The sequence below is a fragment of the Ceratotherium simum genome, chromosome X (assembly GCF_057802395.1).
Source record: "Ceratotherium simum simum isolate JZ-2026a chromosome X, ASM5780239v1, whole genome shotgun sequence".
Taxonomy (NCBI): domain Eukaryota; kingdom Metazoa; phylum Chordata; class Mammalia; order Perissodactyla; family Rhinocerotidae; genus Ceratotherium; species Ceratotherium simum.
In genome coordinates, this window is record NC_141940.1 from 48,947,733 (window position 1) to 49,019,821 (window position 72,089).

Genomic DNA, 72,089 nt, shown 5'->3' on the forward strand with positions numbered 1-72,089 from the left:
TTATTATTTCCCTTTTTCTAATGATTTTTGGCATTGTTTGTTCTTCTCTTTCCGGTTCCTTTAAGTGTGCTGTTAGATTGTTTATTTGAGATTTTTCTGTTTGTTGAGATAGGCCTATATTGTTATAAACTTCCCTCGTAGAACCCCTTTTGCTGTACCCCACAGATTCTCGCATGTCGTATTTACATTTTCATTTGTCTCCACTTATTTTTTTATTTCTTCTTTGATTTCTTCATTGACCCAATCGTTGCTCAGTAGCATTTTGTTTAATCTCCACATATTTGTGGCTTTTCTGATTTTTTTCCTATAGTTGATTTCTAGTTTCATACCACTGTGGTCGGAAAAGATGTTTGGTATTATTTCAGTCTTCTTAAATTTATGGAGACTTGTTTTGTGGCCTAATATGTGATCAATCCTGGAGAATGTTCCATGTGCATTTGAAAAGAATGTGTATTCTTCGGTTTTGGATGCAATGTTCTGTATATATCTACGGGGTCCATCTGTTCTAGTGTGTCATTTAAGGCCAATGTTTCCTTACTGATCTTCTATTTGGATGATCTATCTGTTGGTGTAAGTGGAGTGTTAAAGTCCCCTAGTATTATTGTGTTACTGTCTATTTCTGTTTTTATGTCTGTTAATAATTGCTTTATATATTTAGGTGCACCTACATTGGGTGCGTAGATATTTACAAGTGTTATATCCTCTTGTTGGATTGTTCCCTTGATCATTATGTAATGCCCTTCTTTGTCTCTTTTTACAGTTTTTGTTTTAAAGTCTATTTTGTCTGAGATGAATATTGCTACCCTAGCTTTCTTTTCATTGCCATTTGCGTGGAGTATCTTTTTCCATCCCTTCACTTTCAGTTTGTTAGTGTCTTTAGGTCTGAAGTGTGTCTCTTGTATGCAGCATATATATGGGTCTTGTTTTTTTTTTTGTCTAATCGGCCACCTTATGCCTTTTAATTGGAGGATTTTGTCCATTGACATTTAAAGTAGCTATTGATAACTACGTACTTACTGCCATTTTTAAACTTTTTTTTCTTGGTGTTTTAGTAGTTCTTCTCTGTTCCTTTCTTCTTTGCTTGCACTCTTCCCTCGTGGTTTGATGGCTTTCTTTAGTATTATGTTTGGGTTCCTTTCTCTTAGTTTTTTGTGTATTTATTATAGGTTGCTGGTTTGTGATTACCATGGGGTTCATATACAGTAACCTACGTATATAGCAATCTATATTAAGTTGATGGTCTCTTTAGTTTGACCTTTGTCTGAAAGGTCTACTCTTTAACTCCCCTCCTCTGATCCTTTATGTTTTTGATATCATATCTAACCTCTTTTTTGTGCATTTGTATCCATTACCCTCTTATCATGGAAATAGATAATTTTTCCTATTTGTGGTCTTCTCTTTTCCCCTTAAATAAGTCCCTTTAACATTTCTTGTAGTACTGGTTTCTTGGTGACAAACTCCTTTAATTTTTGCTTGTCTGGGAAATTTTTTATTTCTCCTTCCATTTTGAATGATAACCTTGCTGGGTAGAGTATTCTTGGCTGTAACTTTTTTCCTTTTAGCACTTTAAATATATCGTGCCGCTCTCTTCTAGCCTGTAAGGTTTCTGCTGAGAAGTCAGCAGATAGCCTTATGGGGTTTCCTTTGTATGTAACTTGTCTTTCTCTTGTGGCTTTTAGGATTCTCTCTTTGTCTTTAATTCTGGACATTTTGATTATGATGTGTCTTGGTGTGGGCCTCTTTGGGTTTCTCTTGTTTGGTGCTCTTTGTGCTCCTGTAGCTGGATGTCTGTTTCCTTCCTTAGGTCAGAGAAGTTTTCAGCTATTATTTCTTCAAATAGATTCTCTGCCCCTTTGGCTCACTCTTCTCCTTCTGAGACACCTATAACACGGATGTTAGTGTGCTTGATGTTGTCGCAGAGGTCCCTTAGACTGTCCTCACTCTTTTTCACTCTTTTTTCTTTTATCTGTTCAGCTTGGGTGATTTCGTCTAGTCTTTTGTCCAGCTCGCAGATCCATTCTTCTGTATCCTCTGCTCTACTTTTGAGACCCTCTAGTGAATTTTTCATTTCCAGTATTGTATTCTTCATTTCTGATTGGTTCTTTTTTATATCTTCCATTTCTTTGTTGACATTCTCACTGAGTTCATCCATTCTTCTCCCAAGATCAGTGAGCATCCTTAACATTCTTTGTTGGAACTCTCTGTCGAGTAGGTTGCTCATTTCTGTTTCACTTAGTTCCTTTTCTGGGGTTTTGTCTTTTTCCCTTACTTGGAATGAATTCCTTTGCCTCCTCATTTTGCCTCTTTCCCTGTGCTCGTGTCTATGTATTATGTAGGTCAGCCACGTCTCCTGCTCTTGGAGAGGTGACCTTATATAAGTAATGACTTATGAGGCCTTGCAGTGTGCTCCCCTCAGTTCTGAATGTTCCAGAAGTGACCCCTATGTGGGCTATGTGTGTCCTCCTGTTGTGGCGTGGTTGCTCTCCCTGTAGGTGCCCAGGGAGGCTGAGTTGTCCCCTTGGCCAGCTGTTGTAATGCTCAGCTGCTTGTAGTTGTTGTGGGCCCTTCAGTCTCTTTATCGGGTGTGGGGAGCCCCAGCACTGTTGGCTGCAAGTTCTAATAGCACATTTGTGTTGCAGTATTTCTGTTAAGTGAGTAGGCCCCCAGCATGGCATGTTATTAGGCTCAGGGCTTACAATTGCTATAAGCCTCCAGCCTTTAGGTCTCTTGTCAGCTCTCTAAGGATTGCAGCTGGGTGGGCTGGCCTCAGGCATGGGAGCACCTATTTGTTTCAGGCTTTGGAAGGTGGGGCAAACCCCCTATGTGGGTCTTTGAGAAGCACATGTCTTCTGCAGCTGACAAGCCCCACCGCCCACAGGTCTACACACCCAGTCCACATAGTCCTGCCTTGTACACACACCCTGACCTCCTGAAGTGGACCCAGTCTCTCCACAGTGGGAGCCCCACACACTCCACCACTGCCCCACACTATCCACCTGCTCCTTGTGCACGCCCTGCCCCACTGAAGTGGTCTCACTTGCCAGGCTGCAGAGAATCCAGTCACCAATCTATGCAGGCCCACAAGTTGCCTGAGGGCTTGTTGTTGGGTGGGGCCAGTCTCTAGAGTGGGCTGCCAGCCCTGGCTGAGCTGGATTAAATCAGTGCTCTAGCTGATGGGGCAGACCTGGGCTAGCAGGCCCCATTGAGAACTCCAATGGCATCTGTGTCAGCACGCCCACACCAGGCCACAACAATGGCCACCGCCAATGTCCCAGTTCCTGGAGAGGTCTCACCTCTCACCGAGATGGACTCAGAGCCTATCAGATGAGTCTCTTTTCACCAAAGCACGGTGCATCTTTCTTTCTGGTGTTTTCAGGTTGCTTCTGAAACGGGTGAGTTTGTCCATGTGCCCTTTAAGAGCTGGTTTTAATTTCTTTGTGAACCAGCTTTTCTGGGGGTACTCCCCAATGTTTTTGTAGCAGGCAAAGTCAGATATTATGCCACTCGTCTCGATTTTGCTGGGTCCACAAAATGCCTATAGTTGGCCTGCTTCTTTGCTCAGGTCCCCCACTCCTCCAGTGAGGTCTGCATACCTTTGGGCTGCTCCCAGGTGGCTGTGAATTACTGCGGCTTGTGAAGGTGGCGTTTTTTCTCTCCAGTAGGGAGTTTCTGCATCTTCTACCTCAATTAGGATTTTCGTTTGTTGCAAGAGTTCCTCTTATCCAGTTTTCAGTTCTCTCTTGGGTAATTTTTCCAAGAGTAGTTGTAAATTGGTTGTGTCCGTGGGAGGTGGTGAGTTCAGAGTCTGCCTATGCCACCATCTTGACTTCTCTCCCTAACAGTCATTCTTTTGAGGATCATCTCATTTTAGATTGTGAATTGTCCCATAGATCATGCCACTTAAGATGACTGAAGAGAAAATTAAGTAATATCCAGCAGATTTGGATAATTTTAGGCTGTTTATGGGGAAATAATGAATATTTTGTTCCCCGAGGACATTGAATAAGTAATTTAAAATTCAAGTCATTAAAAGATAAAGATGTAGATGATTTTCCAAATCATATCTTACCCCTTGCTTCTCCTTAACCCCAAGATAGTAGCCTTCAAAATGGGCCACAAATACTTTTTCATAAGGCTGATTAATGAGATTTGAAGCAAAAAAAAGAATCCAATAGTAATGTTGGAGGTTATTGAGTGCATGAAGTTGCCTTCAGGAAGGATGCGCCAAATTGTCTCAAACGTGTACAAGCTTTAAGTTTTAAGACCTTTAGGGAAAAATCACTTTCGCTAATCCATTTTAATGTTGAAAAGCCTAAAAAATCCAAGTACACAGTAGAAACCTGTTGTGATCTATTAGCTCTGATGGTGTTATACCAGAAAGGGCTTGCTTTCATGAATAATCAAGAAGTCTAGCAACAGTTTTCTTTGAAGCTGTTGAGCCGTGCCCCATTTGTAAAGTGAATATTTCAGAATATGCTACCGGCATTCTGAAGTTGCAAATCTAATGTCATGGTTGTTAGAATGCCTCTATAGGACATCCTGAATCAAAAGTAACCTTTAGTATGATTTCATACAATCTAAGTGTAGGGGAGGAAGAGTATCCTCTACCCACTCTGGGTCCTTTCTGGCTGGGCTACAAATTAAATTGACATGAGACTGAATAGCAGGAGAAAATCAAACAAAGCTTTATAATATGTATACATGGGAGAGACCCAGAAAAACCGGGTAACTTGACAAAATGGCAGAGATTCTCATCTTAAATACTATCCTCAGCTAAAGACAAAGGAGGATGTTGGGGGTGTGGGGTGTCAGCTATGGGAAATTGCCAGAAAAGCACTGTAAACAAGAGTAAGGCTAATATGAGATTTAAGTCCTTGCCTTCCACACTGATAAGAGTTTCTAAAGATAAGGTCATCCCTTCTTCTTCCTATTACAGAGAGGGAGATACCATTACAAATGGAGATTTCCCTCATAAATGTAAATGTCTCTTACAAAGGATAACTTCTACATTTACTTGGTTTTCAGAGCTTTGATAAGAATGAGCTTAGCAAGGACCCTCCCAGTCTATCCATACCCAGAGTTATCTATGGTGATGGGCTGTCCTGGGGACAGGCCTTCTATCTTAAGTCCTTTTAGGCAGTTAGTTGGCGGGGAGGTCAAAGTTTTCTTCAGAGAAAATAATCAAGATTAGGAGACACATTTTGAGGTGGCCAATTCTGATCCCCCACATAGGAAACAATTTTTTCCTGGCAAGTATATTGAGGATTCAAAAGCCAAGGTGTTAATGACTGTGTGATAAATACAGATCTAGACGTGACAGTGGGATAATTAAACTACTTTTAGAAAGTTGTACAACTGTACTCAGAAAAAGAAAAAAAAATCATCAATGCAGGTTCAGCCAAGGTGCTGTGTTTGATTTGTGTATCTCAATACAACCTTGCCCTATGCTACCTAAAAGAAGATTAATGCATCAAATATATCTTTGCCTTTTAACACAGTGAGAGCAATTTGCTCAAGCTTTTAGTACACACATGCACACAAAATATTCTCCAAACTAGGGAGAAAGTAATTAATTTTTAATTAATTTGCAAAGGATAATAATGGGAAAAATATTATTGCCAAATTATGGATTTGATGTGCTACAATTACAAATAGGGCCTAAGCTAAGTTATTTAGTAAACTAGAAATGCATTTAGGATCACAAAGCTTGGATGCAGTGTATTTTCCTATGTTATGAAAATAAACATTCTAGTAAGCTAGCTTCTGTATTTAATATAAATGGGGACAAAATAAAATTACTCCAAATCACATAAATGCTCCAGAGATTTTCAAGGAGATAGGAAGGTGGGTTTGTTTATTTTCAGGCATGCCATTCTATGGCATTGGGAGGAATCCAAATGACTTTGCCTCATCCTTTGATATGGATTATGTTAACTGTTGTGCCGATTGCATTTTGATCTTTGCAGTATAAAAATATATTTTACACAGTAAATAATAAAATTGTTCTAAATTGATTCATAGAACAGGAGCAATTCACAAAATTCTTGCATTGCTTAATGATTCACTCTACCACCCAATGAGCTGGGCTTTTCTCCACTGCACCTACAAAGGAGGTATTGTCCATTGTTTGATATCACCTGGGAGAGCAATTTGACTTTCAAGGTCACTGAGTTTAAATCCACTCAGTTTTATGAACTGAAGTGACATCATTCTGATCCTTGTGCTGTGTGTAGCAGAATTGTAATACAGCAAAATTATAAAGTGGGTGAAGTTAATCTTTAGTTGCCTGCTATCTCCTCATTCAGGACCCCTTTCTCCTTTTCTGGTAGCATCCTAAGACTCAAAAGACAGTATATCTAATGGTGGAGTAGGTATTTTAGGGCTTCAGAGACTGCCATATACTACTTCTACTTCACTGGGATAAGCTCACTGCTTCGATTTATTTATTTATTTATTTTTGTGAGGAAGATCAGCCCTGAGCTAATATCCATGCTAATCCTCCTTTTTTTGCTGAGGAAGACTGGCTCTGAGCTAACATCTATTGCCAATCCTCCTCCTTTTTTTTTTTATCCCCAAAGCCCCAGTAGATAGTTGTATGTCATAGTTGTGCATCCTTCTAGTTGCTGTATGTGGGACATGACCTCAGCATGGCCGGAGAAGCGGTGCATTGGTGTACGCCCAGGATCCGAACCTGGGCCACCAGTAGCGGAGCGTGCGCACTTAACCACTAAGCCATGGGGTCGGCCCCAAGCTCACTGCTTCTAGAGTGAAAATTCCCTGGGAAAAATCATTAAAGGTAGTCTTACTCTGAAGTAATATGTATTATTATTATTTGTATAATTCACTCTAACACACTGGATAATTTACAAAATATATAATTCACACTTATTTTTAGCATATAGTTTATAATGTAAATAAGACCATACAAGCACTCAAAGAGACATGCCCATGATGCTATTGGTGTGGGCGGGGTAAGCACATAGGCAAAATCATCAGCAATGGTGTGCACTTCAAATACACAAACTTCTGTATGGTTAAGCAATTACTTTTGTTATTTATCATTAGAAATAAAGCTTATATAGATCTGAGAAATAGCAAAATGGGTTACAAGATGATTGCAAACTTAAAAACCAGAGTAGGTCTTTAAAAATCCCTACAGTAAGGTAAGTAACACAGGCATCTGTACTGCAATGACTCCTTCTCTTGAAGCCATAGGAAAACTTTGTTTTATGTAGTGTTTCACTGTTCATCAGAGCCAGGGTAAATCCAACTGCATTTGGTAATGCTTCCATTACTACTCTGAGCAGTTGAAACACTTTGGCATATCTCCTATTCATTTTTGGTCCTTAAGGCATCTCCCATTCAGAGAGGTTTTTCCATATTAATATTCATACCTTCTACTGGCTTTCCCTGTTCTTTCAACTGATGTCTTATTAGTTGACATAATGAAAAGAGCAAATTAACTAATCAAGCTTTTTATAGTACTAAGAACTGGGTAAAGATTTTTTTTAATTATATGCATATAATGCATGTCATCAAAATCAGTGGCATTGTTAATGAGAATGAGCTCACAACACAGTCACTTGAAGAGAGGGACTATTTCTGCCCCCCCCCATGATCATCACATAGAATAGAGAAACAAAGATATACAGACTGTCATCATCTGTAAAGTGAACTTTCCAAATTTATAATGGAATTAATGCTTTCTACACTATAAATATCAAAATGTGGCTCTGCATCTCCTAACTCATGCTTTTTGACAACAATTTGTACTGAGAGGCAGTCAATTGGTGTCGCAGGCGAGCACTATGGGCTGAGGGGTTGCCATTTGTTTATTGTTTTCTGATGCACATCTGAGGGGCATATGGGCAGGGTCTTCATGGAAGCAAATTGTCCGTAATTTTCTTCCAGCTTGAGGATAGGGTAGTAAAAGTATTTCAGAGCTGTAGAACAACCTCAACAAAATCTCTTAATTATACAAATTGTATACAGGTTGATACGATCTATCACTCGTCTCACCTACTGTCCCCACATATCTCCGAGTCAAGTATGTATACTATTGCAGTTAGTGTATTAGAGATATGTTATGCTATCTTCTGCAGGACTTAGACGTTTCTCCCTCCATGAAGGACTGAGTGGCACACCTCCTTTTCTTTTCCAGAGCCAAAGAAACCCAGCTTAGAAGAGTAATCAAACTTACCATAGTTGTTCCTCAACGTTACAAAGACTCAGAATATGTGTTGTTCTTTTTTCTTTCTTTCTTTCTTTTTTTTTGTGAGGAAGATTGGCCCTGAGCTAACATCTGCCAATCCTCCTCTTTTTTTTTTGCTGAGGAAGACTGGCTGTGGGCTAACATCCATGCCCATCTTCCTCCACTTTATATGGGACGCCGCCACAGCATGGCTTGCCAAGCAGTGCATCGGTGTGTGCCCGGGATCCGAACTGGCAAACCCCGGGCCGCCGCAGCGGAGCCCACGCACTCAACCGCTTGCACCACCGGGCTGGGCTCCAGAATATATGTGTTTTTCTACCACAACACATTTGTCTTCACATTTGTTGTCTTTTGATTTTGTAGTCGTGTGTTGCTAGTATCACCAATTCAGAGTATTACCCCGGAAACTCTACTTTTAATAACATTTTGTTTTAAAAAGTCCTTTCTAATTCAATAACTAGTTTCATATCATTATAATGGAAGTCAATAAGAAAAGTTAGGACAGACAAAGTAAATATCGAAGCAATGTGTCCTTTGCATGTGGTTACAAAGATATGTATCATGGAAATCAAGTGTTTTAATTTTTAATTTTATTTATTTATTTATTTTTCCCCCAAAGCCCCAGTAGATAGTTGTATGTCATAGCTGCACATCCCTCTAGTTGCTGTATGTGGGACGCGGCCTCAGCATGGCCGGAGAAGCGGTGCGTTGGTGCGCGCCCGGGATCTGAACCCGGGCCACCAGCAGCAGAGCGCGCGCACTTAACCGCTAAGCCACGGGGCCGGCCCTCAAGTGTTTTAATAAGAAATATGTCTTGAATCTTCAGAGGTAATAGTGATTGACAGTCTATAGGTACTGAGCTTTGAGTTGTTTAGTCAGAAGCAGGATGGGGCCATGTCAAAATAATTTCCATTTCTTGTATCTTATGACCTGTGGCACACAATTTTAAGGCAGCCAACTAATTAAGGGTGCCTTCTATAATCAGAATGTGGAATGAAACCAACTGGCCTATATGGGAATTTGCCCCATAATGTGGATCTTTTAACACCATGCTGTAACCAGTGCAACAAATAATTTTTTTCTTTTTTTTGTGCAGAAGATTAGCCCTGATCTCACATCTGATGCCAATCCTCCTCTTTTTGCTGAGGAATATTGTCCCTGGGCTAACATCTGTGCCCATCTTCCTCTGCTTTATATGGGACACCGCCACAGCATGGCTTGACAAGAGGTGCATTGGTGCGTGCCCGGGATTCGAACCTATGAACCCTGGACCTCCGCAGGGGAGCGTGCGCACTTAACCACTATGCCACCGGGCCAGCCCCTGCAACAAATAAATTCTAAATCAAAGTAGAAATAAGAATATCTATTGTCCAAATTACCTGCAATTATTCACTATTGCTACAATCGCAATTCTGAAATTCTGTTTCTAGTGAGTGAAAAAATAAATGGATTATACATTATAGGAGAGGCAAAGCGTTTTTGCTTAAAGTAAAATGAAAGGTAAAACAACATGGTGACACTATTTTTATGGTGCTCTAGAAATTATTTGAAATGAAAATTATTAAATTGCCTGAAAATAGATCTGAGTTAATTGTCTATAAATGCAAAGTATTGGGACAGTTGCCTTTATATCTTCTGACTTGAATAGCGTTAAGTTAAATGTACCTTCAAGCTCTTACACTGCAGCGGAAATTCTGTGGCTTTGTAATCACTGCTGCCGTTGCCTCTGAAAGACCACCCACATTTGGTAATTGCAAGTGCCCCACAGTAAAAGGATGTGTGGATTTTCCCCTTTATTTAACTTTGTCTTAAAAGGATTTGAATGGTAATTTCAACTAGTAAGTTGTTACAACACATTTTATATCACCAGTCACATTCATGTGCCATTTAAATTTGTGATGAAAAAATCTGCGTATACTTGGATTTGGCTGAAAGGTGATATTATGCTTATCCAGACCACTTAGGTTTGATAATGTGAGTTTAATAGCTCAATCTCACAAGAACAATTTCCCGTGAGATTTCTAGATTGTACAGCTTTGCTCTTAGCTGTGTATCCTGTAGGAACTGCCTGGGTCGTACACTTCACCTTGGGTTTACCTGGCATAAACAAGGAAGTTCTAGAACTATTTTTAGTCACCATCTCTGATATGCACATATCCTTTTGCCTGTACCTCATGTTAATAGTTAACAAGTTATTAGTTAACTAGTTAATAGGTTATGCCTTTCTTTTTCTTTTTTTGTGAGGAAGATTAGCTCTGAGCTAACATCTGTTGCCAATCCTCCTTTTTTTGCTGAGGAAGATTGGCCCTGGGCTAACATCCGTGCCCATCTTCCTCCACTTTATATGTGGTACGCCTGCTACAGCATGGCTTGATAAGCGGTGCGTAGGTCCGCCCCTGGGATCCAAACCTGCAAATCCCGGGCACGGAAACAGAGTGTGCAAAGTTAACCACTACGCCACTGGGCTGGCCCCAAGGTTATGCCTTTTTGAAGCAAGCTCATTTTCTTTTTAGAGAGCCTGATTATGTCACTATATTTATCTTAGATGTTAGTTAGAATACTGGAGAGCAAACATCAAGTGAGTTAATAGCAATAGCAATCAAAAACTTATTAAAATACTACTGTGTATAAAGCACTATTACCACTTACTGGCAATACAGAGATATATGTGATATTCGTGGGAGGGGATTATAAATATCAAAATGTGGATTAATGAGGCATGTCAAAATATCACATAGAGGTTGGGGATTAAATTAGAATTTGCAGAAAGACAGACTTAGACAAGCAGCAAAGAATGGTGGGAGAGCATGAAACAGAGTATTCTAGTCTGGAGAATGACAGGAGCAAAGTGTGAGGCTATTGAGAGTGTCACCTGGCACCTCAAACAGGTGCTAATAAAGGCTCTTTTATGTTGATCTTGCTGTTAATTACAAGTGTATGTGCAATTCCATAAAAGCTATAGTAAACTGACTGCCAAGTGGTATTGTTGTTGCTATTTTTTCAGACAGAATTCTTTTTAGGTGAGAATTATTTCAGGCAGTTTCTGTTCACGTGACTGCCATCAGTATATGAAAAATGGCCACACGTGTATTTTGCATTGTTTGCCACCTCCTGGGAGCAGGAAGATAGAAGAGGAGAGGTAAGCTGTACCTGTGGTTGGTCCAGTTTTCTTGACTTGCTGTCTAGTAGCCGTTACTTGACTCCTCCTTCTTTGTCTTCTCAAACAGTTCCAATACCTACTCCTTGACCACTGGGAAGATGTAAAAACCCAACTTCCACACCTCCTACTAGCACAAAATATGTACAAAACAGCATATAAACAACAGACCTGCAGGTTCAAAAGGAAGGAGTGAGACATTGGGATGGGGTAGCTTACAGGCCTGTACATGAAACCTTCCTCGTCACCTCTTACTACCACCCCCCCCACATATGGTGTCCTCTTTGTTTTCGTTCATCAGTGTCTAAAATGCTGCTTTTCACTTGTTAATTTAAACAGAGAAAAAGAGTAGGCATCGGCTCCTGTGGATCTGTAAGAAAATATCACACAACAAAAACTAATTCTGAAGTCTCATTTTCATAATAGATTTTTTTGTTTTGTTTTGTTTTGTTTTGTTTTTGTGAGGAAGATCAGCCCTGAGCTAACATCTCTGCTAATCCTCCTCTTTTTGCTGAGGAAGACCGGCTCTGAGCTAACATCTATTGCCAATCCTCCTCCATTTTTTTTTCCCCAAAGCCCCAGTAGATGTATGTCATAGTTGCACATCCTTCTAGTTGCTGTATGTGGGATGCGGCCTCAGCATGGCCGGAGAAGCAGTGCGTGGGTGTGCGCCCGGGATCCGAACCCGGGCCGCCAGTAGCGGAGCATGAGCACTTAACCGCTAAGCCACGGGGCCGACCCTCATAATAGATTTTTACCTGTTCCCTAATGACGTGTAATTGCCATCTCCCTGACGTGTGACTTCAGAAAACCTCCTTTTTGTTCACTGAAGCAGTGCCCTGGCTACTAAGTGCATTAAGTGGTCAACAAAGGCCATCCAGTAGAGTAGGTGCTGCAGCAGGCTGGAGGGTAGGCAGGTGCTCTGCTGTAGGGTTCAGTAATTTGGACAACTCCATCATTTGAATCTGACCGGCCTCTCTTTCATTCCTGACAACTTGAGCCATTTCAGCTGTGCTATGCCATTGCATTAAAAGGTCACGTTTCCACTGCCCGAGTGAAAAGTGAAGAATTGAAGAATTCAATTATACAAATGATCCAGACTTTGATTTTTTTTCATTCTTGCCTAAAATTACCCAAGTGTATATTCCATTGTGTTTTGACCTCAGAATATAATTGCCAACAGGAAAATATAGATTAAATAGATCTTTATAGTATAAACAAATCTGTTGCCATCCTTTGTTACAACCAGGTTTAAAATGTGAAATGGATCTATGCCATGGAGAAAATGTAACAAATACAAGCTGTTAAAATGTAATGCTATTATATTTAGTATACTGTTTGTATTTGATAGGGCATAAGGTTTGGGGAGCTGCGTCGTCTTCGTTCATAGTCATCATATTTCTACCAAAAAGAAGAGACATTTAAACAGCCCCTATCTCTATCGCCTATGGCTGCCTGTGCAGGTAATGGAAAATTTTCACTGATTTCTTCTGCATTTGTCTCAGGATCTTCTTTTTCCTGTTTGATTTAAGCCATAAGGAACTGTTGTTGAATGCTGATGAGACATTGGGTAACGCCTCCAGCCAGTTTTTGTTTTTTGTTTTTTTTTTCATTTGGGCTAATTTGTTTCAGGAAGTTAGACACCTGTCTTGTCCTTAATCAGGAACCTCTAAGGTCAGTTAAAACCATTTCCCATAGCTGTTTAAGATGTGCTGTGGCTGCCTGACCAGGTGAATAGGTAAACATCTCAGTCATTGCTCATGAGAATAAATCACCTTGCTTGGACAGGACTCGAGAGAAAAGTGAATCAAATGCCACAGTGTCACAGCTGTAGCTGTCTCCCTGCTTGGTGGAATGCCTCCATCTTTTGTGATGCAAATAGTAATTTATTTCTGCCCAGCAGCAGGTCAGCCACAAGGATTTAGTTTCCTTCCAAGGCGGGGGAGCTGATTTAACCTGCCATTATGCTTTTCTACAAGATTCTTATTTACAACAGTTTCTTAATGAGTTATGTCAGAGTAGCTGCTGGTATGATCCTCTTGATATCAGGGCCTGTGAAGCAGAATGGTTAATGATGCACGCCTTGCTAGTTCCAGTAGAGAACATTACAGATTGACTACAGCACCATGGACTTTATGCCAACCTCTTAATAAATGGAACAGTGCCACCTTTTGGCCATAAAGTAGGAAAACAAATTAGGATGGCTCGGATTCTGCAAGTCAGAGAGGTGATTTCAAACTACTTGTGACTGACTTGGTGGTCATGCAATCTACAAATAATAGTAACCTAATTATTTTCTCTCTTTTGTTTCTTCCTTCTTTTCCCCTTTGTGGCAGCACCTGTGATTTGACTGTATGTATTTCAGATAATATTGCTTCAGGGGGAGCTGAATTATGCTACATTCTAATTATGTTTTGCATAGGAATGAATTACACATGCATTATGCAGATAATATGATGGATACCATGGTTACCATTGTACACATGGCAACTTCTTTTGTACAGTGACAATTAATCTGAGGAAATATTTGGGAAAAATTTTGAAAAAAGGAAATTTGAGCATTGCAGTATTGTTAGGATTGTGAGTTGGATGCTGATTTTGATTAAAAAAATTATTTTGGGTCTGTCTTGTTCTTTCCCTGTGTAGCCTTTCTCACGATGCAATAAAATACCAATTCATTGGATTATAATCATTCAAATATTGAAATTCATTTTTCTTAATTTTTTTAGGAGAAAGAGGCAAATTACAAGAAACCAAGGTGATAATGTGTTTAATCAAAAAAAGAAAATCCCTGGGTATGTCCTGATCAATATCTATAAAAATAGACCCAGTCTCCTATACCATCAACAAGTCAGTGCAATGGTGATTGATGACCAGAACATGAAGATCCGAATTCTAAAAGAAACATAAAAATATGTTCACTGAGTACCTACTAGGAGAACACATTTTTTTTTTAATTAAAATCAGTGTCCCACTCACAAACCTAAAAACATACTGCAGCACTAAATTGGATTTCCTTCTTTCAAAATTTTTTCCAAATATTTCCTCAGATTGTCACTATATAAAAGAAGTTTCTGTGTATACTGAAACATTTTCAAAAGAGTTGTCAGCTTTTATTAAATGAGAGGTTTAATCTGCATCTTAATGGTGAATTATTGGAGATAGTTCCTCTCAACCTGAGGAACAAATAGTGCATCTGTAGGCATATCAGCGAACTTGATGAAAAGATGTTGTTCAACTGTTGGGCCTCCAACAGTGAAAGGTGATGCTTATTCAACTACACATAGGGTTACCCTTTCCAAAGTGCGAGAGGATGAAGACTGTGTCTCAGTGGTCCAAAAGTGTGCGTTAATGGTTCTTATTCAAATGCCATGCCCACCTTAGGCCTTCTTTGGCATTGATACATTCACTGATGACCCTTCAGCTGACTCCTGGAGCTCGGGCTGCCATAACAAAATACCATAGACTGGGTGGCTTAAACAACAGAAATTTATTTCTCACACTTCTGGAAGCTAATTCCAAGATCAAGGTACCAGCAAGGTAGGTTTCATTCTGAGGTCTCTTCTCTTGGCTTATAGGGGACCACAATCTCACTGTGTGCTCACATGACCTCTTCTTTGTGCACACTGGGAGAGAAAGAGAGAGCTCTCTTGTGTCTCTTCTTATAAGGGCACTAGTCCTATCATGAGGCCCCCACCCTCATGACGTCATCTAACCCTAATTACTTCCCAAAGGCCCCACCTCCTAATACCGTCACACTGGAGGTTAGGACTTCAACATATGAATTTTGGAGGAGCACAAACATTCAGTCCATAACAAATACCTTCTTCAAATCCCTTAGGAAAGAAATGGGGCTTAACTTATGAAACTATAAATATCACATGTGGAAGACACTGTATTAGGCACTAGAGATGCTAGACATACATTTAACAAGGACTCTACCTTTGCAGGGTTTTTATGGGTCATTGAAGCAAAGGCAAATAGGTATATTTCAGTTTGCTTTGTGAATTAAACTTACTTTCTAAAATTAACATTTATAAATCATATAAGGTATCTGTAATATTAAAACCAATGAAACATTTCAAATAAAATTATCTTATACTTGCATAAAATGTGTTCAATTTAATATGTTTAGATATAGAAATGTTCTTATTGTTGGAGAGAATCGAATATATTTAATTTTCTCTTTTCCAGCTTGAAAATGCTACAAACTAGTCCCATTCATTATCTTAATGTAGTTGTACATATTTTTATATTTGATATACTTTGTGCATAGACATAATATGCTGTATGATATATCAAAGGTAATGAATTTTTAGTCCTGTGGAAATGTACCAAATGATGGAAATTAGAAAGATTAAATATATACTTCTCTTCAAGTCAACATATATTTAATTAAATATAATATTCTACTTAAGGAAACTGTCAGGATTGAGAGACCATAAGGTTTGAGTTATGTTTTCTTTCTTAAATGTCTGGAAAATCTTTGTGATTTTTTCTGTGTATATTTCTCTTTCTGAGGAAGCTACCTCAAAGCCTTCTTAAAAGTCTCTATACTGCTTCCTAATGTATCATAAACAAAGAGAATGTCCTTTCCTCAAATAGACTGGTCTCCTAGGAGATGTCACTGGTGAACCAAATGAAAATCAAGAGCTTGCTCTTTTACCAGCGTTAGCAAGCGCCATCCAGTAGTGAAAGACTTGTGGCAAAATATGATAGGCCAACATTTAGACTTATTTTGCCTGATTCACTCTTAAATATCAAGGGACAAAACAATGCACCAGCAGAAACCAAATTTCCCTCTGCTTTTATCTTATTTCCTCTTCTTGAGCCATGGCTTCTGCCACTTTTGGATAGAGATTTGCTGAGCCATAAAATACCTGCTTGCTCTTATGGTTCATTAGACAGGTTCAGTGCATGGTCAGAGATCTACAAGATCTTCCTGACCCCAAACTAACTCTCCCAACTGGCCTGGGCTAGTACCTGGCTAAAAACAACCCTCCCTGAAATAGACTCAGCTGACCAATGAAAGGTAAAATATAATATTCTTTAATATCCATTAATACATTGAGTTTTTCAGATTTGCTATGTATAGAATTTGAAAAGGACTTAGAGAACATAGCAAAGAAAAGAGAACTGGAGAGAACTTTCAATAGTGGAAGATAACTACTTGGTTCATGAAGGCTGAATCTAGGAAGGCATTCTTTCTATGGGAGTTCTTTTAGAAGTCAACGCGTGTATGTGGGCCCAAGCCCTGGGTAGGAGAGGGAAGAAGAGAGAGAGTTTTGCAAAATATCAGCTAAGCCTTCTTCACAATTTTTTTTTTTTATAATTTTATTTATTATTTTTTTCCCCCCAAAGCCCCAGTAGATAGTTGTATGTCATAGCCGCACATCCCTCTAGTTGCTGTATGTGGGACACGGCCTCAGCATGGCCAGAGAAGCGGTGCGTTGCTGCGCGCCCGGGATCCGAACCCAGGCCACCAGCAGCGGAGCGCGTGCACCCAACCGCTAAGCCACGGGGCCGGCCCCTTCTTCACAATTTTGCCTAAGATTGGATCTGCTCTATACCTGTCAGTAAATCGTTACTGAAGGACTGACTCTTGGAAAAATATAAGCAGGAAGAGAATAGCAGGGAACCAGGTATTATGGGAGCCCTATACTACATTTTCAAATGACCTGAAAGTTGTCAGATTTATTTCCAGAGGATACTAACGTGTGTGCTGAAGGAATTTTGCCAATCAGTTATTTCTTCCAGTATGCATATTTCTGTAGTGAAAATTACATTATGTTCTTTTGTGTTAAATTTTACTGTTTTGGGGGATAATTAATGCACATGGCAAGCATTGTACTAGTCAAAAAGTTATACTGTGACAAATGAGTCTCCCATACCTAATCCCCATGCTTTCAGTCCCCTGTTCCCCAGAGAAAATCTACATTACCAATTTCCTGGATATTCTTCCAGAGATATTCTATGAATATACAATCATATCTGTGTGTACATATCTTCATTTAACAATAATAGGAGCACACGACACCCTGTTCTGCATCTTCCTTTTTTAATTAAACATGTATCTGGAATATCATTCCATTTAAATGATATAAACAGCTTTCTATTATTAGCAGTTGCATGGTATTCCATTTTATGAATGTACCATAATTTATGTAACCCATCGCCTATTGAAGGACGTAAGAGTTGTTTTCAATCTTTCTGTACTACAAAGTTGCAGTGAATATTCTTGCACATTTATCTTTTTGTGCATATGCAAGTATATCTCTAAATTTCTATAAATAGAATTGTTGGTTCAAAGGGCATGTGCATTTTAAAGATTTTATTTATTTTATTTTTTCCCCCCAAAGCCCCAGTAGATAGTTGTATGTCATAGCTGCACATCCTTCTAGTTGCTGTATGTGGGACTCGGCCTCAGGATGGACGGAGAAGTGGTGCCTCGATGCACACCCGGGATCCGAACCCAGGCCACCAGCATCGCAGCGCGCGCACTTAACCACCAAGCCACAGGGCCGGCCCGGGCATGTGCATTTTAAATTTAAGTAAATATAAATTGCAATTCGTTTCCAATATTGTGAGTCTTAGATAATATGGTGGACAGCCAGCACTGAAGGATGACTGCAAAAACCTGTTGATTTAAGCTCAAATTTTTTCCACATTTATTAAGCAAATATTTATTGAGCATCTACTATATGCCAGACTCTAATCTAGGCACCAGAGAGACAGCAAAGTTCTTTCTCTCAGTTACATTCTAGTAGGGAGCTTACATGGATGATATGGAGGGCAGTTTATACAGCGCCCTCATTTATTCAGGCACACCCGTAGTAAAAGATAGAGGTGGCTTCCTGCATTGCTCCTATTTTGCATTTCCTTTTTTTCTCAGTGCTACTATTGTTGTAGGTATTAGTCTTGGAGCTAGAGAAGAATATCCAGAAAATCCCTAGGGACATCATCATAAATGTCCCACTTCCCCCAGCAAGCTAGACCCCCCCCCCAGAGCAGTGGCAATAAAAAGCAATTGTAAACTATACCATTCTGATGTAAGTAATCATTCTTAATTTGAGCACTTTTTGCTGGTAATTGACCTCCTGGGATATTTATCACCTTCTGAATTTGTCAGCTCTTGATATTTACCTCAGTATTGCAGATTCATGTTCCATGTGTAAGCTGATGTGTTGTCCACATTGAGTTTTCAGGGAGCACAGCTGCTTCCAGTCAGCAGTAATAAAGTAATCCCTACGCCCAATTATATGACCAAACAATTAGCACCAGCCCGTGTACTCAATAAATTGTTGGTTGGTTGCTGGCTCTATTCATAAGTTGAGAATGGTAATTATGGCAGTAGCATATTTCAGCTGGTGATACAACAGGCAAGCTGAGTAAGGCATTTGTTTAGAACAGCTGGTTCTTTGGATGGATGGAAACCCAGATGGAGTAGTTCCGAGTGACTGAGCATCAGTAAGGTTATGTAGTGTTCTGGCACACAGTTATCTCTGCTTTGGGAAGATTTCAGTTGGGCCTTCCCAGTTAAGAACTTGGAACAAGAAGCTAGAACATAAAGAAGATACTTTGAGTGAAAAAAGTGATTTAAAAAATGAATGAAAATTCCCTTTATACCAATCATGTCTTAATGTTATTTTAGCTACTCTAGTTTTTAGAAAGTATGAGCAAAACTAATTGTAAATTAGGTTTATAGTGAAATTTATAGAATTAAAATACATTTCATTTTACACTGGCTATAAATAATAGACTATATTGACTTTTTTTTTGAGGAAGATTGGCCCTGAGCTAACATCTGTTGCCAATCTTCCTCTTTTTTGTCTCCCCAAAGCCCCAGTACATAGTTGTATATCCTAGTTGTAGGTCCTTCTAGTTCTTCTTTGTGGGACGCTGCACCAGCATGGCTTGATGAGTGCCCGGGATCCAAACCAGTGCACCCTGCGCCGTCAAAGCAGAACGTGCGAAATTAACAGCTATGCCGACGGGCCAGCCCCTGACTTTTATTTTTAATGAAATAGGGTGAAAACCAAATTCGAATTTGTACAATGTATATTCTTAAATATGAAAAGAGAGAAAAAAAGAGAGTTGGCATAGACTGGTGCTCCCTCTATTCTAGTTTCTAGATATTCTTTTGGGAGAGCTTCTCTGGGACAAGATACACTGCTCAGAGGAGTGAGAAAACTACTCTTGTGTGTCAAGAGCTAGATGCCTGTTAATCACTGAAGATTTCATATACAATAGGGTTTTTGAGAGAATTTAATTTTTTTTCCAGAAAATATATATTCCTACAAGGAGAAACAAATAGCTGTCGTAACTTTGGATTCCATTGTGGGATATCATCCCCTGGTGTATTGAGGATTTTGTTACATTTATTGATTTATTTACATTTATTGATGACTCAACTGGTCATCGATTAAGCACTGTTAATATGATTTCAGTAGCCAGAAGAAGTATTTATGGTCCAGTTATTTCTTAACAAGTAAGTTGACCATGCACTCCATTGGTTGGTGCTGAACCATTACAATAATTGAAACAATGTGCTTGAAATTCATTATCATGAAATCTGTATTCTACTCATGTGGTCTCTTAAAAAATCAGGTATTTCCAAAAGGCTTATGCAAAGAAGTGATGTAAAACATGAGTCCCTCATTTACTAAGAAGTTTACTTATTTTGTGCCATGAGATAGTATAAATAAAAATAAGATGAGATAAATTTCATTAGGCTAAGAGGCCGTGTAAGTTAAAAAAAAAAGGTGTTTCTAAGGTGCAAATTTAGCTTTTTCATTATATGATACCGAGCCAAATCTAGAAATTACCACACTTACTTAAATATTTTCCTATCTCTTCTATATACCCACTTTTTTCATTTCTCCCACATAGTACCAATATTGAAGACAGTTTTAGTAACAATTACCCTCTTTTTACAATTACATAAATTCTGTATTTTTGAAGTCTCTGTAAAACTAGTAGGTAAAACCCTGTTTGGTGTTTGCTCCATTTTTGGAGGGAGGTGATCTGCCTCTCCCAGTTTCTACACACAGTGTATTCACAACATTTAGCATGGTACTGCCGCTATTCTACTGGCTTTCTTGACAATAGTTGTAATTTGTGGAATATTTTTCTCTTGCATTTCTCAAGTGTTTTTCAAGGGAGTTTAAGATGTGGACAAATGGAGTGGTGTGTGTGTGTGTGTGTGTGCGTGTGTGCGCACTTTTAGTGCTTCCTGAAAAGAACCAAGGAATAGGTAACATTTGGATAATTCTCTAAATTTCTGATTTTTCAGAGGACTTCTAATTCTTGTCACCATAAAACCTGACATTGGAATTTATGCTACAAGCCACCCTGATTGCCAAGATATTCCCTGTCAAAGCAGTATACTTGTATAATCCCACCCTTAAAATCTCTGGGGTAAAAGGGTAAAGTTTTTAAGGATACGCTATGGTAGCAGGAACTTTTATGAATGTTGCTTGAAATATTACCTATATAGTTTTTTCTTTCAGGTCATTATACCACTAGTAGTTTTTTTTTAAGTATTTTGATAATCCAAAAGAATTAGTACCCTTTTCCACAAATCCTTATTTATCAAACATGTTTTTTTCCCTTAAATCCAGTAAAAGTCTAGCGCCCCTTGATTCCTTTTTAGAGTTGGCACTATTTGCATTTGCATATAACATATATATCAAAGATGAGGTATAACAATCAGAATAACTTTAAGACAGCTGTGTAATAGAATACTGAAAATAATTTCTAGAAATACTGAGAATGATAGCAAAATCCACAACTTTTAACTCCAAATATTATATTTTCTTCACTAGTAAAACTGTACAAAATTTCAAGATTGACAATGAATTTTATTGGTATATGTATGCAAATATCTAATAATCTTGTATGTGTCTAATCCTTTTAAACCTCCCATTTGATCCCTGATGTCTTTCATATACTCAGGAGAAGAAGAACTTCAGACACTTTTTGTCTTCATAGCAATTTGATTATAGAAATATTCCAGAGAATTCACCATTGATTATAAGTTATATCTGAATTCTAATAAGTTTCTTTTCCTGAATCAGAACTCCTATGTTTTTCTATCCTATGGAGGTACTGCTCTCAGATTCAGGACAACTGACTATAAACTATAACATTCTAGTCAGTAAAGTTCGCTGCTTCTGTGGTCCTACTGTCTGCTGCCTATTATTCCCTTATTAGTGAAACAAAAACACATGGTCTTTTAACTATCTGGGAAGGGCAAATTCAATGTGTTTCTAGTTTTGTGCCAAGATTGTACTGCTTTTCTTAGGTTGACAGTCAGCTTTGGCATTTGGCTGTTGTCCAGGTATGTTTTTTATAGACACTGCTTCACATGAAAGAGAAAGGATATCATTACACCACATCAATATATGATGGCAAGCTGCCCCTGGGAATTTTGTTTCAGCTGCTAAGTTAGGATTTGATCTTGTACTGCTTACCACATTCATTAAAAAATGAGAAATCCTATTGCTTTAAAAATTATATTAAACATTGAGTATATACAAAAGATTATTTATAAATTATATGTAGGATATAATGAATTATAATGAACATTCTTTTCTCACCCAGTTTAAGACAAATAACATTATCATTACCCCTTCACTTCTCTCATTGAGGTAGTCTCCATCCTGAATTTTGTGTTTATCATTCTCTTGATTTTCTTTATATTTTTACCATATATATTTGTATCCCTATACAATCATCTTTTTGTATGTGTGTGTGAGGAAGATTAGCCCTGATCTAACATCTGTTGCCAATCCTCCTCTTTTTGCTGAGGAAGATTGGCCCTGGGCTAACGTCTGTGCCCATCTTCCTCTACTTTATATGGGTCGATATGCTTCCTCTACAACATGGCTTGACAAGCGGTGTGTCGGTCTGTGCCTGGGATCCAAACCTGCAAACCCCGGGCCACCGAGGTGGAGCGTGGGAACTTAACCGCTACACCACCGGGCTGGCCCCTACAATCATCTTTTTAGTTTTGCACATTTTAATCTTTATATACAAGAAATCATACCGTAAGCATTTTTCTGCAACTTGTTTTTAAGATAAATAGTGTGTTCTTTGGACTCATTCATGTTGTTTTATGAAGTTTTAGTTCATTATTATTTGGTGCTGTGTAGAAAATTCCAGTATGTGACTACTCAAGAATATATTTATTATTCTACTATTGATGCACATTGGAGTTATTTCCTTTTTTTTTTTTACTATTACAAACAGTACTGTTATGAACATTCTTGGAGCTATCTGTCTCCTGGTGCGCATCTGCAAGAGTTTATCCAGTGTACATCCTAGGAGCGCAGTTGCTGGGTCATAGGATATGTGTGACTTCAACTTTACTAGGTACATGCCAATTTATTTTTCAAAATGGTTATGTATAAGTGCTCCAGTTACTCTGCATCTTTTACAACACTTAGTACTGTCAGACTTTGAAAGTTTGCCTATCTAGTGGGTGTGGCATGGTGTCACATTTGGGTGAATTTTGCATTTCGCCTAGTAATGAGGTTGAGCTTCTTACATATGCTCTTCGACCATTTGTGCTTCTGTGAAGGGACTGGCCAAGGTTTTGCCCATTTGTCTTTTAGGGTTTTGTATTTTTCTTATTGCTTTTTATTTTTTTATTTTATTATGTTTTTGTGTGTGTGAGGAAGATCAGCCCTGAGCTAACATCCATGCCAATCCTCCTCTTTTTTTTTTTTCTGAGGAAGACTGACCCTGGGCTAACATCTGTGCCTATCTTCCTCCACTTTATATGGGATGCCGCCACAGCATGGCCTGACAAGCGGTGCATTGGTGCGAGCCCGGGATCCGAACCCGGGCTGCCAGCAGCGGAGCACGCACACTTAACTGCTATGCCACGGGGCTGGCCTTCTTATTGCTTTTTAAAAATACACTTTGTCAATTATGTGTTGCAAATACCTTCTCTCAGTTTGTGATTTGTCTTTTCATTTTAATGACATATTTCAATAAACAAGTTTTAAATTTAAGCATAATCAGATTTGATCATCTTTTCCTTTATGTTTTTTCTTTGTATGTTTTGTTTAATGAATTCTTCCCTACCTTAAGTTCATAAAGATATTTTCCTACAGTGTTTTCTAAAAGTTCACATTCTTGCCTTTTACATTTTTTTTGTGTGTGTGTGAGGAAGATTGGCCCTGAGCTAACATCTGTGCCCATCTTCCTCCATTTTTGTATGTGGGATGCCACCACAGCATGGCTTGATGAGCAGTGCATCGGTCCGCACCCAGGATTTGAACCTGCAAACCCCGGGCTGCTGAAGCGTGTGAACCCAACCACTACGCCACTGGGCCGGCCCCTCTTGCCTTTTACTTTTAACTTTTTAAATCTTATTTGGATGTTTGGTTTGTTTATGGTGTAGGTAGAGATTCAGTTCCCACATGCAGAGCAAGTCCTTGCAGAACTGTTTATTGAGATGTTCCTCCTTTCCCCACTGATCTGCAATGTTAGTTCTATCATAAATAAAGTTTTTATATATGTATGGATCTCTTTCTGGGCTCCTAATTCTATTTCATTAATTAATTTGCCTCTTCCTCTGCTAATACTAAATTGCCTTAATTATTATAGCTTTATAAAATTCCTGATAAGTGGTTTTTCTACTTCTGGATTATGACTTTTCTCGGTCTTTTGTTTTTCCATATAAATTTTCAAATCATATTGCTAAATTACACCCACACACCCACACCCACACCCACACACACCTGTTAGGATTTGGTTGGGTATTGCATTGAATCTCTATTTTAATCTGAAGTGGATTGACATTACTATAATATTGAGTCTTCTAATTCATAGCCACGTTGTATCTCTCAATTTATTGGTTTAAACTATTTTTCTAATTTTTTATGATCATCTCCATAAAATTTTGGCAATTTATTTGGTTTTATTCATGAGTATTTGATGTTCTTGATGCTGTTGTTTAAGGTATTTATTCTTACATTTTCTAACAATTTGTTACTGGGATATAGAAATGCAATTGATTTGGGTGTTTGATTTTATATTCAGCAATCTTGCTAAACTGCCTTTTTCTAAATATTTACCTGTAGATTACATTGGGTTTCTATAAATATGATCTTATCACTTGTAAATAATCATAATTTTATTTCTTTATTTCCAATAATTATTCCCCACCACTTGCTTTTGCTTGCCTCATGTGCTGGCAAGGACTTTCTGTCAAATGTTGGGTAGAATTTTTGATAGCAGTTTCCATTTCTTGTTCTTGATCTTAAAAGGAATAATTTTAATATTTCACCATTGAGTACAGTGTTTGTTGAAGGAGTTCTTTTAAGTATCCTTTATCCAGTTAAAGAAGTTTCCTTCTGTTTTAGCTTGCTGAGTTTTACCTTGAATGTGTATTGAATTTTATCAAATGCTTTTTTCCTGCAGGTCTTGAGATGATTTTCTTTTCCCTTTAAATTGTTAATGTGGTGAATTATCATACTGGATACCAACTGGCCACATCTTTATATCGTTCAGTCTACCTTTTTCTTCACTCTTTGTGGTAGCAGGCAAGGCAACCAGCTTTATGCAGGTGTAACCTGACAGCATTTATCTTGGCTGTACTTCTTGTCTCTCACCCTCTGCCCCAGGGACTTCTCTAATACCATGCTGTAGAAAGCCCTGGGACTCAGGTTAAGACAATTATATTGTTTATTGGGTGTTAAATCAACTTTGTATTCCAGGATAAGCCCAGCTTGTTCATGGTGTGTAATGTTTTGTGCAGTGGATTTGACTTACTGATAATTTGCTTATTATTTTGCATCAATTTCATGAGACACATTGGTTTATAAACTTCCTTTTCCTTGTAAGGCTCTCATATCATGGTTGTGCTGGTCTCAGGGGAATGAGCCTGGGGGTGTTCCCTCTTTTTCTATACTCTGGAATACTTGGTGAAAAATTGAAATTATTTATTTCTTGATTGCTTGATAGATCTCACTAATACAACCATCTGGTCCTGAAGTTTTCATTGTGAGAATATTTTAAACTACTGATTCCATTTCTTTAATGTTTGGATATTATCTTTATTCCTGAGACACTTTCATTAAATCCTTTTACCTAAATTTTTGAATTTATGAGGATAAAGTTATTTCTCATATCTTATGTCTTTTTCATTCCAAATATAATTTATTTGTGACTTTTTTTTTGCTGAGGAAAATTTGCCCTGAGCTAACATCTGTTGCCAATCTTCCTCTTTTTTATTCTTTTTTGTATGTGAGCTGCCATCACAGCATGGCCACTGACAGACAAGTGGTGTAGGTCCGTGCCCAGGAACCAAACCCGGGCCACCCAAGTGGAGCATGTTGAATTAACCACTAGGCCACTGGGGCTGGCCCTGTAACTTTCTTTTTTACTCCCTCCTTTTTTTCTCTTTTGCCTTTTTAGGTTTTTATTTTTATTTTTGGTCCATTTTATTAGTCTCTTCAAAACACATTTTGCTTTATTTATCTTCCTTATTCTTAGTTTGCTTTCCAGTTAGTTTCTACTCTTATATTTATTTTTTCCCTTGTATTTTATTTAGGTGTATTTTTCTATTCTTTTTCTCATTTCTTAAACTAGATGCTCAGCCCATTTGTTTTCAGCTTTTATTCTCTTCTAATGTAATCATTTAAGCGAGTAAATTTTCTTCTAAGTACTGCTTTAGATGTACTCACTCTTGCTCTCTCTTTCTATGTCCCTCTGTATTTCCCCACACTGGCTTTCAAACTACCCTCTGCTAGGGCTTTCTTAATGTACAGTAGCATTAGAGTAGTTGGACTTCTTACATGGCTGATCAGGGGTTCAACAGACTGAAGCAGAAGCTCCCAGTCCTCCTAAAGATTAGGCCTGGAATTGACATAGCATCACTTCCACCCTAATCTATTGGCCAAAGCAATCCCAGTCCATCCCAGATTCAAGAGGAGGGGAAAATATGGGGAAAGAGACCACATATCTCAATGGGAGGAGTGTCAAAGAATTTGAAGCCAACTTTAATGTGATAAAAGTTGTGTCCCTGAAGTTTTAATATATAGTATTTCATTATTTTTTAGCATCACACATTTTCTAATTTTAACTATGATTTCTTCTTTGACTCGAGAGTTACTTAGAAGTATGTTTCTTAATTTCCTAATAAACATATGGATATTTTCTAGTATATCTTCATGTTACTGATTTATACTTTAACTGTATTATCGTCAGCAAGTTTGCTCTATATAATGCCGATATATATTATGTTTATTGCGACTTGGAATTTTACTCAGAATGTAAATTATTTTTCTAAGTGTGTTTTAAATAATTGGTACTCTACAATGTTCTATATTTATCCATCAGATCAGATTTGCTAATTAGATTATTCAAATATTCTATAGCCTTACTGAATTCTTTGCCTTTTCACTTTTCCAAGTAATGAGAAAGAAGTTAGTTAAAAATCTCTAATTATAATTGAGGGTTTTAAAATTTCTCTTGTAAGTCTGTCGGTTTTTGCTTTATGTAATTTGAGGCTCTGTTATTGGTACATACATATTTAGTATTGTTATATCTTCTTGGTGAAATGACCTTTTGTCGTTATGTAGTTGCCTTTTTTATCACTTTACCATAAGTATATTTTATTTGATATCAATATAGGTAAACTAGTTTTATTTAAAATAGTATTTGTTATGCTTTTTTCTCACTTTCACTTCCCCCCCGATGTTTTAGTTGTGTCTCTTTTGAACAGCATATAGCTATATGGTAAAAAAAGAAACAGTCTGATGATCTTTATCTTTTTTTTTGGTGAGGAAGATTAGCCCTGAGCTAACCTCTGTTGCCAATCATCCTCTTTTTGCTGAGGAATATTGACCCTGAGCTAACATCTGTGCCCATCTTCCTCTATTTTATATGTGGGATGCCTGCCACAGCATGGCTTGAAAGCGGTGCATAGGTCCATGCCCAGGATCCGAACCAGCAAATCCCAGGCTGCCAAAGCGGAGTGCGTGAACTTAACCACTATGCCACTGGGCTGGCCCCTGATCTTTGTCTTTTAACAGGACTATTTAGTCTATTTACATTTATTATAAATATTGATATATTTGGATATTTCTCTACCATTTTATTTTATGCCTTCTGTTTGCCCCAACTTTTTTATATTTGTTTTTCTTTCTTCTTGACTACTTTTGCTTTATTTTTTCCCATTCCTTTTTTTCTCTGCTATTTTAGAATGTATATAGTCTGCACCTATTCCTTACATGAGAACTACAGTAACTTGAACATGACTACTTAATTTTTGAATGCCTAAATTAATCACTATCTTTAAATTCCTCCAATCAATTTAAGAATCTTAGAGTACATTAAGGACAATATTCCCTTCCTACTCATATGTTATTGTTGTGTATTTTATTTCTATATTATAACTCCATGAGACATTATTTTTATAGAGTCAATATTGCCCACTATCTTTGTTATTCTTTTCTTCTTGCATCTCAGGCCTTCCATTTGGGATAATTTTTCTTCTGCTTGAAGTACTTCCTTTGGCATTTGTTTTAGTGATGATCTGGTAGTATAAACCTCATTACATTTTGGTTAGCCTTAAATTGTATTTATTTTACCCTCATTCTTTAACTATATTTCTCCTGGGAATAGATTTCTAGGTTGGCATCTATTTTTTCTCAGCACAAAGAAGATACAAATCTACTGTCTTCTGGTTTCCACTGTTGCTTTTGAAAAGTCAGCCATCAGTGTAACTGTACTTTTTTGTATATGATTTGTGTCGTCTTTTCTTTTCTAGCTGCTTTTAAAATCTTCTCTTTGTCGTATTCTTCACTTTCACTATGATGTGTGTAAAAGTGGGTTTCTTTTTATGTAAACTCTTTGAGATTTATTGTGCTTATTGTCTTTTTTAAGTTCTGGAAAATTCTCAGCCATTAAATTTTCAAATATTACTTCTGCCCCTTTCTCTCTCACCTCTCCTTTTGGAACTCCAATTATATGGGTGGTAAAAATTTTCACTTTGTATTCCATATCTCTTAAACACTTTTTGAGTATTTTACATCTCTGTGTCTCTCCATGTGGCATACCAATGATTTCTTTAGATCTATCTTCTAGTTTTCTATGTTACTAGATGCATTTAATGATTTTACCCATGATTGAGATTTTTTAAATTATAAAATTATAAACTAATATCCTGAAATTTAATTTTTTTCTTTTTAGATATGCTTGCCACTACTTATATTTTCAAACCCCACCTTTATTTTTTTATTTAATATTATGTGCCTTACAGTCTAATTCCTGAAGCTTTGATGGTTAATATTCTGTTATCTTTTTCTGTTGGTTCTCAGTCATGGTACTTTGTTTTCTGGTTTTCTCTTTAAAAAAAATGATCAAGGGGGCCGGCCCCGTGGCTTAGCGGTTAAGTGCGTGCGCTTCGCTGCCGGCGGCCCGGGTTCAGATCCCGGGTGCGCACCGAGGCACCGCTCCTCCAGCCATGCTGAGGCCACATCCCACATACAGCAACCAGAAGGATGTGCAGCTATGACAGACAACTATGTACTGGGGCTTTGGGGGAAAAATAAATAAATAAAATCTTTAAAAAAAAAAAAAATGATCAAGGTATTTGGATGGGCATACTGGTAGAAATGCAAGTCCCCTAAAGTTTACTGATATTTTATAGGTATTCATTAGCATGTAACGAGAATTGGACTCGATAAATAATAGATACCTGCCTATATAAAAATGTACCTCTAGTCAATGGTATCATGTGTTATTTTCCTTGGATTTATTGATTAGGAGATGATAGGCAGAGTTATTCAGTGGCATTAGAAATAATACTCAACTGATTTTAAACCTCTTAGAAATTGGTATGCTATAAAATTGGAATGTCCATTGGGTTGAAAATTTTGGGGTTAAAATAAAATACTCCTTAAAATTTTGAGGACCAATTAGGTTGCCAGCTTTTGGTTTTGTCAAGAATGTATACTATTTAAAACACATGCTATCATATGCTCTTATCATCATTTCATGTAAGAAAGAACATGTTAACATCAAAAAAGTAGAAAAGATAAAGAGCAGTCCTGGGGCAGGCCCCTTGGCCTAGTGGTTAAGTTTGGTGTGCTCTGCATTGCCGGCTTGGGTTTGGTTCCTAGGTGTGGACCTATGCTACTCATGTGGCTGCAACCCACATGCAAAGTAGAGGAAGACTGGCACAGATGTTAGCTCAGAGACAATGTTCCTCAAGCAAAAAGAGGAAGATAGGCAACAAATGTTAGCTCAGGGCTAATCTTCCTCAGCAAAAAAAAAAAAAAAAAAGAAAAGAAAGAACAATCCTTCTGAAAAAGGATAAAAAGAGACAGTGGGTGGTTATACTGACTATATAAAATTGTGCTTTTTGTAATTTTACCACATACCAGTAAAAGCAGAAACCTTAACCAGAACTATGGTTCATGGATTAGCATTTGGGAACCGTTATGTTAGAAGCTAAACCTGGAAATTTCAAATTTAGGAATTCAGTCTCCATAGATATCATATAATATAGAGTCAAATAATATAGCTTCTATCCCTGACTCCATCCATTTGTCTCCTAATGCATGTTACTGGTTACAATATTACTGGTGACAAAATGTGGTTAGATCAGAGATAATCTATTTCTTTTACTAAAAAAAAAAATTAAGAAAAATCATTTGAAATTCATACCTTAATACGTACAGATCATCAATATCCTTTCCTCTCTGAAAAGTAGCCTCTTCTTCAGTGAGTGTCATCAATGTTCTTTTTACTTTTAGTTTTGGATACTCAGAAGCCTGAGAGTGCTGATTATAACGTAGATGTATTATCTTTATTGCATAATGTAAGTTCTGGGAAAAAAGGCCCAGTCACTTCTAACATTTCCTCACCATCTCTTGTAAAAACAGAATATCTCCAATTCTTTCTGTAGTTGTGCTAATCCTAGCATCAAAGTGGAAAAACATATCGTCCTTTCTTCCTTTCACAATCTTTCCTTCCTTCTGCGCCCACAGATAGTTGAAATCCTTTATCACTGCTTTATCTTGTCTCTCTGTCAAATGTATTTCTCCTGAGATGCTGGAACTGCTCAGCTTTCTTATTTGTGGGGTTGAAAATCAGGCAGATTGTTCGTTTTTTGCTTCTTATTTTCCAATAGTCTGAGAAAGCGCACCCTAAGTGTTATAATAGTGATTGTCTTCTTATTCTCACTACCCGTAGCCCTCTGGCCCTTCCACCTTCACCTCTACCCACCCTCACTCAAGGCAGCTGGGAGGAAATTTGTTATGTCCTAGACTTTGAAGGGAGCCTTTGCTGACATTAGTTTTTCTTTGTAATACAATAAAAAGTACCCTTCTACCTCCTGGTGAGTAAAAGCCTCATTAACTTTATTCTAATTGTACAAGTTTACTTCAGATACACTGAAATAAATGGAAACAACAAGAGCAGATCCAGCTGGACTGCAGTGTTTATTTGAGACCACAGTTTTATCATTCAAATTCTTCTAAGAGTTAATCAAACTTTTCTAGGTGTGAAGCATTTAAAAAATCATATCAACACAGTAGAAAAGAAAAAAGGGATAATGTTTATGTGTTGGAGACCAAAATTTTTAAATCATAAGCAAAAACTGAGTCATGTTGTTTCACCCTCCTACTTAACTAAGTTAACTAATTAACTAAGCCAGCTGGCTTAGTTCTTTCATTAGGTAACTTAATCATTACATCCTTTATTGCATTAATGCAATTAGAATATGTTTGCCTAATGTAACCGCTGCCTCCTATTGCATTACTTCTTTTTAAGCATACAAATCTAACATAATTTATAATTTTATTAGTCTGATACGTTCAAAGAATCTTTGAAAATAATTAAAATAATGTTTTTATACAGACTAAACATATTAATTGGAGCATTTAATAGGCTTTTTTCCTCCTTAATTACAACAATAACATGAGGGGTTTAATAATTCTCAGGATGTCTTAGATATTCCATCAATGAGACAATTTCATTCTTTTTAAGCCTCTCGCAATGTTCTCTTTTCCAGATTATATTAGCCTGGATCAGAATTTCTAACAGGTGTTCTGTAGAACATTAGTTCCTTAAGATGTTAATATGTGTTACATGAAGGAAGAATACCATGATCAAACAATTTTGGGAATACTTGGTTAAGTAAATGTAAACAAGATTATTTATTCATTTGTTCATTCATTCATTCAATGAATATTTGTGCTCCAAGTACTGTTTAATCAACATTCAACAAGACAGAACAAGGCCTTGCCATCATGACAGTTAGACTTTAGGGAAGGATAGATGAACAGCAAATATGTAACACTAATATCAGATAGATAAAACTGCTATGAAGGATATTAAAGCAGAATGGGTGATGAAGAGTGATGGGGATGGGGTTCATTTTAGACAGGAGGTAAAGGAAGACCTCTCAGAGAAGGTGTTATTTGAGCAGAAAGTTGAATGAAATGAGGGAACCAACTATGCCATAATGGGGGGAGAGTTTTTAAAGTAGAGGAAAGAGCACATTGTAAGGCCCTCATGTGAGAATAAGCTTGATGTATTTGAGGAGCAGCATGAAGGCCAATGTGGCTGGAGTGTAATAGTGAGGTAGATGGTGGGGAAAGGTCCAAGATGCAGTGAAGGTCTAGATTATGTAAAGCCTGTTAAGCCATAGAAAGGATTTTAGGTTTTATTGCTAGGAAACTTCTCAGAGTTTTGGAAGCTTTAATATGCTCTTGCAAGCTGTGAAGCAGCAAGAGTAGGGTATTGTATATACTTTCCCAAAGTTATGTAACCATGGATCCCTCTTTTAATTGGATCTCTCTCAGGGTGTAAGGTATTAAGTGTGATACTTGAAACACACTTTGAGAAATGTTGGACTAGATGCTTCTGTGAACCACTGGTTTTAGGTAGAATATGTGAATCAGTATGATTGACTAAAGTGTAAAGTACAAAGAACTCAATTCACATTTATATTTATATTCCCACATTTCAGCATTAGGATGAGTTCCATTCCAGTCCACTTTTCAAACTTAATTCACTTTAAATTTCCTTTGAAACAAATGAGCCAATTCATCTTAATGAGAGTTTTTAGAAGAAGAGAGACTTTGGGAAGGCAGTCTATTTAAATATTGAAAAAGTTGCTATTTTTATTGAAATGGATTTTTCCTTGCCCTTTCCACAGACATTTTAGATTCGAGAACCATGTAACATCTTGTTACTTTTATATTACAAATTAAGAATTCTCTTGGTGCCCTCCAGAACAACTACTTCTTCTTCATCTTCTTCTTGCTAGTTCTTGTAAAACACTTTTAATCATGGGATGAATGAGATCTACACATTAAAATAATTGTCTCCCTTATTCTTCCATATCTCTTATCCAACTGTGCCTAAAGTCATGATTTGATGTACTTACTCAGTACTTTCATGTATATGGTACTGTATAAGACATTATAGAGTACAACTCAGTAAGTCATAGGTCCTTTTATCTCTGAGTTTCTTGTTGAAGGCAGGCTACACTGGAGTGAGCATACAACATTTATTAAATACTTAGTATTGTGAAAGGCAATCTCTTAGAAGTATATAGTTATAGAGAACAGATGCCAAAAGAAGGAAAGAGATTTTGGTGCATATGTATTTGTTATTTTTGATGAAAGATGTTAGCCTCTTCCCTAGCTATGAAAACATAGTGAATTACTACTATCTAGCAGATTGGGAAAATCTAGTAGGGAGGAGAAGGGGTCGATTAGTCTCGTTTAAATCCTTGTTCCCAGGAGCCCCTAGAAACCAGGAATTCAGAAGCCAAAGTATATTTACAGATCTTCTAGAAGTTTGGTAGTTTAATTTCAGCCTTGTAAAGTCTGGTCACTTGGGAAAAGCTGCAGTGTTGGTTATCTGGCCTGAGGCAGCCACCACTTCTGCATGGTATAAATGGAAACTGGTCTCCCTGCTAGAAAAGGAGGTGAAAGAGTTCATCCAGGAGGTGATCTTGGCCCCTGCTCTAAGATACACATGCATGTGTTGAATTGTTGACTTGACACTGCCATTTGAGTGGCTCAAAGGACCACCTCAAATTCAACATGCCCAAAATAGAATACACGGGATCTCCCAACATGTCCCAAATACGATCCTCTCCACATGTTTCCCTAGTTTTCTATATACTGCCATACCGTTTTGCAAGCCAAAAACATGGAGTTACCGTTGATCCCCCCATCACTTTTACTTCTACATCAAATCCATCACCAAATCCTGTTTATTTTACCTCTTTATAAATATCTCTTGAAACCACCCATTTGCTTCCATCTCCAATTAAACAAACCATTCAAACTATCATAAAGTTTCCCTTGTACTAAAAAAGTAATAACCTTCTAAAAGGATTCACTTTAATTGAGTCTTACTTTCTTCCTCATCCATTTTTAATAGTCTAATCAACAGGAGAATGGATAAATAAACAGATACGTACAACAACATAGATGAGACATAACACAAATATGTTATGCTGAGTGAGAGCATAGCACACACACACACACAAAGAATAACACAAATGTTATGCTGAGTGAAAGAAACTAATTTGAAAATTACATATTGCATGATTCCACTTATATGAAGTGCTAGAGTAGGCAAAATTAACCTAAGATGATAAAAATAATGGTAGTGGTTGCTTCTGGAAGCTAAGGATTGACTGGGAAGGAGCACAAGGGAATTTTATGGCATGATGGAAATGTTCTGTGATTTGATATGCATTCATCAGAACCCTTAAGATATGAGCATTTTGTTGTGTGTAAATTTTACCTCAACAAAAATAATGCATATCCGATCATTTACCACCTTGCACCCCCCACACACACCCAAATTCAATAATTTCTTATGTTATTGAGACGTAACTGAAATATTTAACATGGCTTATAGTCTTTGGCTCTTGCTTTCCTCTCCAATCTCAACTCCCACCATACTTCCTACATTCCAGTCATTCTAATCTTTTTTCAGTTTCTCAAAATGTCCTTGTGCTTTCGGGCTCTCGGTCTTTGCATATCCTTTTCTTTCTGCCTGGAATTTCCTCCTCCCACAATGCTTTGCTTAGTTAACTGATACTCATTCTTCATATTTCAGTTCAAATATCACTTCTCCAGAGAAGCCTTCCCTGTCCTCCCTAATGAGGACAACCTCTTCTATTAAATGCTACTCAGTGCTTCTCTCCTTCATACCCTTAGCATTCTTGTAGTTTTTGGTTTTAATATTAACTTTTTAACAAAGTCTGTCTTAAAACTAGACTGTGATCTTCATTCTGACAGGGTCCACGTCTATTTTTGTTTGCCACTTTCTTCCTAGAGCCCAACACAGTGCCTGGCACTCCATATTTGTTGAATGGATGTAAGGATTAATGAGCTTGAATAATGAGTTTGTGATCTCTGGTATATTTGATAGGATGAAGGAGCCTTATAGTGAATGAAATAATTATCATAAAGAAATGCATGATGAAACTCGTCCTAAGGAGCTAGGGAGCTGAAATTGGTATCAAGATGTTGTAGTGAGTTTGGTATGACAAAGGAGAAAGTGAAGCAGAAATTCAACAGCACTGGAGCTATGCCACAGATCTGTGATTCTTACTTTTAATGAAGCAGCAGTGTCACATGATAAGAACAATAACTAAAAAAAGAGAAAATTTAGGAAACACAGGCTACCAATTAGAAAAGAAGACTACATAGAAGTCATGGAGAAATCTGTTTTGTCTCACTAGCTGGAAGAACTTTAACATCATTAAACTTTTCTATCCGTTGGACAGGCTGCCTCATAACACAGGGAAGTCTCTCTCAGAAGTTATCTAAGCATTGTCTGGATTGCTATCTGTGAGTGATATTACAGAACAGCTTCCTACATTAGATGAGAAATAGTACAAAATGAGTTCTCTTCTATGTCAAAATTTCATGATTTTAAGACATGATGTTTTATCCTTCAGGCACTAATTATTCAGTGAGAAGATAAAGTGAAAATATAAAGAAGTGTATGATGAATGATCTAAAGAGATAAATGAAACATTGCTGAACTCGTGAAAAGCAAAGATCTCTTCTGGCTGGGGAGACCAAGGCTTTTTGTTTTTTTTTTCTGTGAGGAAGATTGGCTCTGAGCTAACATCTGTTGCCAATCTTCCTCTTTTTACTTGAGGAAGATTGTCGCTGAGCTAACATCTGTGCCAATCTTCCTCTATTTTGTATGTGGGTCGCTGCCACAGCATGGCTTAATGAGTGGTATAGGTCCAAGCCTAGGGTCCGAACCTGCGAACCCAGGCTGTTGAAGCAGAGCACATTGAGCTTAACCTCTATGCCACCAAGCCACCCCTCCAAAGCATTTTCATTGGAGAAGATGGCATTTGAGGAAGGCCTTGAGAGTGAATGAAGTGTTCAATAGGCAGAAAAAGAGAGCGATTCATGGTAAAGTGTATAGTCATGAAAAGGTATGGTGATGGGAATGCACACACTCAAGAATTAGTAATAGTTTAGAATGGCTGAGGTAGAGGGTGTGTACTATGAGGTTCCTGAGAGATAAGCTGGGAAAATAGAACCATGGTGATAGAGATTTAAAATTTGGAAGGATCCTTAGAAATCTAGTTCAAAACCACTCATTTTATGTAAATAAAGTAAAATCAAAAAAACATTAATTGACTTGGCCAACGCTACCTTGCTATTATGTGGCTGAGCATATCCTTGAGCCCAGGTCTATTTGATTCTTAAACCAATAGTTTTATATTATACTATATTCTCTCTCCACTGTACCTCACTGCCAGATGTGGGAATGTCTGCAAGAGTCAGACAAAGGCATTTGACCTTTTACCTGATGTGTATGGGGAGTTATGGAAAGATTTTGAACGAGGAGTAAGTAATATGATGTTTTAGAAATATTCATTGTATGGTTGGAGGAGGAAATAAGGAAGACCAAAGGAAAAACTTAGATTTGGAAGGGAAGCTATGTTCAGCATGACTTGCTATCAAAAATATATATTATTAGAATTATACAGTAGGCAACATGAAATATGGGACTAGAGATGAGGAGAATTGTTAGGTCTGGAGAAAGGGATCTGGGGGTCATCCAAATAAAAGTGATAGAAAGGGGGCTGGCCTGGTGGCGCAAGCGGTTAAGTGTGCGTGCTCCGCTGCAGTGGCCCGGGTTCGCGGGTTCCGATCCCAGGTGCGCACCGACACACCACTTGTCACGCCATGCTGTGGCGGCATCCCATATAAAGTAGAGGAAGATGGGCACAGAAGTTAGCTCAGGGCCAACCTTCCTCGGCAAAAAAGAGGAGGATCAGCATCGGATGTTAGCTCAGGGCTGATCTCCCTCACAAAAAAAAAAAAAAAAAAAAAAGAAAAAGTGATAGAAAGTTCAAGACATGGAGTAAACGGCCTTTAAAAAGAAAAGTATGATAGGCCAGCCCTGGTGGTCTAGTAGTTAAGATTCAGCCTTCTCACCGCTGCGGCCTGGGTTTGTTTCCTGGTCAGGGAACCACAGCATCCATCTGTCGGTTGTCATACTGTGGCGGCTGCGTTGTTGCTGTGATGCTGAAGGCTCTGTCACTGGTATTTCAAATACCAGCAGGGTCACCCATAATGGACAGGTTTCAGTGAAGCTTCCAGACTGAGGTAGGGAGAAGGACCTGGCCACCCACTTATGAAAAAATTGGCCATGAAAAGCACATGAATAGCAGTGGAGCATTGTCTGATATAGCACTGGAAGGTGAGAGGATGGCGCAAAAAGGACCGGGCAGGGTTCCATTCTGCTGTAAACAGGGTCACTAGGAGTCAGAATAGACTCCACGGCACTAACAACAAATGATAAATAAAAAGTAGAAAAGCCAAAGGACAGACCCTTAAGTCGTATTCACATTTTTCTGTGGGAGGAGGAAAGGAGACAGTGTTGGAGACAGAAAGAGTGGTTGAGGGAGAGGAAAGAGGAGCAGTATAACTTGTCACATAAGGCCAAATTTTAAGGAAGATGGACTTGGAGGACAGTGTTCTACGTTGCAAGACGATGGAGGAAGAAGAATGTTAAGTAAAGGCTGTTGATGAGACACTCACAAACACTTTTAACATTGCTTCCATGTTCACCCAGTAATAGTCTAACCGAGGTAAAGGGAGAGAACCTTTCCTCCTTTCTGCTTCAATGGGACTTGAGTCTGTTTAAGTAGAGAAATGCTCAGCTGTCATCAGGGGCTGCCAGCTACATAGGTTCCTAAGTATGTCCAAAAGCCTCTTAGGAGACTGTCATATCTGAAGTTTAGCGGCAGCTGCTGCATGTTTCACGAGGGAAAGTGTATGTTTCATTTTATTGCGTTGACTGTACCAGTCCCTATGTGGAGGGCTATTGAATGATATGCTGCTGTGAGATACTCTGCCTTTCTGGATTGGATTTATCTGACAGCCATCCTACTCTTTACTCAATGAATTGTCAAGGTATAGAATTCATAATCTTCAAAGGCTCTCTTTGCTATTTTCCTCTTTCTTTCTACCATTTTGTTCTTTTTTTTTAATAAAAAGATGAAAGCAGTACTGGCATTTACACTGTAACTCACAATACGATTAAGAGAAGATTTACTGTGATTATGACTAATCCTTTCATTTTATTTTATTTGGTTAGCATTAAGTTTTCTTCCCGCCCCTCTGAATTGTTATATTTTATATGCCCCTTATGAAAACTTGACATTTATTAAAGATACATAATTATTTAAATGGAAATAAAGTACCTTCCTTTTATGTTATAATGGACCCACTCCTGGATTGCTCCTTTAACTATCTCATCTAGGTGAATGAAAATGCGACTTCTATAGGTCATACACCTTGAAATTTTTTTCAAATGGGGTTTGTATGTGTATAAATTTCCACCAAATCATCTATGAAACAGTATTTGTAAAATTGCTAGCTAGAATAAGAGTGTAGCTCATAGAGAACAGAACAAAGTTGTATGGCTTAGAATTAACCACTTTTTTTCACAATTAGGAGTTAATTTTATAGTTTAAAAAAATACTTCATTTCATTAACTATACTGTTTCAAAATTATTTTGGAGTCATTAAATCACATGCATACATAGGTATACAATTTAGTCTTAATTTTAAGAAATCAGGATCTGGGCCCATCAGTCCAGTTGGTTAATCAATGGCACTCGTGTGGTTCAAGTCTCTGCCCCTTTTTTAGCTTTAGCCAGTGGTTTTAATCAAGGGGGGTTTTGTCTTGCAAGAGACATTTGGCAATGTCCTTTGGAGAAAATTTTGGTCATTGTAACTCGGGGGTGAGTGGGCAATACTACTGACATCTAGTGGGTAGAGGCTGGAGATACTGCTAAACATCTTCCACAACAAAGAATTATCCAGCCCCAAATGTCAGTAGTGCCGAGGCTGAGAAACCTTGGCTAATGCCCTGCTCTTCAGACAGAACCCTCATTCCTTTACTATGGCCCATCTTTTCACAAATATGTGGTATAAATTACTACAAGGCCTGAAGATTTTAGTGCAAGTATCTCCTTGAAAATCTTTTCCCACTAGAGGCAGGAGTGGGGTTGTGGGGAGGCAACGTTAGAAAACCTGGAACTTACATGGAGTTCCCACTACATACCAGATACTCTATTAGGTGCTTTGCATGTATTATTTCACTTAATCCTCACATAGAACCCTTATGAGGTCGACCTTTTTTACAGATGTTCAAAGTGAGACTCAGAGAAGTAAGAATAACTTTCCAAGGTCGTACCGTGCATCAGCACAATTGCAATTTGCCACACCACAGTGAATGTTCTTTCACTAAACTGGAAAGGCCCTGAAAAGTACTTAATATAGATAGTACAGTGGTGGCACAATATTTTTAAATGAAGGCCGTTTCATTATTATTCAGTAGAAGTACTGAAACAGTGAAAAAAATTTACTTGCAAAAACTGGTTCAAGAACATATCAAATTCTGTCCTGTCTTTGAGAAAAAATAAAGAGAGGCTGACAATCTTGCCTTTATAATAGAAAATTCATTGTTCAGTGAAAATGAAGGTCTTTTCAAAGCACAGTTTGCTTCATCTTACTAGATATGAATGAATCAGATGATCTCTATAGGTCTTTCCTAGTCTTAAGAGGGTATGGTAATCCAAACTTTCTTTATTCCCCCAGTTTCTATTACTTAAATCCTAAGTTGCTATTTCATAAACAAGCAAATATTCAGGAGTAGGCATTAAAAGAGAGACAGAGGGAGAGACACAGAGACAGAAAGAGAAAATATACAGAAAATATATATGTGTTTAAGAGTGTGCTTTTAGGATACTTCAGTACCAAGGTATGGCTGTATTGGAAATGTAGTAAAAATTAATTTACTCTAATGTTTTTGAAATATGTTCAAAACCAATCTATATGATAGGGCCAGCTTCATTAAGATTCCTATATCCTACTATCTTGGGGACTGGTAACAAGAACAACAACAAAAACCTAGTGGGTGGAAGAGTTTGTGATATAATATGTCTAGATAGCCAGTGGTTAACAGCTATGTGCAAGACAACAGAAATATGTCCTTATATTTGATACAAATACTTTAGTTAAAAAATGTATAAACACTGTTCTTATGGAAAATATCTCATTAAATTGATTTGCCAACTATTGTGTGGGAGAGTAGGCTTGTTCACAACCCTGCCCTGAGCAGACATGGGAAGGGGCCATCTTCCCTGCCTTCCTCAAGGACTCCACTCATATCTCTAAGATTAGAGATTGGTGACTGTTTTTTGACGACCAGAGAGGTTCCACCAGATCCATAATTTTATGACCCATACCCTGGCCTTAATTTTTTATACAAATTGTACACCTCATGCAGCATAATTAGAAAATGCTTAAATTGGAAGCCTCTCAGATTGAAAAGTGGAGTGATGGAGGTGAGGGCCCCATGTGCAGTAGAACATTATTTCCTCTCTCTATAGTTGCGGAGGACAAAACAGAGATGTGGGGTGGTGGTGGTTCTCTATTTCTTTATAGGATAACATTTGCGAGGAAGACTTCGGGGGGTATTTTTGGCAGCATGTTCTTACACTGGAAATTTTAAGTCCACCAGGGATTCATAAATGAGAAGTTTTGATCCCTAGACTTCTTTTAACCAAAATGCCCTAGGAGGCAAAGTACCCTTAGATGCAGAATGCTAGTAAGGCCAAAGAAAGGAATGTTCATGTGATGCTGGCTTTCTGGTTCTTGAAATCACTTTTTCATCTAGCTTTACATTCATGCCGTGATAAAGGAAAAATAAAAACAGCATTGAAATTGGAATGTAAGAGATTGCATGGAGACTGCCGTTTATATTTGAGTTAATCTAATTTAGAGTCAGAGAGAGGGAAAGCAACTCTTTATCACTGAAATACCCTAAAGTCAAACAAAAAAATCAAATATTTGAGTTCAATTTTAAACACAGGGACAAAAAATATATAGATTCAAGAAATGTGGTATTTCACTGTTCTGTGAAGCAATGCACTGAACGCTTCTTTATAGCCATAAGGTTGCCCATTTATAAGGTACAAATGCAGAGCCCATTAGGATCTTGTTTAAATCCTTTATGGGCTCTCTTTCCATTTGTATCTAGTTTTATAGTTTTAAATCCAGCATATATTTTGGTGACTGGAATTTGAAACGCAATAGAACTACTTTAAATTTTATTTGAATGAGACTTTATTAAAGGTAGGCATTAGAACTTTGGTATTCTTCATATTGACCTCTAAAATCTAGGTAAGTTTTAGTGAGGGAAAGATGGAAAAAAATGACTCATCCCAAATATTTACAAGATTAAAAAAGATGATCACGAAATTCACTGATGCAAATGCAGAAATGTCTTTGCATTTTGTCTTAATGTCATCTCCTCCTACTTCCAGTGTGTCTCTATTGCTCTCACGAGACCCATCTTGAAGTAAGGCTACACTGTGTCTGCAGAGTAATCTACAGCAGACTGACAGCCTATTGAGGAAATCCTGCACAGTGAATATTTATGACACCTCTGATTATTTAAAAACGTATTGACTTTTAACTTTTATTATGATCTATGAAATGCAGGCTATGTATGCGCATATGGATGGTGTGGACATATACATGTCCTTATATATCATGTCACTTAACTTAGAAACAGAAAGTTCCATCTTTATTAAGAGCAATGTAGTAGATTATTTCTTGGAGCTCACCAGCAGTGTCTTTGTGGAGTGGAAATTATCATCCAAATGACTAAAACTCCCACAGAGACGATGTAAGATATTTGTTATGCATTTGACAGGTTAATTATAAAGATGAGAATGATAACGGTAACTCAATTTGTCAATTTAAAATACAGGTATTAAACAAATAAAGAGCATATAATTAAAATTTGAAAAAATAGGCAATTAATGACCACTAATGATAATCAAAACAGGAAGGAAGTTAAATGTTACAACCTACAAAATTAGATCTGTAGATTGCTTTTTGAATACTCTTTCTGATACTCAGTGTTCAAGAACCTGCTCAAGCAAAAACAGGCACAAACAATTCATAAGGTCAAAATGCATAATATGCATACAGAACTCTTGGCTAATAAAGAAAATTGAGTGTGCAAAGGACTTGAACATAAGGATGCAAATGATCCTTTAAAAAGTAGCCTAGCACATAATCATATGTGACCCTGAGGAAAACTTGAGTTGCTCATGGTACTATAAAAGTATTAGAATGTAGACATTTGAAAGCCACCTTTTTTCCAGATGAGACTATTCTCAAAAGTCTGAACTCCCACAGATCAAATTCACATCAAAGGAAATAAAGGTGTTTAAAGAAGCAGGTCTGTGGTCCCTCTGGCAGCATAATCCTGTGACAAAGAGTGCAGCAGTTCCAGCAGCATCCGGACAGCTGCACAGAGTCCCAGTCTGCCTAATGGTCTGTCAGCTCCCACCGCTGCAAAGCTCTCACACGTTTTGGCACACAGCTTTAGCAAGGCCCATCTAGGCTCACTGCATGACCACCAGGCTGAGTCTGTGCATTTTGGGCTAAGGGAAATGGAGTCTAAAATTGCAGGGAAGAGAATGTGCCTTATTTAAAAAGAAGTATTTTAAACCAATTCTGTTTTTGACTAATTTGAGAACTTACCACATGATTGCCTTTGAAGCCGAGAGTATTTCAGCATTCTTGTAAGGAGGCTGAATATTAAAGTATTCAGTGCTTTTCTCTTTATGGCTATAAGAGCACTGAGGCATAATTCTCCATGGTTTGACACAGATGTGTATTTTGTAATGATAATGGTCAATCTTTGCTAAGATAGAGGATGTTGTCTGAAATACTGATGAACCACCTTAATTGATTCTCGGGTAGATTGTCAAATAGGTTGTGGAGCATAGGTGGGGGAGAAAAGAAGCCTAAATAGTATGAATCTAGATACAGAAAAAGAAATCTGCATTCTTTAAGAACATCCTGTGTTTGGTTACCATTACAACATCAAGAAAACCTTAATGCTGAAGGTACTTTGCTAAAATGGGTAAAATTGATAGAAATGTTTTATTGATAGATTTTTGGTGTAGTTGTTTTATTCATGGTACTCAGGAAATGGACATAAATGGGCCAATTTCAGTAATAATCTATGTCCTTCCTAAGTTTAGGCAAGCACTAGAATATGTCAGGCCTAAATCAACACTACGAAGGCCCCAAAAAGCATAGTGAGCTATTCTAATAATTTAGACCCCTGGTCTGCTTTCATCTGAATTATCTATAAATTGACCTCCTCTTTCTCCAAACCCTTGGCAGAAAATCTTGCAATAGGGATTATTAGTAAATATATTTTGTTATAATATTCTAATGTAAGATATCTATTTAATTATATAAATATATATATATGTAATCATGCCTGCTTTAAAGGACCAACACTTGCAGCTGACCCTTTGAGGGTATGGAGATCTCTCCACTTCCAGATAAGGAGAGTTTCAAATAAAAATAGTATTTCCTGCAATTAGGTAGGGGCCTCTTAGGATTAGGGCTATAATTAGTCATTCTCTTTTTCCCTTTTCTGGTTGAGAAAAGGGAAAAGCTTTTCTGGTTAAGCTGACTCTCTGGTTTAGATACTGAATATGTTCTCGGGTATTTTACATCCATGCCTCATTGAAAATGCCAATTCACAGGATAAGTGCTTGGAGTATGGGAATCGTGTTTTACCTTTGAGTATTCGTACAACTTTATACTGTATATTAATGAGTGCTTAATATTTATAGACAGAGTGATCAACATGTTTGAATATTAATGAGCCCCCACTACGAATCAGATACTATGCTAGAAACTGGGAATAGAATGATAAACAGAGAAGAACCCAGCTTTAATGAGTTTTATATTATAGAGTGGAGTAGGGACAGACAATAAACTAGTAACACTTTGTGATAAGTGAAATGAAGAAGGTAAAGTAGGGTGATGTGATCAAGAATGGCTGTGCCAGGAAGTGGGGTGTAATTTTAGAAAAGTCTCTCTGATAGGTGATGTTTGAACTAAGACCAGTTTTTCTAATTTATGGCATTCCTGTTACTTGCATTTGATCTTGTCCATATAACTAGATTTTTAAGTAAAAACACATTTGCCTCTTTTTTTTCTTTAAATGTAACATTAACCGTGGTCTATAATTTTGCTTTAAGTTGAATAGGAAATAAGCAAATCTGGTCTTTCTGGTGATTTGGGGAAGTTGCAAAAATACAAAAAAGAAAAATGATCATGTCGTTAAGTTAAGCAAACTTATATGAACTACATTTTTAAAAAATGCTTGATTTAAGGCTTGGACGAAGGTTCGTGGCAGGTCTTATTTTATTTGAACAAGTTTGCCTCCTTTAATCACATCCATACAATACTCGATGCATGGCAATAAAATATATTTAATGATCTTTCTGAAGCTTCCATAGCCAGACAGTACTACATATCTCTTTCTAGAGCTCTGGAAAACTTTTTTAGACTTAGAATGTGCAGCTAGCTTACATTTGTTTCAGGAAGATGCTAAATTTTAGATTAAAATTGTATCTCCCAATATACTTGAAAATTCTCTTAAGTTCTAAAATGATGATATCACTTTCCTGATTAAAATCCACCAATTGGTCCTCACTGTCATTAGAATTAAATCTTAAATCCTTACTGTAGTTTACAAGATTCTACAAGTTGTGGCACCTTCCTGCCTCTCTGGCCTCGTGTCGTCCCTCTCTCTCACTCATTCGCTTTGTTAGAGCCACCCTGGCCTGCTTTCTACTCCTTGAACGGGCTAACTTCTTTCCTGCTTCAGTGTATTTGTACATGGTACTCTCAGATCTCAGTGCAAATGTCACCTATCACCCCTCTGTAAAGTTGTGTACCAACAGTCACCCTCTATCAAATTGGCATGTTTTGATTTCCTATTAATCTTTACTAGTATATGACATTATATCATATATCATTGTATATTTGTCTACTGTTTGCCTTCTCCTTCTAGATGTAAGTACCATGGGGTAGGAACCTTGTTTTTCATATTGACACAGTACCCTTTGTACCTAGAACAGTGTCTTGCATATACTGAGCACTCAACAAGTGTTTCTTGAATGAATGCAAGGATGAACAAGTTTGCTTGTTGCTTTGGATCAGCGTGTTACTACACCACCAAATTTTATCAGTCTTTGTCCTCAAAACGATAAGCCTTCATAGTTGTTTTCTCACTTTCAATTTCATGAAAATCTGCCATGAGAAATCAACTCCAGGCAACCCATACGTCTGTAAACTTCCTTTATAATACCAGAATTGTATCGTGAAACATGTTTTAAGATAGATTGTTCATTGTCCTGAAGTCGAAGTGTCTTCATGAACATAGCTATACCAATTCAGGTGGTCTCTTGACTGATTTCCCTATGAAAATGGCATTTTCAACATTGCATTTGCTTATTGTTTGGTTGCCTTAGTGACATTAATTCAGCAAGCGTTTATGTGTCAAGTATCTTCTTAGATCTGTGATTCAAAGATGAATAAGAAATGCTCTTTACCCTTGAAGATCTCACAGTCTAGTGTAAATGAAATTAGGGCAAAATGGCATTTCGGTACTACAGTATGATAGGTTATCTGGCACTTTCCTAACTAGAATCCTCAAATAATGTGAATTATTTTCAGTACTAGTGTGAAACTAGTACTGTATTGTCTCTGGGGAAAGACTGCCTGATATTTAAATTTTCCCTCTGCCCCTGGCTAGCTGTGACCTTGGCAAGTTGCTGAACTTCCGTGTGTTGTATTTTCCTCATTTGTACAATTGGGGAGAGTAACAGTACCTACCTCATAGGATTTTGTGAGGTAGTTTAATGAGATAATCCATGTAAAGCCCTTAAATTAGCACAGTGCCTAACCCATAATATGTTCTCAGTAACTGATCACTATTATTACTCTTTTAGAAGCTCTGTCACGCAGGCAGTCTGATTCATTTGAATGGGAACGAAATTTCAAGAGTTAGGTTAAAAGACTTCAATATGTTAATTCAGCTTGTAACACTACTAAACTGCCTTAGAGACACAGTTAGATTTCATTCCATCAAGACAAACAACTTGGAAACAAAAAATAAGAAAACAAATTCCAAAAAGCTAATAAACAAATATCGTTTCAATGCCCCTTCCTTCTTGATGAAACATAATATTAAAGATGTAAGGAAAACAGAACAAGCAAAAACATGATGGTTGTGATCAGTGCAAGCCGTATCAGGTGTGTGGATGGAGGCATAACCTTAATTCGCCTGTATATGTCAACCACGTCATGTGCAAAAGCTCTGTGAAGTTGAGATCTGGAGTGTTTAAGAATACTGGTGGTGGGGCCGGCCCTGTGGCTTAGCAAATGAGTGCGTGCGCTCTGCTACTGGCGGCCAGGGTTCCGATCCTGGGCACGCACTGACGCACTGCTTGTCCGGCCATGCTGAGGCGGCGTCCCACATACAGCAACTAGCAGGATGTGCAACTATGACATACAACTATCTACTAGGGCTTTGGGGAGAAAAAGGGAAAAAAAGGAGGAGGATTGGCAATAGATGTTAGCTCAGGGCCGGTCTTCCTCAGCAAAAAGAGGAGGATTGGCATGGATGTTAGCTCAGGGCTGATCTTCCTCACAAAAAAAAAAAAAAAGAATACTGGTGGGTTTTTTGTTTGTTTGCTTTAATACTATCCAATATATTTAAAAAATCGAAAAAAAAGGGAATATATCAGAGTTTAATAGAATTTTGTAAAATATGTTTTAAAGATATGTAAATATAGTTATTTATAAAATTCTTTCTTTTTATTCACCTTAGGGTGGGAGGCTGGGGGCAGATATCTAAAATCCAGAAAAAGAAGGAATTGAGAGGAAGGAATGTTATTTATAGCTTTACTATGGGGATGTGAAGGCATTTGGTATGAGCAAGATTAGCCCTGAGCTAACATACGTTGCCAATCCTCCTCTTTTTGCTGAAGAAGATTGGCCCTGGGCTAACATCCGTGCCCATCTTCCTCTACCTTACATGTGGGATGCCGCCACAGCATTGCTTGATGATCACTGTGTGGGTCCGCGCCCGGGATCTGAACCTGTGAACTCCAGGCCACTGAAGCAGAGCACGTGAACTTAACCACTACACCACCAGGCCAGCCCTGGTATGTTTTTATATAAGATCATTTCATCAGTCCCTTATAGTCATAAAGGGTTAAATGACCCTTACTTGACCAAAAGCCAACATCTCCTCAAGCATTGTGATCAAAAAATGTTTAACTTTATATCAATTTCAAGTAATAACGTTCATGGATATTTGTTAAATTAATTAAATACTTAGTAGTGAATATCTTAGAAAGTTGCTATAGAAGACCACAACCTACAAAATAAAGCATCTAATCATTTAGATTGGGAGCTAGTACATAGTAATAACTCAAAAACTGTTAGCTAATATGAAAAAAATATTATGATGTCACTCTTTTAAGGAAATTTTCTTGAAATGAAGGAGACACAAAGACAGATATACCTACATAGAATTAATTTATTCACTAAGCATTAATTAAATATATGCCATGTTTAAATTACTGGCTGAGAGAAGAGGAGGAAGTAAAGATCAATTAAAAAAATAATACAATGGACGAAAAGCTCACAGTCTACTTTGTGATGGGTGAGGAACTAAGAAACAATTTTTGACCAGCTTACATGCTAATCTCATTTAATTCTTAGAATTTTATCAGCTAGGTATAACTATACCTATTTTACACATGGTGAAATTTAGGATCAGAGAGGTGAAAGAGCTTAACCAAAGTCACACAGGTAGTTAAGTGGTGGAATCTGAATTTCAACTCAGATCTGTCTAAATCTAAACATGGCGCTCTTTCCATTATACCTAGCTGCCTTAATGACAGAGAATATGAAGACAGAAAATCAGTATAACGCAGATCAAAATATTATAAGTATCATGAAAACGTACAAATAAAGTGTTATATTATGAGGATTCAGGTGAGGGGGAGATAAAAAGGATTGTGAGTATATTTTGGACCACTTATTAATTTCACCCACAGTAATTGTACACTGTGGCCTAAGCACTATGCTAGGCACAAAATGCAACACCAATCTACTATGCTCTAGATTTCAATATTGTATATTTAGTTTTGAATTAATTAAAAATATTTTGATGCAGTGATTTTTTTATGTGTGTTTAAGCTTTATTAAAAGCAAAAAGAAGGTAGTTTGAAGAAGAAGAAGTAACTGAGATTTTATACATATGTATTTTTTTCACAAAAATATACCAAGGAAGCAAGTTTTCTCATCTTAGGGGAATCAGCTGAGAATGCCTTGAAGTCGTCTATTAAAAGTGTTTATTCTGTAAATAAGAAACTGTGAAAAGAGAAATGGCCATCTTGTCAAAGGAGCATAAAAAAGAACACATCTCTGCATTTGCCCTAAGCAAGGAAGATAATCATGAGTGGTGTAGAGACTCCCTTCAGAAGCTAGTGATAGAGACTTCTGTATGACAAAGTAATATGCAAGAGGCTTATTATTTTTCAAAAATACAAATTTATGAACCTCACCAAAATCAAGGACATTGATTGACTGTTTAACATTCTTAAATGGTTGGCTAATCTCTGTGTACCACATACTTGGAACGGCAGCCCTGTTCTTTCTGACACATCACTCAATCAATATAATTTATAGTGCAAGAGCGGCAACCAGCAGCTGCTGTAGTTAGAGTAGTGGATATTTCAGATGGAAATCCTTAAGTACAGGTGACTTTTAAAATTTGGTCTCAAATTCAATTTGGGTTGAAACTTGCAAATCTCATTAAGCAAAATCAAAAATGGTTGAGTCTTTCACTTAACTGCAGAGCATGTTGAGTACCATGCTGAATTCTTCCCTATTCACTTCCTAGCTAGATGCATTTTTATTTTCTTTCTAGTGGATAATAGAGCCCTCTCTTGTTACTTTTGTATTTTAACTCCTTGTCAATTCGCGAATGTAGATAAAGAGAAGACTATTTTCATATCAACATCCCCTTCCCCCAGCAATATCAACATCCCCTTCCCCCAGCAATCTTTTCATCATTGGAGATAACTCTGTGGTGTTTCTAATCATATTTTCCAAAAACAAAACTACATCAGCAAATGTGAATTTCCAGAATTTCATTAGGGAAACAATGTTTACTTCATTTGTTTTTTAAGAAGTCTTTTGATATACAAGATAGTATATTTGTATACGAAAAAATAAAATTTTACTAGGATGATGTCTATTAACAGAACATGCTGCATTAGTAAAATTCCCTGGGCTATCATTTTTAGTGAGAATTATTAGGGAAGAACTATTTTGTAGTATCTGATTATTATATGATAATCCATCATTTCGAAAGCAATTATAATGATTTTGATTATATATTTCTAATTTGTTACCGATCACTATTATTTTTATTGAAAAGATATTCTTACATTAAATGTCAAATTTATTTTTAATTCACATATGCTATTAACATAAAATGATACTTTTCATTCTTGTACATTTTACAATTATGTATATTTCTACATAGCTATAATTATACTAAATATATTTTTGCTTATTTTTGTCTTCACTTTTAACATTTGTCATGAATAGTGTTCAGTGTTTCTACAATTTTTAAAAATTATTATAATTTTAATGCATGCTTAGTAGCTTGTAGTACTGATATGCCATAATTTATTAAGCTGTTTTCGTAAATTTAGTCATGTACATTGCATCATAATTTTTACTGATTTATATAACACTACAGAGGATTTTGATGCTTCTGTTTTTGCTTTTAAGAATTCCTTCTCTTTTTTGAGAAGAAACAACAGTAACTTTATACGTCTTTCATCTGTAGGAAATTATGTTCAAATACACTGAAAAACTACAGAACATCTAATTGACAAAATAGCAGACAATACCACTCAAGAATTTTCAATTTATAAAATGTGTCTCACTGTGTCCTTTTACCAGCACTCTTCCTTTTACCCTTCCTTGGAAGTAACTGAAGTTATAGACTACACCATCTTATGTGAATGCTTTCTATTTGAAACATTCAAAATCTATTTTTGTTTTTTAAAGCCGAGTTCATGTATAAACATTAGTACACAGTACAGACTTCTATGACAGCTGTTAGTCTGCGTCAGTTTAACTCCCCCCAAAGAATTTATCAGCAGAGCTAATACTTCGCGAATTTACTTCCTTTGCACTCTGTCACAAGTGAACTTGATTCCTTTTTGTTTCCTCCTTTCTCTGCCTTCAAGTCCTCTTCTACTTCTTGTAGTTCATACTCATGTTCCAGTGTGTGCTCCTCAAAAAAATGCACTACCATCATCCAGGTCATCTTCACTCATTCTACCCAACAGGTCATTCTTGGGGGAGATGGCATCATCCACGAGGGGCTTTGCTTTCTTCTTTCTCTTTTTCATTTAACTTAGTCAACTGTCTCTGCTCTTTTTTCAGACACACTGGGCTCAAACTTTCAAGTCTTTTCTCTTTCTTCATTTTTGTATTCCATTATTTACTTGTGGCGTGCCTCCTGATTGATTCTACACAGGTTTGAGAGCAAAGCAAATTTCATGACATCCAGCCATGATGGACTGTTCAGTCTTAAGTTTCCTGAAATCATTTTGTGTACAGTCTATTTTTTAATCAGGGGGTCCAAAATTATCAATTGCCATAACCAATCAATCACTGCTACAGCAGCATTTTCTTTGCCTTAAACAAACACTCTAGGTGGTACATTCCTTAAGGTCTGCTGGGTTATCCTGTGTTTATCATTAACAATAGCCAAGATTTAGAAACAACCCAAATGCCCATCAACAGAGGAATGGATAAGAAAAGTGTGGTACATGTACACAATGGAATATTATTTAGCCATGAGAAAGGAGCATGTCCTTTATTGGTGACAACATGGATGGAACTTGAGCACCTAAGGTTAAGTGAGATAAGTCAGACAGAAAGACAAGTACTGTATGTGGAATCTAAAAAAGTTAAACCTGTAAAAAACAGAGAGTAAAATGCTGGTTACCACGGGGATGAGAAGGGGGTAAGACTGATGATGTTTAAGCGTACAAACTTGTAATGTAGTAAGTAAGCCATAGAGATCAAATGCACCGTATAATGAATATAGACAATAATACTGTATTATAATTATGTAATGTGATAAATATTGCTACATCGGCAATATTACAATATATATCAAAGTAACATGCTGTAGCCCTTAATCTTAAACAATGTTACATGTCAAATTTATTCAATAAAAAAGATGCCTCATATATGCAGTGCATTCCTGTAACATGGCTTCTGTCTGTTTAGCAGAAAGAGTTGTCTTCCAATATACTCAGCCTACTGAGAATTCTTGGAAAGCTCCATGTTCAGGTCATAGATCTCTTAGTTCACTTCACAGGTGCACAGCAATTCTGTCAGTGCTTTATAAAGAAGGCCATTCAGTGCCCTTAGGCACACGTGATTTTCCTTCTTGGTTTTCTTTGAGGCATTCTTCATTAGGAATTCCAACTTGGGTGGTTTGTAAGTAGAGTGAGATCCAGAGGAAGGATTTTCATACCACTTTGTTCCCCCTGAGGCAAATTTCTTGAGCAAGTTCTTGTTGCCATGGGATACAGAGAAGCCCAGTGTTGCAGTGCCCAAAGCCTTGCTCAGGGTGCCCTAGCACTGCTGGTAGGTGCCTACATGGCTGCCTAGCACGCCACCTCCTCGCTGCCATCTACGTGCTGCCTGGGCTAGGGCCAGGCTGCTGGAGGCAGCTGTAGGAGTGAGAGGCACACAGGATGTGGAGTGGATGAAGCATAGGTAGAAGAATTATTTCTTGAGAATAAAGCCTTAGGAGTGGAATTACTAAGTCAATTTTAACATAATAACGGCTCTTGCTACAAAGGTTTTACCAATTAAATTAGCCAACAGAAATAAATTGCTACATCAGTTTCATTTCATTCTTGTCAAAATTAGGCACTGTTACTTTTCTAGCTGTTGCTACTTTAGTTTTTGTAGTTCACTCAATATAAATTTACTGAGCTTCTTTTATATGCCAGGCACTATGCTAGGTGCTAGGAATAGAAATATGAATAAGACTCTGTGTCTGCCCTGGAATAAGTTATGGTCTACTGAAAAAGACAGGTATGAAAATAAACTTACAAAAATTACTGTTATGAGAGTATGACGAAAGTACGATGTGACCACCATAGATAAAGCAATTAACTTCGCTTATGGTAGGTAGGAAAGATTTCATACTAAGGAAACACTATTTGATTTGGGTCTTGAAGGTAGAATGTGCCAGCAAAGAAGGGGAACTTCTTTAAATAACCATCAGAAGGAATACTAAATCAAAGGCATATAGTTACAGGAAATTATATAACAGGAGTATAGGGTACATACAGGAGAGTAGCAGTGGACTTTTGAGACTGTAGACATTGTTTGAAGACAGAGTGTGAAGGCCTGTGATAAATTAAAGAGATTTATTTCAATCTGTGGAAAATGGAGAAACCACAAAGTTTTTAATCAGGGATGTAAAGACAATATTATTATTATTATTATTATTATTGTTATAATTTTTGGTGAGGAAGATGAGCCCTGAGCTAACATCTGTTGCTAATCCTCCTCTTTTTGCTGAGGAAGATTGGCCCTGGGCTAACATCCATGCCCATCCTCCTCCACTTTACACATGGGACGCCTGCCACAGCATGGCTTGATAAGCGGTACGTAGGTCCACGCCCGGGATCCGAACCTGTGAACCCCAGGCCGCCGAAGTGGAGCACGCAAACTCAACCACTATGCCACGGGGCCGGCCCCTAGGATGATATTATTTTATTAGAAATATGCAATGTCCTCAATATGAAAGATGAGCTGGGGAGGAAAAAGACTGGTTTGAGGAAGATGATGAGTGCTCCCAAATAAGTCAAAAATGAGGATTGAGAGAAAAGACCAGATTAGAGATATTGGTCATATAGAATCAAAAAGATTTTGTGATCTATTGGATTTGGGATTGGAAGCAGATATTACTGCAGTTTCTGGCTTGGAAGCCTGAATGAATAGGGATGCCATGAACTGAGACCAAGAATAGTATAGGTGGGGGACTTATGATTCCAAATATAATGGAGTAGCTTGTAACAGACTAATGTTCCTGCTATGAAAGAATAGGAAACGGGATACAATACAAAACCATCTGTTTAAAAGCGTCAGAATGCTGCTGAGGCAACTTGAGGGGAGAAAAGGAACCTCAGAGAGGTAAGCAAGCATTCTGTGAGTCACTTTTTCCTCAGGGCATTTTTAAAATCTTGCTGTAAAGAAAAAGGCTGAAAATCTGAACTGAGGGATATAGCTAAGAGGTAGAGAAGCTGAACAAAGTTTCAGGCAATCTTACAGGGCTGGAGAGAGAAAAATTAGAGTTCAGGGATTCCAAGTCAGCCAGAACTTGAGGGGCCCAGAATAGTGAGAGAAGGTTAAGAATAGAGAAGTGAATCTAACACTCTAGGATTTCCTTTTTAGATATTTGTTGAATTCTTAAACTATGCAAAGTCAGAGGCTAAGAAACTAAACAGAAAACCTCTGAAAAGCAGAATGAAGTTTTTGATATTCTTAGAGAACTGAAGTGACCAAAAGTAGTTCAGGACTTGTCAAGGAGGAAGCCCCCTAGTAAACACTCTGGACTTTCACCTGGGACCCCTGGAGGACTGTTCTGTAGGAATGGAAGTAAAATAGAGGTAGTCTAAACTTTATAAAAACTGCCACCCAGTTTCAAGGCGGCTCAGTTCCTAATTTGATTAACATGATTTACCCCCACTTTATCTGCCTACTGGTATATTATGTGAATTTTCTCTGGAAAAATAAAATAGGAACCAGAGCCTCTATAATTCTTTATTCCCAATATCTGGTATTCAACCAAAAATTACTAGGTCTGCCAAGAAACAGGATGAAGAGAAAAAATGATAGAAACAGATTCATGAATGTCCCCATTTTTGGAGTTGTCAGACATGGACATGAAAATAATGGTGGTTAATATGTTTAAGAATATAGAGGACAAGATGGAGATTTTTATCAGAGAGGAGGAACCATAAAAAGAATAAAATGGTAATTTTAGATCTGAAAAATGCAAAAATTAAATAGATAGGTTTATTAACAGATTAGATTCAACAGAATATAGGATTAATAAAATAGAAGATAGAGTCAAATGAAATATGCAGGCTGAAACACAGAGAGAAAAAGGATGAAACATATTGAAAAGAGCATAAGAGATGTATGGGACATAGTAAAAATGACTAATATACTTGCAACTGGAATCCTAGAAAGGAAAGAGAAAACAAGTCAGAAGCAATATTTGAGGAAATAATGGCTAAGAATTTTCCAAAATCAACAGAAGGTATCAAGAGACAGATTTAATAACCTCTATGAACCCCAAGCAGATGAATTGGAAAGAAAACCACACTTAGACATATACCACAGTGAAATTGCTAAAAATAAGAGCAAAGAGAAAGACATTAAAACATCCAGGAAAAAATTATCTTCAAATGAGAAATCATAATACTGACAAGTGACTTAAAAGAAATAATGGAAGCCAGAATACAGTAAAATGAAATAATTAAAGTGTTAAAAGAAAATAATGGTCAAGCTAGAATCCTATATTCAGCAAATATATCCTTAAAATATGAGGAAAAATACATTTTTAGATAAACAAAAAGTCATGTCATTCATTTTCAAATGCTTCTCACTAAAAGAAATAGCAAAGAAATTTCTTCTGGTAAAATGGAAATGATCTTAGATAAAAATATGGAATGCAGTTAAAAAAAAAGAATAGAAAGTGTAAGTAGGTGGGTAAATATAAATGAATATTGATTGTAGAGAACAATAATAATGTCTTTTAAAAAATAATTCTGCTTGCTGGCAGGGAACTGAAACCCACTACTCGGGGATCAGCAGGAACTGAGCCTGGTGCATGGGATAAGCATGTGATAAGAAGAGTTGTTTGTGAGCCTAGTCTGGAGGGGAACTTGCAGATAGGTCACTTGAGGCCCTCCAAGTTTTCCCCAGACATCAGGGCAGCACGTGATATTGGTCCTTTATTTTAGGCCTTATGCTATGATTGACCTCTTGGTGCCTTCATATCAGTTTAAATTGTGGTGATGACTAAGACTTTGGGGAGTAGGCTAAGTGCCTCCCTAGGAAGTTAGGTAGGCACTTGACCAGGAGAGAAAGGGCCACAATGTAAGGTGGTCATCAAAAAATGAACGCGATGGCCAATAAAAGCAGTTGAGGGCCGTGTGTGGCATTGGTGTAGGGAGTGCATGTCCCAGAGGCGGTAAATTTAAACTAATCCACTGGGGCCTAGAGGACAGGTAGAAGTTCCACTGAAGTCCTTCTTCAAGAGCACAGCATTGTGTGCTCTGAAGATCAAAATGAGTGCCTTGGACATGATGCATAATCTGTGGAATCTCACAGGAAATAAGGAATATCCTGATGAGCGCTTGTATTATGGCCTCAGTATTTGTAGAGGCATCTGTTACCTTGATTTATATTTTGGATATCTGTGAGGCAAGAAATTTCCAGAGTTCTTTAGTCCAAACAGTTTGAAATAGATGTATCAGTTTCCTAGGGATGCCATAACAAAGTACCACAAACTGGATGGCTTAAAACAATGGAAATTATTCTCTCACAGATCTAGAGGTTGGAAGTCTGAAATCGAGGTGCTGGCTGGGCTGTGTTATCTCTGAAACCTCCAGAGGGGGAACCTTCCTTGCCTCTTCCAACTCTGGTAGCTCTAGGCATTCCTTGCTTGTGGCAGCATTAACTCCAGTCTCTGCCCCTATCTTCACATTGCATTCTCCCTGTGTCTCTGTGTCTCTACATGGCTGTCTTCTTGTGAGGACACCAGTCATATTGGAGTAGAAGCCTACCCTACTCCACTAGGACTTGGTCTTAACTAATTACTTCTACAATGATCTTATTTCCCAAAAAAGTCACATTCTAAATTGCTAGGGGTTAGGATGTCAACATAGCTTTTCTAGAGGACACAATTCAACCCATAATAGAGGGCAACTCTTAGGCAATGTCCCAAAGGTTTTTAAAAATGTGTAGATGGGTCCAGTTGTTGGCAAGGGCTTCAGTGATAAGATGACTGCTTGAAATTCAATCAAGTGTGCTGACTCTGGGTTCTGTCTTTTATCAGGAACACACTGGTTAAAAAATAAAAACCAGCTCTTCTCTACTGAGCTCCATCATGTATAATGGTGGCCATGCCTTCTGTAAAGTGTATTGCTGCTGACTCAGTTGATCCCAAGGGGCTTTTCAGGTAACCAAGGAGTCTGGAAGAGAGGTGAACTCCTGTAGCGCCATGGCAAGGGACTGAGGACAGGGGAGGCCACCCCCTCCTGCAGTTGGGATATTCTGGAGGCCCAGGTTTGGCTCCATCCTGTAGTAAGGAGGCCTCAATAGCCATGCCAGTCTTGCAGGTTGCTGCCTCCATGACTCAAGACCTAATGGACAGCTGAACATGGAGGGTCACAGGATCAAGGTCTATGAGATCTTCTTTATCCAGGAGAACCAAGTAATTGTGGCCGGTATTTGCTGCTATAATGATGTATAGTGCAGGGCTGGAGAGAGCAGTTTCTTGCATCAGAAGCCCAAGGGAAACTCATGAAGCATAAAAGGAGGTTGCTAAAGCCTCTGCAGTGAGCCTCTACAGTGCCCTCTGAAGGCACTAATGGGAATGCATATTATACTGCAATTTGGACAGATTCTAATGCCTTTTGTTGGAGGAGGCGTCATTTAAGGTGGGATGATTTGCAAGTAACACTATAAATGGGCTTAAGTTAAATTTGTAAATAAGGAATATGTTGCCTCCAGATCCCAAAAAGGCCTAAAAGATATTTGGCTTGTAATTAATACTGTAGATGCTGAGAGGGTAAATAAACTGTTTCCTGATGGTGGCAGCCCTTGGATCGCTGAATTTTCAGGAATTTGATGGATGGAGTCAGTCATTTCAATAAAATTGTATATAGGGACCCTAATAGATGTGACCATAGATTAGGTTGCAGTAATCCACTGTGAGGTGCTGTTCAATCTTTCCAGATTTCTGAACAGGACAAATTGGGATGTTAAATGGAGAAGCAATGAGGATAATCACTCCTTCACTAATTAGGTCTTATGTAAGTTTCAATCCTTGAAGGCCCTCTTGTAATTTACTTTGGGCCATATTAGCTATTGTAACTCTGGGGTGAGGTGTCAATTGGGGTCCCAATTTGTGAAGCAAATTTGTGGGTGCCAAAGATTTAATTTTAGTTTATTACTTATTGGGTCAGAGTGTTCATGCCGACTATGGGATATTTTTGGGGCAATGGGCTTTATGACCATGGGACTTTAGGCAAGACAATAATTCTGATACTTAAGATGAGGCATAGCTATTTGTCCTCTATTTTATATGCAGATACTCCCCTAACGTTATTAGGGGATACCAGATTTAAATTTAGTGGAATCCTCTGGTATAACAGAATGTGAGCCCCAGCATTGATTAAGGTCATGAAGGTTTGCCAATTAGTGCATTTCAGCAGATGTTAAAGTTAATTCAGAACCTGTGTTTTAGAGGCACAAAAGCCATTCAGTGCTCTCTTATCTTTCTTATGGATAAATTACTTTAGTAAATTTTAGATTGCCAGTTGGGTGAAACTGTGGATCTTTGTTTCAGATTTTCTTTTGTTTGCTTCCTCTGTATCCAGGTTTCTTTCTTTTCTCTCTTTAGTTCTGTGATACAGTAAGAAAAGTATATTTGGGGGCTGGCCTAGTGGCGTAGTGGTTAAGTTCGTAGTTTCAGATCCGGGCGCGGACCGACGCACTGCTCGTCAAGCCATGCTGTGGTGGCATCCCATATACAAAATAGAGGAAGATGGGCACAAATGTTAGCCCAGGGCCAATATTCCTCAGCAAAAAGAGGAGGATTGGCATCAGATATTACCTCAGGGCTAATCTTCCTCTCACACACACAAAAAATAAATGTATATTTGGTCGTTGTCCCTGGTTCCTGGCACACAGCTCCTAAAATCCTTGGAATCTTCAGAGTGATAAAAGGGTCTTTTGATGCTAATGAGATGACTGCTGGTTGGGGGCTCCTCGATAGCTTCAGGATCGGGGCTGGTTGCCAGAAAGAACAAGACGTGATTAGGGAGTTGGAAATTTGAGCCCCACCCCATGACCTCTAGGAAGTGGAGAGGGGCTGGAGGTTGAGTGAATCACCAATGGCCAAATATTTAATCGATCATGCCTACACAATAAAACCTCCATAAAAACCCCTAATCGACAGGGTTTGGAAAGCTTCTAAGTTGGTGAACATATCAAGGTGCTGGGAAGGTGACAGGCCTGGGGAGGGAATGGAAACTCTGTGCCTCTTCCCTCATACCTTGTCCTATGCATCTTTTCCATTTTGCTGTTTTTGAGTTGTGTTCTTTATAATAAACTGGTGATAGTAAGTAAAATGTTTTCTTGAGTCTTGTGAGCCATTCTAGCAAATTATTAATCTTGAGGAGGAGGTTGTGGGAACCTCTGATTTACTTCCGGTTGGTCAGAAGTACAGATGACAACCTAGGACTTGCAGCTGGCATCTGAAGCAGGAGAAGTCTTATGGGACTGAGCCCTTAACTTGTGGGGTCTGCGCTAACTCTGGGTAGTGTCAGAATTGAATTGAACTGTAGGACACACAGTTGATGTCAGGATTGGTTGGTGTGGGAAAAAATCCTCACACATTTGGTGTCACGAGTATTGGGAAGTAAAAACGGTGCCCCTTCCTTCCTTCCTTCCTTCCTTCCTTCCTTCCTCCCTCCCTCCCTCCCCCTCGTCCTCCTCTTCCTCCCTTTCTTTCTTTCTTCTTTCCTCCCTCCCTCCCTCATTTCCCCCCTCCCTCCCAGATGTGGGAGCCCAGTGGCCTGCCTCGTAGGTGGCCACCTCTTCTTCCAGGGAGTGCCAGTCAGTCTCTCTAGAGTTGGGGTCCATATCCAGTAAGTTAATTTTGTCTGTGGTCTGGATGGGACCATCAAACCCCATGATTACAAGATTAGCCGTTTGGCCTGCTGGCAAGCAGTAATGCCAAGCAAAACTCAGGCACATTATCTAGGTGGTTTGCATAGGGGAGCAATTAAGTACCATATGCTCCTTCACCTTTTCTTTTCTCATCAGTGCCTAGACCATGGGCCACCATAGATGTACACCTCAATACCCTTGGGGATCAGGAGAATGAGTGTGACAACAGCAAGGGAAGCAGTGCTGCAAGAGACAGGCAAGGATGCTACCTTTGCCTGAACAATAATGACTATTAGTCAACCAGGGTGCCATGCTTAATGCTCCCTGGGATAGTGGTCTTCTTTCTTTCTGAAAACCTCACAAAAGGCCTTTCCCAGGCCCATCCCAGGGGTGCACAATCACAAATAACATCTATATGGCTGCCCCAAACTGCCAGTGGTGGTCACCAGGCTTGACACAGTGACCAGAGAGTTCTAAGCAGGACTCAAGCACCAACCAATTATGGCACTATGTTGTCATTGCCTTTGTAGGTAGGAGCCTCAGAGACCACCTACCAAACACCTGCCAAATCTGATGGCATGACATACTGGTTTATAGTTAGCTAACAACAATTCTTATCTTGGGGACAAGAGCATTTTAGGGTAGAAAGAGATGGCAACACCTGGCAAAGACATCATAGTGCCATATAGGCCAAAGCACAAGCCCTCCAGCAATCTGTGGTCCACCCCAGGCAGCCTTTGCTGTATCATGGAACAAGTTAGCTAGCCAAGAGCAGTTAGTTAAAGCTGACCAGGTGTCCTCAGTCATGGTTGGGCCATTCTGTTCATGATGTCAATTGTTTGAATCACCTCTGATTCACCCAACTGGTGAGGGAGATTCCTACCCTAGGGTTATGGGGATAGCCAAACATATGGTACTCAACACTGAAAAGATGAGATTAATAGCAGTTTATTAGTCACATATATTTATAGCCCAAGAGGGGAGGCCACTTCACATGTGCAGGGCCACCTGAGAGTTGCACTCGGGAACAGAGAGAACAAGCAGAGGTTCTGGGAAGCAGGCTTTGTAGGAACCAGAGAGTGGGGTGCCCCCTGGCTCCTGCAGGAAGATGTGGTTGGCTTGCTTGAATAATTCTGTCGGCTGGCAGGGAACTGAAACCTGCTACTCGGGAATAAGCAAGAACTGCACCTGGTCTGTTTCATAAGGAGCATCATTTGACTTGGGGATCTTATCTGCAGGAGGCTAGTAGGGAGAGGAACTTTCAGTTAGGCCACTCAAGGCCATCCCAGTTTCCCGCAGATGTCAAGGCAGCAAGTGATATTGGGCCTTAATTTTAGGCCTTACACCACACTGGACAACATAGTTAACAACGTTGACCTAGTTGACATAGAATACTGTACCCAACAACAGAATAGACATTTTTTTCCAAGTATACTTGGAATATTTATCAAAATTGACCCTATACTGGGCCATAAAGTGAGTATTTACAAATTACCAAATTATTAAATTACAAAGTTCTCTGACTACTCTGGAATTAAGCTAGAACTCGAAAACAAAAAGAAGCTAGAAATTCTTCCAAATGTATGGAAATTAATCAGTGTGTTTCTAAAGAGTCTATAGCTCAAAGATAGAATCATAAAGGACATATTTTGAACTGAATGATATAGAAAATAAACATGTCTAAAGCTGAGTTTAGATGGAAATTAGTGGAATTAAATTCCTGTTGAAACAAAGAAAAAATAATGAAATTAGCGTATGCATCTCAAGAAGTTAGAAAAAGATAAACAAATAGAAGGAAAAACATAATAAGAGCAATAATTAATGAAACAGAAAAACAAATGTAAAATAGAGTAAATCAATGAAACCAAAAATTGGTTGTTTAAAAAGACCTTATCTCCAAATGCATTCTGAGGTACTAGGGGTTAGGACTGCAACATATGGATTTGAGAGGGGGCACAAGTCAGCCCATAACATAGCATGTGTCAGAATTTCCTTCCTGTTTAAGGCTGAATAACATTCCATTGTATGTATATACCACATTTTGTTTATACACCATCCATTGATTGAGATCTGGGTTGCTTCCACCTTTTGGCTATTGTAATAATGTTGCTATGAACATGGGTGTACAAATATCTATTCGAGTTCCTGTTTTCAATTATTTTGTGTATATACTTGGAGTGGAATGGCTGGGTCATACGTTAATTCTTCGTTTAGTTTATTTGCAGAACTGCCATACTGTTTTCTATAGCAGTTGCACCACTTTACATTCCCACCAGCGGTATATAAGAGTTCCAATTCTTCTACCTCCTCACCAGCACTGGTTATTTTCTGTTTTTTCTTCTTTTATAACAACGATTCTAATGGGTGTGAAGTGGTATCTCATTGTGGTTTTGATTTGCATTTCCCTACTGATTAGTGATATTGAACATCTTTTCATGTGTTTAATGCCCATTTGTATGTCTCCTGTAGAGAAATGTCTGTTCAAGTCCTTGGTGCATTTTCTAATCAGTTTGTTTTTTCTGTTGTTGAGTTGTAGTACTTTATTTATTCTGGATATGAATCCCTTATTAGATACATCATTTGCAAATAGTTTCCCGCATTCTATGTGTTTCCTTCTCACTTTGTTTATAGTGCCCTTTGATGCACAAAAGTTTTTAATTTTGCTGAAGTCTAATTTATCTATTTTCCTTTTGTTTTCAGTGCTTTTGTATGTAATAGCCAAGAAATCATTACAAAATCCAATATTATGACACTTTTCTCCTATGTTTCCTCTAGGTGTATTATGGTTTTAGCTCTTACATTTAGTTCTTTGATCTATTTGAGTTAATTTTTTATATGATGTATAGTATGGGCCCAACTTCATTCTTTTTTTTTTTTTTTTTAAGATTTTGTTTATTTATTTTCCCCCCAAAGCCCCAGTAGATAGTTGTATGTCATAGCTGCACATCCTTCTAGCTGCTGTATGTGGGACCCGGCCCCAGCATGGCCGGAGAAGCGGCGCATCGGCGCGCACCCGGGATCCGAACCCGGGCCGCCAGCAGCGGAGCGCATGCACTTAACCGCCAAGCCACGGGGCCGGCCCCCAACTTCATTCTTTTCCATGTAGATACCCAGATTTCCCAGTAGCACTTATTGAAAACACTATCCTTTCACCACTGAATGGTCTTGGCACCCTTATCGGAAGTCATTTAATCATATACGTGAGGGTTAATTTCTGGGCTCTCTATTCTATCCCATTGGTCTATATGTCTGCCTTTATGTCAGTACCAACTGTTTTGATTACTGTAGCTTTGTAATAAGTATTGAATGCACAAAGTGTAAGACCTCCAACTTTGTTCTTCTTCTTCAAGCTTCTTTTGAACTATCGTGGTCCCTTGAGATTCCATATGAATTTTAGTATGGATTTTTCTCTCTCTCCAGAAAACATCATTGGAATTGTGATAGGTATTGTATTGAATCTGTATATTGCTTTTGGTTGTATTGACATCCTAACAATATTAAGTCTTCCAATCCATAAACATGGGATGTCTTCCCATTTATTTGTGTCTTCTATACTTTCAGCAAAATTTTGTAGTTTTCAGTGTACAAGTCTTTTAACTCCTTGGTTGTTTATTCCTAAGTATTTTATTCTTTTTTTTGCTATTATAAATAGAATTGTTTTCTTAATTCCCTTTTCACATTGTTGTTGTTAGTGGATAGAAATGCAACTGATTTTTGTATGTCGATTTTGTATCCTAAAACTTTGCTGAATTTACTTATTAGTTCTAGCAGTTTTTTTGTAGAATCTTTAGGATTTTGCACATATAAGATCATGTTATCTCTGAGTGGAAAAACTTTTACATCTTCCTTTCCAATTTGGATGCCTTCCATTTCTTTTTCTTGCCTAATTGCTCTGGCTAGGACTTCTAGTACTGTGTTGAATAGAAGTGGTGGAAGCAGGTATTCTTTTCTTGTTCCTAATCTTAGAAGAAAAGCTTTCAGTCTTTCACCATTGAGTATGATTGGGTACAATTGTGTATGATGTTATTAGCTATGGGACTTTCATATATGGCCTTTAATATGTTGAGATAGTTTCCTTCTATTCATAGTTTGTTGAGTGTTTTTATCAAGAACTGTGTTGAAGTTTTGTCAAACGCTCTTTCTGCATCAATTGAGATGATCATGTTTTTTTTCCTTCAATCTGCTGATGTGGTGTATTACATTGATTTTCATATGTTGAAACATTTTTCTGTTCCAGGAATAAATCCACTTGGTTATGGTGTAGAATCCTTTTAATATGCTGTTGAATTTGGTTTGCTAGTATTTTGTTGAGTTTTTGTTCGTCAATATTCATAAGGGATATTGATCTGTAATTTTCTTGTAGTGTCTTTCTTTTGCTTTGGTGTCAGGATAATGGTGTCCTCAAATAATTAGTTAGGAAGTGTTCTATATTCTTATATTTTTAAAAAAGAATTTGAGAAGGATTGACATTGGTTCTTTAAAGGTTTTATAGAATTCACCCGTGAAGCCATCTGGTGTAGGACTTTTATTTGTTGGCAAGTTTTTCATTATTGATTCAATCTCCTTACTAGTAACAGGCCTATTCAGATTTTCAATTTTTTTGTGCTTCAATCTTAGAAGATTGTGTGTTTCTAGAAATTTATTCATTTCATGTAGGTTATCCAATTCATTGGTGTACAGTTGTTCATAGTCCTCATTATAATCCTTTCTATTTCTGTAAAATTGATAGCAATGTTCCCAGTTTCATTTCTGATTTTGGTTATTTGAGTCTTCTCTCTTTTTTTCTTAGTCAATCTAGCTAAAGCTTTGTCAATTTTGTTGATTTTTTTTTTGAATGACCAACTGTTGATTTTGTTGATTTTCTGTATTTTATTTATCTCTGCTTTAATCTATGTCTTACATCATTTGGGGGAAGTTTTTAGCCATTATTTCTTTGAATAATCTCTCTTCCCCTTTCTGTCTGTCTGTTTATCTCTCTCTCTCTCTCTCTCTCTCTCTCTCTCTCCCCCCCTCCTCCTTCAGGGACTCACATAAGGCATATATTCCCCACTTGATGGTGTCCTACTAGTCACTTAGTCTCTGTTCACTCCTCTTCATTCTTTTTTCTTGTTGCTCCTCAGAGTTGATAATTTCAAATAACCTGTCTTCTCATTTGCTGACTCATTCTTCTGTTTGTTAGAGTCTACTGTTGGGCCCATCTAGTGAATTTTTCAATTCAGTTTTTGTATTTTTCAGCTCCAGAATTTCTGTTTGGCTCCTTTTTATAATTTCTCCCTCTTTGTTGATATTCTCATTTTGTTTATACATTGTTTTCCTAATTTCCTTTAGTTCTTTGTGTTTTGCTTTAGTTCTTTCAGCATTTTATGACAGTTGTTTTAAAACCTTTGTCTAGTAAGTCCAATGACTGTGTTTCTTTATGGTCAGTTTCTGGAGATTTATTTTGTTCCTTTGAATGGACCATGTTTTCCTTTTTCTTTGTAGGCCTTGTGAGTTTGTATTGAAAATTGGGCATTTGAAAAAACAGCCACCTCTCCCAGTCTATGCAGACTGGTGTGGAAGATCTTCATTACTTCGCAGGGTGTTTTCAGCCTTGGGATCAGCCCAGAGTGAAGGCTTAAGATCTTCTCAGGTTTTTTCTGGGCATGCGTCTTGCCTGGGCCTGTGTGCAGATGTTTTTTTGATTCTCCTGTATACACAGCTACTTTTACATATCTTAATTTCCCCAAAGGTTCTCACCCCAGCTTCTTCTTGTGGCCTTAGATGTTCTATTCCTCTGCTCCTAATGTCTTGCCTCAGGCATCCACAGGTCTGCTGTCCACCTCCAGCTTTCACAAGCTACACCTGCCTCTGCCTTCTATGACTTTTCCGTGTCTGAGCTCCAACTCAGGCTCAAGAGAAAGTGGTCCCTCAGGCAGCCCACAGACATGTTAGAACATTTTAAATAGAGTCCAGTCTGCATTCTCCACCCCAAGTGAGTTAACCAGGAACTGGGCCACTTCCTTTAGACTGTGCTGTGCCACACTAGGAAGGGAAAGGCTGAGTAAAAACACCAGGAAATTAACTATTACTCTAAATGTGGCTTTTTCTTGATTAAATATTTGCTTGGTTGCTGAGATCTCTGACTGTTTTCCAGAGCTCCAACAAAATGATTTTAATAGGGTTCTTTTATTTTTTCTTTTAATTTTTCAATGGGGGAATGAGGCACTGGAGCTTACTATTTCACCATCTTCCTAATGTCACTCCAAGTTGTGTGTTTTTTTAATATGGCTTTCTTTTTGATGTCAGGAAAATGTTTTCTGTGGTGATGGTCGCACATATCTGTGAATAATATCCTAAAAACCATTTAATGGTACACTTTAAATATTTGAATTGTATGTTAGGTGCATTATATCTCAATAACTCTGTTAAAATTTATGAGGGCATTACGAACAACTTTGGCCAAAAATCTGAGGATTTACAAATGGACAAATTCCTAGTAAAGCAAAATTTACCAAAACTAACACACACAAAAATAGAAACTCTGAATAGTTTTGTATATATTTAAGGAATTCAATTTTTCATTAACAAATGCCCTTAAAGAAATCTCCTGTCCTAGGTAGCTTCACTCGGTGAATTATTTTTTAAAAAATTTAAAAATGAAGTAATACCAATCTTTAAGATATTTTTCAGAGAATAGGAAAAAAAAGAATGAAAAGGAAAACAAACTTTAAAATCCAACTTATTCAAAGAAGCCAGCATAATTTTGATACCAAAACCTGACAAAGACATTATAAGAATGAAAAATCACAGGCCAATCTCCCACATTCACACAGACTCAAAATACTTCACAAAATATTATCAAATCGAATCCAGTAATATATGAAAAGAATAATAGATCATGACCCATTGGGATTTATCCCAGAAATAGAGGGTTGGTTTAAGTTTTCAAAATCAATCAGTGTAATTCATCATATCAACAGAATATAGGAGAAAAATAATATGATCATTTCAATGCAGATCTAAATGCAGAAAAATAGTTTAGTGAAACTCAACACCCACACATGAGACAATTCTTAGAAAACTAGGAATAGAATGAAACATCCGTTTATCTGATATCTAAAAAAAAAAACCCTATAGCATACATGATACATATTGACAAAATTTTTGAAATCTTTCCTCCTGAGTTGGGGAATAAGACAAGGATGTCCGTTTTCACTATTTCTGTTCAACATCACAATAGAGGTCCTTGTTAGTACAATAGAGCATAGGGAAAAAATGTCATGAGAACTGGAAAAGAAGAAATAAAATTGTCATTATTGGCAGATGACATGATTATGTGCACAGAATATCAGAAGCATCTACAAACTATGAGAAATTTTTAAAACAAATTTAGCAAATTCACTGGACATAAGAAACATACATTAAAATCAATTATATTTCTATATACTAGAAACAATAAACAGAAAATTAAATTTAAAAATTATACTTTTTAAAATAGCGTATATAACTTCAAATGCCTAGGAATAAATCTAACCTTTATTTGTCTCAGTCTTTTACACTAGAACCTGGTAAGCATTATTGAAAGAAATGAATGAAAAACTAATTAAATAAAGGAATATACCATATGGACTAGAAGGTTCAGTAATATAAAGATTCAATAATTCTTCCTGATTTGATCTATAGATTGTATGTGAATTTGGAAAATGAGAACATGATTCTAAAATTATTTTGGAAAGACAAATGGCCAAAAATACCAAGACAATATTAAAGAAGAAGAAGAAGGCTTGAAGACTTAAACTACTGGATATCGTGGCTTACTATAAAGCTAGAGTAAATAAGACAGTGTAGTATTAGTGCCTGGATAGACAAATAGATGAACTAAACAGAACGTCCAAAAATAGACTAGTACATATACAGTTACTTTATTCATGACAAAAATTATACTCTCGTGCATTGGGAAAGGCTAAGTTTTTAAATAAAATTATGCTGAGTTGATTTGCTCTCCATGTGGAAAATAATGACTCTTGCCCCCTACCTCACACCATGCACAAAGTCAACTCCACATCAATCCAGAAGTAGGTGAGTTTTCTCAGATTGAGTGTAAAAAGCACTAAAAGGAGAGAAATAAGGACAGAGCCTAAAATTTATTGAAATGCCAGAAGAGAAGCCAGTGGAGACAGAAAAAAATGATCCCACAGATCAGAGAAAATACTGAATAGTTTAACTGAAGCAAATTTTAAAAAAGAGGAAATGATCAGCAGTACTAAATACTGTAGAGTGATTAGGTATGGTGTGGACTGAAAACAGGCTTTTGAATTTAACAAATAGAAGGAAATTGGTCATTCTGTGGCCTCAGGTTTAATAGAAGGATGGGGAACAGAAAGCATTTTATTGTGTCAACATAGTTAAACTGGAACTATGTTTCCCGGAATTCCCTTCTCTGTATAGTTCCAAGATAGTGTGGCTCTCCAGAGACATTTTGCATATTTGGAACATGGACATGAAGCAGCAGACATCTTTTCTTATACCCATGAGGTTAGGGCAGGGCACAAGGCACTTTTACAGCTCATGCACATTGTTGCTTATCTTCTGGCTCATCATCTTGTTGGCCAGGGGCAGAAGCCAGGTCCACAGAAATTCCTACCTCTGTTGGATTCCCTTCAGCTTCTCTGATTCCTGGGCCAGGTGTGTGTTTAGTGGCATGATGAGGGGCAACAACTTCTGCAGATCATTCCTTCATCAAAGCTGGTTTGGAGGTAAGTGAGAGACTAATGAGAGCTCCAGTCTATCCTTGTGGGCCTCAGTTCACCCTCATAGATTGCAGTTTTCCCTCACTTTCCCCTCTTCACATATGTCTTTCCATCCCACTTGCCTGCCCTGTTGATTTTCAGGCTTCTGTGCTAGATACATAATCAACAACCTCACATAGACTCTAACCAGCTCCCACAGTTGCATAAGATCAAATCCCTTATTGTGTGTGTGTATCCTTTACTGGTTGCCTTCTCTGATCAAACCCTGATTGATACACTGTGTGAAATGGATTGAGAAATCAATGAGAAGTGAGAAGTAGAGTTAGTGAGGGAATTTTATTAATTTATGAAGTTTGGGAATAATGGAAGAAGGGAGATAGGAAAGTAACCTGAAGAGGAAGTGAGATAGATAAAAGGGTTTATTTTTTAGAGAGTGAATCTGACCATGTTTATAGTTGAAGTAGAAAAAACCCATTGAGAGGGAGAGATTGAAAATATAGCAATGAGGGAGGTCAACTAATAGAATGAAAGACAGACCAAGTACAGGAGAGTTAATGTCTGTTAAAAAGGAAAACATGCACTTAGAAATTATTTTGTCAGGCACCTTTCTTGGTGCTGGGGATACAAAGATGAATAAAACATCCATCGATCTCCAGGGAGATCTCCAGGGGGTAGGGAAGGTGGAGAGAGATACACTATTTAATATTAGTAATATTAAAATAATACAATGTAATAGGAATAGTAATAGAGCTATACACAGGGTGTTTTTGGAATACAGAGGAAGAACACTTAGCTTGGTCTCAAGGATTGAAGCAGGAAAAGTATAGGGAGATAAGGGAAAACTTCCTGGAATGGATGATGCTTGAATTCAGTCATTCAGATTATTTATTTATAGCTCCTTTTGCCCCATGCCCAATTCTATATCATGATTTAGTGTCCTGGCTCATTTTGTTCCTTAGGTCTAGAATGACCTCCTTCCTCTACTTATTAGCTTAAAAAACACTTATTTTTTACTGAAGTATGAAATACAATATGGATCAGAGGTGCAGTTAAACATGGTGGTTTACAGACATATGCTTAGTTCCACTCCAAAAAACCCCACTAAAATGAAAATAAAAGAATAGAAATGGCATACCTTCACAACTGCAAACAGGAGAGGAGACATCAACAAATAAGAAAGATGTAAACATTGTTGGAAGCTGGAAAGCAAATGGAAAAACAGTAATTCACTTAACAGACTTGGGAAGGCAGAAACCAACATGATGACATTGGGGAAAATCAAGTAGAAGTAAGCCAAATTGTGCTGCAGAGCCCAGAAATGATTAAGAATGAGAGAAGTTAGTATCCTCCAAAGGTGGAGGGAGGAGCTGAAAACAAGATTAGTTGTACTTTTGTAGAGTTAGCAGTTAGAACTCAGGATGTCAGTCTTCATTTTCCCTAGCAGATTGGAGGATTATTTTCTAGGGAAAATAACCTTCCCAAGAGAAAAGACCACCAGTGGACAACCTCTATCCATGCACACAGAGCTTCCAAACCATGTCTTAGTATCTGCCTCTTAAATATAAGTAGGCAGACAAGAAATACTGAACATTTGAGGGAAGTCTTTAACAAAAGGCAGATACCAAAATAAACAGGAAAAAAAAATGAACTTAGAGGAAAGAGAATCAATGAAGAAAGCAGAAGAAAAATTTAAAAATAAAACTTTAATTAATATCCTAAATAATATGAATAGATAAATGATATATCCATGATATAAGAATAAAACAATAAGAAAGTGTCAAAAGAAGAATAAAAGGGTTCTTGGAAATAAAAAATATAGCTATCATTTAAAACCTAATCAGTAGAAAGTTCAGACAATAAATTTGAGGATGTCTCCCAGAAAAGAAAAAAGATAAAGAAATAGTAAATTGTAGAGAAAATATAAGAAAATTAGAGGATCAATTTACAAGATATACGTTCTAGTAATAATGGCTCCAGAAAAAGAGAAGGGAGGCAATGGAGTAAAGAAAATTATTTCTAAAAATACAAGAAAATTTCCCAGAACTGAAAGAGAATTTCATTTCCAGATTTAAATGGCCTACCAAATAGCCAGCACAATGAATCCAGTTAGGAAGGAGGCATACTTTATGAAATTTAAGAAGAGTGGGATGAAGAAAAAAATCCTACAAGTCTTCAAGTAAGAGAAAATAGAATGAGAAAGAAAAACAGAGAGACAGAGAAAGGGGGAGGGAGCACGCGAGCGCATGTGCACACTAAGGGAAAAAATGGATTAGGAATCAGAATGACATTAGATTTCTCAAAATCAAGACTAGAACCTTAAAGACAATAGAGTAATGTCTTCAAAAGTCTTTTTTTTTTTTTTTTTTTGGGAGGAGATCAGCCCTGTGCTAACATCTGCCAATCCTCCTCTTTTTTTTGCTGAGGAAGATTGGCCCTGGGCTAACATCCATGCCCATCTTCCTCCACTTTATATGGTATGCCACCACAGCATGGCTTGACAAGCAGTGCGTCTGTGTGCACCTGGGATCCGAACTGGTGAACCGCGGGCCGCCGCAGTGGAGTGCACGCACTTAACCACTTGCGCCACCAGGACGGCCCCTTTCAAAATTCTCATAGAAGAAGATTTCCAATCAAACATAAGAATAGGAAAAATACATTTTCATCAATAAAATGTCTAAATAAGTTTGTCTTCCATCCTGTCTTTCTCAGGAAGCTACTGGAGGATGTGCTCCATCTAAATGAGGAAGTAAACGAGGAAAGGGGAAAACGTGGTATACAGGGCATAGGAGCAGGGAAAAGGAGGTCTACCACAGTAGAAAGTCAAAAGTAATACCCAGAATGGCAGTGAAGGCACATTCCAGGATGACAGCTGTAATACAGATTGAGAGATTAATCACTCCAGATTAGATCAGGAGGACAGAGGCTTCAGGAAGGTGGACTCCAAAGGGAGGAGCAAACTGATAGATAATCTCATGCATCGAATGTATTGAGATAATATTTACTTTTATGTTAGACATTGGATACATAATAAATCAGGCAAATGAATAATTGAGGCTATTATTACCTACAGAGGAAATAAAATGCTGTAAAAAAGAAGGAAATATAATTGTAATACACTACATGGCTGAGCTGTGAACAGTATTTACATAGTCATAATGAGATAAACATTGAATATTGTTTAACCAATAATTGTGATATATCTATATTGGGAAGAAATGGAGATGGGGTGTGAGTATGTGTGGGAAGATGGTAGTGGGGAGAGTATGTGTTTGATAGCTAAATTCTTATTATCTAAAATTATAAGATATCTAAAAATGAATAATCAAGAACTTCCAGTATTAGCATATTATTCATAAATATGGAGGCGAATACTGGAAGATACAGGCAAAGGAGTTTCACAAGTTTATCTCCAAGGAGCAGAAAATGGGATGGAGAAGGGTGAGGCAAGGCACTACTTAGTTATGATCCCTGTACTATTTGACCTTTTAACCGAGTAAATGTTTTAATGCAATAAAAATAAATATCAAATATTTACAAACCAGGTTTTGAAACCATACATCCATAGAACTTCAGTTCTGTGTAAAGAATGTACAGAGATATGTGTTGTAACATAAAAATCAAGCCAAGATTTTTTGTTTGTGTGTTTGTTTTTAATTTGTATATCCACCATTCTTAGTTTCTATGCTCCTAAATATAGTTTCTAAGCTGCTAAGTATAGTTTACTGTGTTAATCTTGATTTAAAATAATGGTAAGTGAAAGATGATGTAAAGTTTTTGGATGGCGTTACATGAAGCTTGTGTGGATTCAGCCTATTGCTAATTTTGTTGGAGGTTCTCTGTATTTGAGCCTATGTCAGTTGAAATTTCCAGGAGTTTCCCAGGTAATTAATTATGGAAGACTGCTCATGCATTTTCCCCTTTCAACATATTCAGAAATACTTGAAAGTGTTAGCATACTTACCACAAAGTGATTGGTATAGGAACGCAGTTACTAGGACATAATTTCTGGAGGCAAAATTTGCTTGTGCATGTCCTTCAATTTCGATCACAATAATTATAGCTTCTATTTATTGATCAGTTACTATGGATGAGGTAGTGTGTAAAATAGATCCCACTGGTTTACTGATAAAGAAACTGAGATTTACCTAACCCAAAGTCATAGAACCAATAAATGGTAAAGCTTGGATTCCTACTCATGCTTATTTGATTCTAAACCTTCTGTTCATAATATATGTCATCCAGCTTTTCCTTTTCAATGGCTGAAGGATGTAGCACATCTCTTGGAGTGATTTTCTCCACTGGTCTCCTTCACATTTCCTTTATCTTGGAACTCAGATTCAGATATCACCTCCAGTCTTTCCCTATGCCCCTAGCTACTCTATCATCTGTAGTACACCCTCAGATGTCTTATTCTTCTCTTTCTAAGCCATGATGAAATATTTTGCTCATATTTCATGTCTTAATAGAAGAGGAGAAATAGAGGAGAAGTTATTGGTGTGTGTATGTTTATGTGAGTGCACTTGTGCACACCT

General features: G+C 37.6%; 1 pseudogene; it reads right to left on the reverse strand.

The window, feature by feature from the left end:
- Window positions 1-50,291: 50,291 nt before the first annotated feature.
- LOC147911854 (putative ribosome-binding factor A, mitochondrial pseudogene) lies at window positions 50,292-58,852 on the reverse strand (annotated as a pseudogene).
- Window positions 58,853-72,089: the final 13,237 nt, after the last annotated feature.